General features: G+C 45.9%; 3 protein-coding genes across 11 annotated transcripts; all 3 read left to right on the top strand.

Moving 5' to 3' along the window:
• The first annotated feature begins 579 nt into the window (after positions 1 to 579).
• Positions 580 to 10,930, top strand: CALR (calreticulin). Its single transcript, XM_081176728.1, has 9 exons — positions 580 to 767; positions 3,826 to 3,927; positions 4,261 to 4,464; positions 4,924 to 5,018; positions 5,783 to 5,992; positions 6,325 to 6,438; positions 7,518 to 7,661; positions 8,490 to 8,582; positions 9,796 to 10,930. The coding sequence occupies exons 1-9, from the start codon at positions 680 to 682 to the stop codon at positions 9,994 to 9,996; spliced, it is 1,251 nt and encodes a 416-aa protein (XP_081032854.1). The 5' UTR covers positions 580 to 679; the 3' UTR covers positions 9,997 to 10,930.
• A 965-nt stretch (positions 10,931 to 11,895) lies between these two features.
• On the top strand, positions 11,896 to 26,386 carry RAD23A (RAD23 homolog A, nucleotide excision repair protein). Of its 2 annotated transcripts, none has more exons than XM_081176829.1 (9): positions 11,896 to 12,139; positions 17,459 to 17,620; positions 17,954 to 18,141; positions 18,966 to 19,021; positions 20,047 to 20,174; positions 20,922 to 20,997; positions 21,224 to 21,354; positions 22,413 to 22,577; positions 24,578 to 26,386. In XM_081176829.1, the coding sequence occupies exons 1-9, from the start codon at positions 12,068 to 12,070 to the stop codon at positions 24,689 to 24,691; spliced, it is 1,092 nt and encodes a 363-aa protein (XP_081032955.1). In that variant the 5' UTR covers positions 11,896 to 12,067; the 3' UTR covers positions 24,692 to 26,386. The 2 variants fall into 2 exon arrangements, with proteins under 2 accessions (XP_081032955.1, XP_081032954.1); XM_081176828.1 differs by having other exon boundaries at positions 11,923 to 12,139; positions 18,987 to 19,021.
• A 91-nt stretch (positions 26,387 to 26,477) lies between these two features.
• LOC308576719 (tetratricopeptide repeat protein 39A-like) lies at positions 26,478 to 59,587 on the top strand. Of its 8 annotated transcripts, none has more exons than XM_081176570.1 (18): positions 26,478 to 26,564; positions 41,132 to 41,227; positions 43,358 to 43,489; positions 44,831 to 44,898; positions 45,626 to 45,693; positions 46,466 to 46,530; positions 47,705 to 47,807; positions 48,187 to 48,252; positions 50,050 to 50,158; positions 50,766 to 50,833; positions 52,785 to 52,844; positions 53,046 to 53,207; positions 54,175 to 54,266; positions 54,658 to 54,778; positions 56,029 to 56,140; positions 56,914 to 57,028; positions 57,766 to 57,882; positions 59,034 to 59,587. In XM_081176570.1, the coding sequence occupies exons 2-18, from the start codon at positions 41,214 to 41,216 to the stop codon at positions 59,149 to 59,151; spliced, it is 1,590 nt and encodes a 529-aa protein (XP_081032696.1). In that variant the 5' UTR covers positions 26,478 to 26,564; positions 41,132 to 41,213; the 3' UTR covers positions 59,152 to 59,587. The 8 variants fall into 8 exon arrangements, 7 of the variants coding, with proteins under 7 accessions (XP_081032696.1, XP_081032697.1, XP_081032693.1 ...); XM_081176571.1 differs by having other exon boundaries at positions 26,495 to 26,564; positions 41,135 to 41,227; XM_081176567.1 differs by lacking the exon at positions 26,478 to 26,564 and adding an exon at positions 31,259 to 31,744.
• The last annotated feature ends 10,113 nt before the right edge of the window (positions 59,588 to 69,700 follow it).

The raw sequence follows: 69,700 nt of genomic DNA on the forward strand, positions 1-69,700 counted from the left end.
TTGGGATGGAGGCGGGGTTGTAAACCTGCTCAGTGAGGAAGCCCACCAAGCGACCTTATACTAGATCATCTGCATGGGCCTTATAGATTCATATAGTTTGCTGACCCCTGATTTAGATAGTGCCTGGCTAGATAGCACAAGGCTGATTCAGCTGTTCACTGTGCTTCCTTGGTGTGCTTGTTAGTGCTGGGAACACATTCTGCATATGGCTATTCCAGTTAACGCGTTGGCTAGGGAGGCGATGGGGTGGGCGTGGGAAAGATTGCCGTGAACTGGCCCTTTAAAACCCCGCTGGGCTCACGTGGGCTGTTGCGAAAAAAAAAGGGAAAAAGATCGGGTGACGCATCCACGGCGGAGGGGAGGGGGGCGGCTCCCCCCGAACGCGTGGTCGTGCCTCATTGGCCGGGACCGGCGGCCAATAAGAAGCAGCCATCTGGGACGCCAACGTTCGGGGGTGCCGCCCAGCCCGCGGAGCTGCCGGCGGACCAATAGCAGCGCCGGCCGGGGCCGGATGGAGCAATCGGAGCGCGGCGTGGGCGGGCGTTCGGAGGAGAGCCCTATAAAAGGGCACCGAAAGCTCCTCGCCGGCCGCAGTTGCTCTGTCGTCCGGTTCCGTCACCGAAGCTTTTGCTCTTCTTGAAAGGGCCGCCTCTCGGGGAAATAAAACCTAAACAGGGCAATGGGTCCCTTCTTCGCCTTCTGCTCTCTGCTGGCTCTCGCGTCGGCCGGGCCTGCCCAGTACTTCAGGGAGGAATTCGGGGACGGAGGTGAGGGTCGCTGCTGGCTGGGGGGTCGTGTTGGAGGCTCCCGGGGGCCGGGTTGAAGGCTCCCAGGGGCCGGGTGGGCTTCCCTTGGGCCGCGGGGGTTCGGGTCTCGTTTGGGGCTGTGCCGCCTGAGGAGAGGCTTAGAGGCAGCGGGGGGGGGTGATCGGCGCATCGATGTAATTGCTCCCCCCGCCATCTTAGGAGGCTCTGCCCCCCCTCGAATTGTCAAGTGTCGTCTGACAGGATCTCGATATTCGCCTTTCCTTGCAGCCCTTCCGAGTATTTCCACGCGATGCGGCCTCGTGAGGGCGCACGGGGTCGGCGTTATTCCCATGTTGGGGGTGGGAGGGTGGGCTTGAGGGGTGGAGGCCCCTCTGCGGCTTAAGCCAGCAAAGGCCGAGGCACGACTGGGAGCGGGCCGGGTTTCGGTTTCGGGGAGTGGGGGGGGGGGCGAGCGCTGCAGCTGTCAGAACCAGGAGGAAGAAAGCGTCCCTTAAGGCTGGTGTAGGGAGTGAGAAGGGGCTGGCTTGCTTCCTTGGGAGCTCCAGGATCCTGTCACATGAAGGGCAGGATGTGGAGAGGAACGTATGGCTGCTCCCCCCCCCCCCGGTAAAAATGGGCAATTAAGAAGCCTTGCACCTTAAGAGGGGGAACTTGATGCGTTCATTCTGACACACTCCTTCCCATTTTTTCAGGAGCAACTCAGCCTGCCAATACTCTTCTCATTTCACAGGAGCAGCTTCATATGCTGCCTTTGAGTTGCTGTTTTTAAGAGCCGCGCTTGAGAGAAGCTAGCAGATGTGATGGAACCTGCTATAACCACCCGCCCCCAACACACACACACATGCATACACATTGGGGAGGATGCTACCTTAACTGCATGTGTGACAAGGACGTAGGTCTTGTTGTGTCTAGTCTAGACCTGGGATGCGATGGGGAGTTGGTAATTAAGCCATAATCAGCAGGGGCCATGGGGATATAGAACACGGACTAAATAGATCGCTGTGGGGATGTCTCTAGAACACACAGACCGCCCATTGCTGGAGTATCGAAAATGACAGGTGCATCCTGGTGTAGAGAATTGAAAAGCAGTGTAGACACTGCCAGCTGGTTTTTCTCTTAAGAACTCTACAGAAATATGGTGGTTTTCATGGGTTATGTGCATGGCAATAAGGATTGAAATGGGTGTTGGTGCAAGATGGGAGTGGAAGCTGTTTAGATTGTTTTAGCACCTCAATACTAGTTATTGGGATACCACTGCTGTCCAGTAGAGCCTTTTGATAATACAGTTGAAATTGCCAGTATTGAGGCCCAGCTGCTGTGGAGCGTCTGACATGCATTTTCTCTTGTTCCTCTTTGTAGAGATTTAAGCTGCAATCTTCATTTAACTTGGAGTAAACCATGTTTAACACATTGGCATATGGTTTTGACATGTATAGGATTATGTCTTAATCATTTCATTTGTGGATCTGAACTTTTAATTACACATTTTTTAATTAAATACTTTTCATAGCAAAGCTGTTTCATTAGAAAGCCATGCAGTTGCAGTGCCCTGTCTTAAATGGGACCAGTACCCCAAAAGTGAAGGTGCTAATACTGCTTTTCTGTTCTAGCATATTATATGTAGGCAATTTATGGCGGACAGAAATTAGGTAGATCATTTGCATCTGCAGTGATCAGGCAAAGCATGTTATTATTCACTGCTGAAATTGTTGCCAGGATTTTGCAGGTTAAGACAAGTGTTTTATCTTAACAAATTCTAGTTCAGTTTGTGTTCAATGTGTTAACTTACACATGATCAGAATTTGCTCATTTTTTGCATTTCACCCTTTTAATGAGCTATGGGTCAAATTCATGTTGCCAGCTTGATCTTCCACAACCTTGTGAAGTAGATCTGGCTGGGAGGAAAGATCAAGGGAACCCACAAAAACAGGACCATTTAGTAAACCACAATTCACTAACTTGGTGCATGCCTGCTGGGGAATTGTGCTCCCAAAACACCTGGTGTGAGCCAGATTGGCAAGAGCTGCAGTAGCCAACAGGGGAAGTCATTTAATAACAAGTAAAGCAGAATCTTTTTTTTAAAAAAAGATATTAAAGTTTTTTAGAATATAACAATGAAAAATAATAATAAAAAGAAACAAAATACAACATAAAAACAGTTAAAAAACAAATAATTTTCCATAATATATCTTCCTTACGCTTATTTCCCCAGACCTCCTCATACCTCCCTTCTTTGTATTCCACTTCAATTTGTTAGTTCAGCAAATCCTTACCATTAAGCTTTTACCCATTTATAAACCTTTTTTCCCCGTATCTCCTAAAGCATTACAGCTGGAAACCCCTTAGTTTCTATCCTACATCCTTCTAACATTCATTAATTTTACAATATTTCTGTAAATAGTCTTTAAATTTCTTCCAGTCTTCTTTCACCAACTCTTCTCCCTGGCCTCGGATTCTGCCAGTCATTTCTGCCAAACAAGTAAAGCAGAATCAGCATACAGATCTCATATGCATCACAGCATTGAAAAGGGGTTGGGATGTTGGCCACATATAAATCTGTCACAACCCATTATATGCTAAATCACTTCAAGCAAAGTCGATGTTGTGTTGGGCATTTGTCCTGAGACTGTCTTGTCCTGGGACTGCCATTACATGTCATGGCCAAGAGCAAGGTTTTGGACCCAACTCATACCTGTAGTCATCATACCAGATACTCCATTATTGTATCCATTTTAACTTGCTTCAAGTTGAGTGGTAAGTTGATTTTAAAAGAATTAAGGTGGGGCCTGAACTTTTGTAACCAAAACTGACTGATTTTGACTGACGTTTTGTTTCCTTGTACAGGGTCACTGCAACATTGCAAAAACGTTGTAAGCTTGTTGCAAAAATTATTTTTGTAACTGAACAGAAAAAAATGTTTGTGCCACATGTTGCATTTGAATGGTTTTATTTGCCCTCTGTGGTCTTGGGAGCATTTGTAGCCCAGTGTTAACCAAATGTATGTGGTGAATCATTGTAGCTCTTTAGTTTCAAAATTTGTTCCTTTTGTTCCTTTTAGATGCCTGGACAAACCGTTGGGTAGAATCAAAGCACAAGTCTGACTATGGGAAATTCAAGCTTACTGCTGGCAAATTCTATGGAGATGCAGAGAAAGACAAAGGTAAGGAGATGTTCTGGAGGACTGTGTTCTCTTAATTCAGTCACAAATGGAGTCCTTAATCTGAAGGTGATGATTGCAGTGTTGCACAGGATCAGGCTTGCCTTATTAAATGGTAGTATATCAGGCCATCCCTGAGTTCTCACTTGCCACAACTTTTGTAGACAGACTTGTAAACATTGGATTATTCTTCCACTTCTGGTCCCCCAGGTAATAAAAAACTTGAGAGGGTTTCTGTGTGAGGGTATTGTATGATCAGATTTGCACACTATTGTCATCTATAATAATGATATCCCCGTTTCTTATATACACCTTGTCTGTGTTTCATCTTCCCAGGACTTCAGACAAGTCAGGATGCTCGTTTCTATGCACTCTCTGCCACCTTTGATCGCTTCAGCAACAAGGATAAGACCCTGGTGGTCCAGTTCACAGTGAAACATGAACAAAACATTGACTGTGGAGGTGGCTATGTGAAACTCTTCCCCTCAACCCTGAACCAAGAGGACATGCATGGGGATTCTGAGTACAACATCATGTTTGGTGAGTGCGCTTGCTTGAAATACATACTTGTCTGGGCGGTTGCTAATCTATAAGGCTGCAGGAGGGGGTCAACAAGAGGCCCATGCAGCAAATTGAGGGTTGATGCTCCTTCCCTTGGGCCTCCTCCATGTATGCTAGTAAATGGGCATGATGGTGCTTGGTTTTTAGAGGGCAGGGGGTATAGCCTTGCATGGTGCTAGGCAAGCATTGGAAACCATTCTACAACACTTACATCAGTCTGCTTTTGGAATGGCACCTAATTTGAGAAATATCGTTTGTTATTGGGGAATGATTAAGCTATGCAGTAGTGAACTGAGTATTTTCTGTATTCTTGTAAGTGGGCATTGTGGTGTTAGTCTGAGACTGAACTGAATGCTTGCTGCCCACTTTTGATCATCTGGGTGTGGGCCTCGCATTTTAATTCTGTTATGAATCCTATGCCCTTTGTCTCCAATGCAGGTCCTGATATCTGTGGCCCAGGTACCAAGAAAGTTCATGTGATCTTCAACTACAAAGGCAAAAATGTCTTAATCAATAAGGACATCCGTTGTAAAGTGAGTGTCTGGAGACCTAACTGAGCAAAGTCCTTTTGAAATTCTGATCCTAGAAAGAAAGCAGTATGGATAAAAATGGATAGAATTGATATTAAATTAAATCAAACCAGATATTAGGTTGTATTCCCCAAAGTTATTATTGGACTGCACCCAATGAGATCACTGGCCATTATTTTCAATGGAGCTACTCTACATAGGCCTACCATTGGGTATAATTTTATAAATACTGTATGAAATTTCTTAATTTAACGTGTTGGTGCTCTGTAACATATATAGAGTTAAATGAGTCTTTTGTCTAAATTGATACTTTTGTTGATTTATCAGATGCAACTATTTACATTCTAACATTCATTTTTTATATCATTAAAATACTACTCTGAATCTACCCAGAAATTTCAGCCTTGCCTCAAACAATTGTGGGCATTTAATTGTTTGGAAATAGGAGAATTGTCCAGTGTGCAGGTTTTGATATTTAATTGTTGTTCACAATAGAGGCTCTATGGGAATAAGGAACTCCCCATAGGTAAAAAATGAAAGCATGCAAAATGTATTCATTTTACAAATGAAGCTGTGTAAATAATACTCTGTTTAATTGTAAATTAACATGGTCTAGTAGTCAGACGTGTGCGATAGTTTAGGAAATGTATGCAGTATCAGTGGGAAGCTTGACTTAAATCTGCCTTTTTTTTTTCTTGCTGAAAAGCATTCCACCCTAGGCTAAAGGGAATCTGTTATCCTCAGTTTTAAGCTGTTTCCTTTGACAGGATGACGAGTTTACACATCTCTATACCCTCATCGTGCGGCCTGATAACACATATGAAGTAAAGATTGACAACAACAAAGTGGAGTCTGGCAGCTTGGAGGATGACTGGGATTTCCTGCCTCCCAAGAAAATTAAGGATCCAGAGGCAAAGAAACCAGATGACTGGGATGAAAGAGCTAAGATAGATGATCCTGAAGACACAAAACCAGAGGTTAGTGTGTACTAGTGGTGGTATAGCACCAACAATATACACAGCACTTAAGAGCAATGTAAACAGAGGCACCAGACTTGAAACCAGAGTTTCAACCGTGGGGTAGACAATAAGAGGGAGCTGGGGAAATGGTTACGTTCTTTGTGAGTGGGTGAGAAGAGAGTGTGACACTGTAGCTTCAACTGATGGCTGTGCAGAATCATAGAATTGTAGAGTTGGAAGGGACCCTGATGGTCATCTAGCCCAACTCCCTGCAATGCAGGAAGGCAATACCGATCTTGGTTGGGTGATAACGTTGCCTAATACCCGTTTTTCCCCCAACTTGTTTTCAGGACTGGGATAAGCCAGAACATATTCCTGATCCTGATGCCAAGAAGCCTGAGGACTGGGATGAAGAGATGGATGGCGAGTGGGAACCACCAGTAATCCAAAATCCAGAATACAAGGTAAATAGTGGCTAAGGCTGCAGTGTTGGATGTTTTCATTTTTAAAGCCACACCACCAAACTCCTCACTTAAGTGCCTCTAATTGAGTAATAGACTTCTAAAAGAAAGTCTTAGAAGAGACACCCCTTTGTCCCTTACACAGATGAATGCCTCTTCTAAAGTGATGTCCACCATGATTAATTAGTCTTTAATCAAAATGTCATTTTTAATATAGAATATTTTAGGGTTGCCCTTGAAACACCTCTTAATGCAAAGAGGGTTTGTTACTATGGATTTAGAACCATCACACTAGCCTATCATACTGGAGTTAGACTTCAAGCTCTTGCTCTAAGATGGCCTTGCTATAGATAAAATTTCAGTGTTATCTTTGTTTTTCTGTGTAGGTAGTTATAGACATGTTGAAAACAAGTTAGTAATATGATCCAGGTGAAAAAAATCAAATTGATCCTTGGATGTCTTGAACAAGACAGGAATATGAACATACTGTACTTTTCCATGTATAACACGCCCCCTATTTTGGGGGACTAAAAATTAAGAAAATGAGGGGAGGTTGCCCAGAGGAGTTGAGCTTTTTTGGGGGGAAATCACTCACCTGCCTGACCAATGCTAACATGCGTGTGTCACAACATCCTCCTAAGGTCTTCCCCCAATTGCCGCAGTGACACCCAATCACCTTGCCGCAGACAACAATAACACACTGCACACAGTCTCCGGCTCGCGGCATCAACCAATCCCACGTTTCCCCATGCACAATCCATGTATAATACGACCCCTTATCTTAAACATGATTTTTTTTTGTAAAAAAACCTAGTCTTATACACTGAAAAGTACAGTAATTGGTGTCCTTTTTTTAAAACGCCACCAGAGCCTTATGTGGAATGTACACTTACATGTATAAGGTTGAATTAAAACTGGAATTAATGTAAACCATTCATTTTTTATTCTTTTGTCCCTTCCATGCTTAAGTTATCAAACATGCTGGCCACTTAAGTATTGGAGATTTATTTTAAAACTGGCTCTGTGTGTCAGTTGTAATAGGTTCTGGATTTCCTATATTTTTTATTAATATATTTTTGCAGGGGGAGTGGAAACCTCGTCAGATAGACAACCCCAACTACAAAGGGAAATGGATTCATCCCGAGATAGATAATCCTGAGTACACTCCTGATCCCGACCTTTACTTCTTTGAAAACTTTGGTGTCATTGGCTTGGACTTGTGGCAGGTGAGTTCTTGATACAATATCCCACTTCTCCATGCTCAGTTCACAACAAACAACATAAGAGAAGTTACCACATTCATATACCTGGCTAGAAGCTTACTATTAAAAAGTTCAGGTCAGATGTTGAGCATAGAAGAATGTTATCTAAGGATGCAAGTTTGCATAGTTTCCTGTTTTTCCAGTGCTTCCTGCCCCAACATCTGAATGTATTCTGGATCTACTGGTGGCATTCCTGCCTTTCAGGATTGTTGTATATTATACTCCTGTTGTGTATGCTTTGATGACATAGAAAACTATAAGTAACTTAACAGAAAACATACTAACTTGATAAATTAGTTGCCACAGCTGCCAATTTTCTCAAGCATTCATTTAGTGGGGAAGCAGGATAAAAATTATTGAAATAAGTAATATAAATGTTAATACAAGTTGTGAGCAGTCTCAAATCTAATTTTGTGTCCAAACAGACACCAAATTATAGGAATACCATATCTACGATGTAGTAATAAAAGAGAACATATAAACAATATTTATCCAAGACACTTTAAGATGCTATTAAGGTGGTCTTGATTCAAAATGTATCAAAAGCAGCAGCTGCTATTGGCAATTTTGTGCTGTCTTATTCTGTGTTCAGCTGCAGGATTTATGAGAGAAAAGTAGAGTGTAAATACTTAAATGAACCTGGAGCGGATGGTGGATAAATTATGGCTGATTTAAAAACCAACTTACAGTGTGATTGGAAGTGATGCTGAAACACTTCATTGCTTTATAAGCTGTCCGAGACACCTAGAGTTATGTAGAAACATTGGAGCTCATTGTTGTTGTTTGCTACAGGTCAAGTCTGGCACCATTTTTGACAACTTCCTGATTACTGATGATGAGAAATTTGCTGAAGAAGTTGGCAATGAAACCTGGGGTGCCACCAAGGTGAGGAGTCATTTTTCTTGATGTTTATGGCTAGGGTCATCACCACATCATCTAGTTTTACCTAGGTTTTGTAAAGTGCTTTAAATGAATAATCTTCATCTCCACTTCAAATGAGCAAGTTCCAGAGTCTGAGCTTTAGAAACTGCTATGGACTATGTTAAAATGTTGAGGATGACTTTTGGCCTCAATCTCATTCCTTCTATGATATATCGCCCAAAACCGGTTTGAAGTCCATATTGTGATACTGGTTTCATAATTTTTGGCCTTGCAAAATATCACGAATCCTGGTGTGTGTTGCAAAAATCACAATGTGGGAAAAACCATGAAGCCAACCAATGCTTCTCTCAATTCCTGCAGCCTGTATTAGCTCTGCTGGCTCAGCAGGGGGCAGTGAATCATAAAAGCAGGCGCTGGCAAAAATGATACAGGAAAAACCATGAAGCCAGCCAATGTTGCTCCATCCTTATAATGGTATACCACAATGTTTGTAATGTCACAATATTTAGCTGGTGATCTGGCACAATATTCAAAACCAAATATCACCCAGCCCTACTGGGGGGGGGGGGCGCGGGTAGGTCTCTTTCAACTCTGATTCTATTGAGATCAAATTTGGTTTTTTGTTTGTTTTCAACTGCTTTTATTTTGCTGCTCCTTACTTTTTATCATTATGTTCTTAATACTTCATGATTAGCCCTGGAAGTATAGTATGCTGAAGGGTGGGATATAGAAAGCTAAGTTAGTTGGTGGATCAGAGCCCAAGGCTCAAGCTTCTCTTTAATAGTCAGGTGCCTTGTCAAACACAGTGGTAAGGTATGGAAGTGATGGCCTTCCCCCGTTCATATGCAAGCAACTCCCCATTTACATGGAGAGGTTGCATTCTGAGGCACTGCATCCATCAATGGGATGTGCATAAGCCTGCCCTGTTCTGCCCCCTTGCCAATTGTGCACAAATGGGAAATTGTCAGTCTAAATATGGAGGTTTGATTTTTGCTTACTATCTGTTGTATTTGTTCATCTATCTGCCCTCCATGAGTTTTTAAGTATGGAATGAACAAACACTCAAAGCTTGTAGCAATCGCCTAACTTCTGTAAGTTACATTTTCTATTATATATCTTTGCTGAGAGATGAGAGCAGCTGCATGGTTTTCAAGCCTTTAGCACCATACTACTGAGTCCTACTTAATATGATAACCCCTATTTAAATTGTCACTAGGATGCTGAGAAGAAAATGAAAGAGCAGCAAGATGAGGAGCAACGAAAGAAGCAGGAGGAAGAAGACAAGAAGAAGAAAGAAGAGGAAGGAGACGATGAGCCGGAGGGTGAAGATAATGAGGAGGATGAAGAGGATGAGGAGGAAGAGGAAGAAAAGGATGAGGAGGAAGAAACAGATGGCCCACTGAAGGATGAGCTGTGATTAGGGGTGGTTAGGTGTGCTTGTTGGCTGAGCCTCGCCCTGGGCCTGTACCATGCAGTCTGCTTGGTTGAACCCAACAAAGGAGAGGGGATAACAGTAATGTCTCTATGAGACAAAAGAACTTTTTTTTTATTGGTGTGTTTGTTTGTCTTAACCCTCTTCCCAAATGTCATCAGTTATTCATTCATGTGTGTAGAGGGAGAACTAGAACCTGTGTCCTAAGGTGGCTAACTGTAGGAACATAACCCTTTGAAATGGGGAAGATGCCATTGACCATCTTTTTCTTTTCTTTTTAAGAATATGGCCACTTTTTCACTAAAGTTTGACTCCAGTCACCCTCCAGAAATGGATGTCCATAAAGCAGAACTCCCCTGTATTGCCTGCCCTTTTGCTTATCCTTTTAAGATACTTGAAGCTCCAAATGGTGGTTTCATACTTAAAAGGGGTGGGATACCTGGGAATAGAATATTAGATGGCTTCCAGGAAAACAAAATTGAGACAACCAGTATTGTATGATGTGTAAGACAACGGATGTTGACATCCTGTCTTGTTCTAAGAGTAGTAACGGTCACTTTTGCTGCTGTGCCCATTAGACAAATCAGGTGCTTTTTAAAAAAGCACAAAGTGCAATGGGCAAAGCAAACTATTACTTTTAACCCAATTTGGATGGCACCCTTAGCTTTTAGATATTTCATATGACAGCCTTGTGTGTGTCAGGGTGTGGTGGTGGTCATTGCAGAGCTTCAGCCGGAGGATCACTAGGGGTGGGGGTGATAAATTTCTGCTTTAGATGTGTCCGGGCAGAGAGCTAGGAACTGAAGAGCCTATGGAGGAAGAGACTAACACGAGGAGTCATCTCACTTGTTCACACTTGAATGTATGGAAGATTGAAGAAAATTTCTATTAAATTAAACTTCATGTCTGGCCCATAAAACAGATTTGTTGTGTTGTACTGTGTTTGGATGATTGTTGTACTCTGAGCTACTACGTGCTCCATAGCAAAGCAAGGTCACTTGCCAAAAAGTGGTTTGAGTATATAAAATTCTACTCTTGAAAGAGAATATAGGATAGTAGAAAATAAATGATAGCATGGCTACTCTCTAGTTGACTCTTACCTGAAGCTATCATCCCATCCTATGGAAAGCTGCTGTGGCCTGTCCCTTGTCAATGAGGAATTGAGTTACTTTCTAGCACAAGTAATGCTTTCCTTTTAGGAGAATCACTTGAGTATTCAGTCTTGCTTTGGTGAAGTTCCCCCATAGGGAAGGAAAGCTATGGTCAGTGTCCTTGTCACGTGGCTGGGCTCCCATTCAGTACAAAATTCTAGACCTGCTTCCACTGTCTGAAATCAACATCATTGCTAACATTTAGAGCCATTCTTTCACCTTGCATGCAAATGTAACGGCTGCCTTTAATACCCTACAGAGAGGCAAAGTCAGTAGCTGATGCTGTACTGCACAAGGACCTTGATTCACCTGGGGAAAATACCGAATCGCAATGGAAACGCAAATATACCCATAATTAAGAAGGGTGGCATGGAGGCGATGGGGAGCTAGCACCAGTCGTGCATTGTACAGTCGCCCTGTCATTATTTACAGGCTGGAGGCGCCTACTCGGAAGTAAACCCCGAGTCCTCCCATGGGAAAATCGTACCGCATCACTTCCTATTTGTTCCTTAACGTTGGATGCCCAGAAAGGAAATCCCCGTCGAAAGCGACCCCCAACTTAAATCGCCCCCTCCTCCCACGGCGGTACTCTCTTGCGCAGAAGGCGCGCGAAACGGAAATCCCCGAAACGAACCGGAAGCCGGGAAACGTGCGTGTGCGTGCGTTTTCTAGCCTTCCTGACTCTATGGTTAAGGAACACCTCGGCCTGTCTTCCTTGGCCCCTGTCACGTGGGAAGGGCCCGTCAGGGAGCGGAAGCGGCGCTCGGACGCGATTAAAATGGCGGCGTCGTGAAGTTGCATGTTGTTGTGGGGGACCCCCAGCTGAGTCCGTTGGGAGGAACCGCCAGTTGCCGCCGCCGCTACCGCCGCCGCCCTCTCCCCTGCCTCCCTCCCGCCCGCCCGCCATGGCTGTGACCGTCACCCTGAAGACCCTCCAGCAGCAGACCTTCAAGATCCGCATGGAGCCTGACGAGACGGTGAGGGGCGGCGGGTCGTCGTCGTCCTCCTCCCCTTCCCCACCCCCCTCTCCTTCCCCCGGCCTCTTCAGCGCCCCCAACCCTCTTGCGCCAGGAGCCCCCGTTCGCCTTGCAGGTTAAGTGGGCGGTACTCCTCGCCTCTCGCTTTCCAGATCCCCCTCTCTCGTTCGTAGGAGATTCCTCGGGGGGTGGGGAGGGAAAGGGAAGCAGTCCACTCCCGGGTCGCCTTACAGTGGCGATCCTTCAACTTCTCCCGATTTAGAAGTTAGTCCATAAAGAACAACCTCGTTTGTTTTGCCACAAAGCTCACACAGGAAAAGCTGTCAAGTAGGGGTTTCTCGAAGGCGCTCTCTCTCTCTCTCTCTCTCTCTCAATACACACGTGTAGCCACAGTCCTTGATCCTGATCTGTTTGCCGCTGGGCACGTAACACACACGCGTGCGCTCGCGCCCCGGGCGCCTTCCTTCCACTCGTGCTTTATTCTTAATTCCACATACACACCCTGTGCTGTGTAGCACATAGTTAGTTACACCAACATCTATAAAGGGGCTGCTCCCATTTCCACCCCCTCCTCCCTACGCTAGCTTTCCCTGCACGTGCTTAAATTCAAAATCAGATGCAGATTGGTGGTTTTCCGATTTAGCATCTCCTATTCTGGGTGCCTTGCCTAGTATTTGTAGTCCTGAAATCTCCCCTCCCCCATCAAGAACATAATAAGAGTTTGCTGGGCCAGGCCAAAGGAACATGCAGTCCCACATCCTGTTCTCACAGAGGCTGTGGCAAGCAGAACATGAGTGCAACCTATTGGCTTACATTTTGGTTATTTTGGCATCATTTTGTTTTCATAGTTGTTACTTCCAGCATATGGCCTCTGATACTGAAGGTAGAGCACAGCCGCCATGACTATCCACCATATTCTCTATCAATGCCTAATCCTCTTTTAAAACCATCTAGGTTGGTAGCCATTGCTACCTCTTGTGGGATCAAATTCTATAGCTTAATTCTGTGTCATGTGAAGAAGTGCTTTCTCTTGTCTGTCCTGAACCTTCCAATATTCTGCTTCAATGGATGGCCCCAAGTTCTGTTCTTAAGAGGAAGGAAGAACCAGAACTGTACCCAGTATTCCAAGTGTGGTTGCACCATAGATTTGTATAAAGATATTACGATACTAGCAGTTTTATTTTCAATCCCTTTCCTAGTGATCTCTAGCATGGCATTCACCTTTTTCACAGCTGCTGCACTCTTAGTCAATATATTTATCAAGCTATCCATCTTGTTCCTGGTCAGTTGCTGCTAGTTAAGACCCCATAAATGTATGTGTGAAACTAAGATTTTTATTTTTTTTGCCCATCCTGAATAAATGGCATCATCAACAAACTTGGTTACTTCATTGCTCCTTGATAATTTGTGAAAAAGTTAAATGACACAAGTCCCAATACTTTGAACGACTCCACTTTGTACCATCCCTCCCATTGGGAGAACTGTCCATTTATTCCTGCTATCTGTTTCCTGCCTTTTAACCAGTTACTGATCCAGAAGAGCACCTCTCCTCTTATTCCATGACTGCTAACCTTGCTTGGGAGTACCTGAGGTACCTTATGTACTTTGTCAAAAGCTTTTAAAAAAGTATTTGTTAACTGGGTTACCTCTATCTATATTAAGGTGACCAGATTTTTTTTCAATGAATCTGGGGACACTTTTCAACTCCCTACTAAATAGATGGATTTTGTCAGGGGACTGATTTGTAAATCCAGGAACTGTCCCCGGGAAATGGGGACGTCTGGTAACCTTGATCTATATGCTTATTTCTCAAAGAAACTGAAAATGTTAGTAAGAAAGGACTTACCTTTACAGAAGCCATGCTGGTTCTGCTTTAGTAAGACTTGTTCTTCTGTATGCTTGATAATTCTATCTTTAACAATGCTTTCAACCAGTTTCTGGAAGAGATGCTAAGCTAACCAGTCTGTGGTGTCCAGGATTACCCCTGCCCCTAGTCCCCCCTCCCTCCCTGTGAAAGGGCACTACATTGATCATTTTCCAGTGTTCAGGTATGGAGGCAGGTATCTTAGGAACAAGTTACATATTTTTGTTGGAAGTTTAGTATTTTCACATTTGAGTTTCTTCAGAACTCTTGGCTGGATGCCATCCAGACTCAGCAATTGTCAAATTATATTTTTTTCAATAAGGGCCTGTAAGAAGTTTGTATCTTTTCACCTCTAATTGTCTCAGTTTGGCAGGTTCCCTTCTAAAAGTTAGTTCATCTACAGGGGTCTCCCATATATCTTCTACTGTGCAGGAAGATACATACAAATATTTCATTCAGCTTCTCTGCAATCTCCTTTTTCTCCTTCAGCATTCCTTGACTTCCTTGTCATTCAAAGGTCCAACTAACCGCCTCCCCAGCCAGTCTCCTGCCTTCAATGTATTTAAATAATTGTTTGCGGTTAGTCTTTATGTTTTCACCAAGATGCTCCTCAGATTCATTTTTAGCATCCTTTATTGTTCAATTGCATTTCTTTTGCCAAAGTTTGTGTTCTGTTTTCTTCTCATTTGCACAGGATTTCCATTTTCTAAAGGAAGCCTTCTTGCCTTTGATAGCTTCTTTAACTCTGCTTGTTATTCATGCTGGGATCCTCTTGGCCCTGGTGGTATCTTTTTATTTGCTATTTACATTTAAACGGAGCTTCTAGTGTGGTTTTAAACAACCCCTGAACATTTTGAGAGATGTGATCCTATTGACTTTGCCTTTTAAACTTCCTTTTTACCAATTCCTTCATTTTTGGGATGTTCCCTCTATTGAAGTCAAATGTGACCTTTGGGTTTTCTTGGCAATTGTCTGTATATAAATTGAATTTGATAGCACTATAGTAACTATTCCCAATTGGTTCAACGGTACACACATCTCTCCGCTGGTCTTTGGCACCACTCCAGATTAGGTCCAGAGTTGCCACTCTTCTGATCAATTCCACGACCAACTGTCCTAGGGCACAGTCTATCAGATTTATTGTTGTTTTGGTAGCTTCTTTCCCACCACCAATGTCTATCTTTCCTCAGCTTTTGATTTTAAATCAGTGTTTTGTGTATTTTATTACCCATGCTATTTATAGGTAGATTTCTGCCTCCTGTGCTTCAACATTATACTGATTCATCTGTTTTTGTTTGAATGAAGTGAGTCTGAATATGAATCCAAAGTAACATAAATCTGGAGTAATCACCTTGATTCCTCCCTTGTCATATAATTTTGGAAGAACACATAGGAGGAGTGGTAACTGCTAAGAATTCATTACTATTTTGCAGTCTCTGCCTATTGTGGGTCAAGAGGCATGCCTCTTTGGCAACTTGCTTTTAACTTCAGTGGAACAAAGTAAATCCTTTCAAACACCAGTACCTACATATGAATAAGCCCTGAACTTAACCAATTTGCTAGCTTTTATTATGTTCTGATTTGATTCAAGTTCCAAAACTGTTTTAGTAAGGATTCCCAAACATGACCTTTTGAAAGGAAAAAATATTTATTTTTTTGTCACAAGCTGCGTGATCCCTTTCGTGCGAGGTATATGTTGCATCCTGGTGGACTGAGTTCTTTTTATCAAAATGTAATTGTACGGCCAGGGCAGGACCATTTATCCATCGTCTCACCCTGCACAGAAGTATAGAAATAAAACAGCTTTGGGGATTCCTTCACGAGAGACAGCCACACAATGCAGAGGACAACTGCCTCTCTGTGCAATCTCATCTTGCGAAATTCCTTTTTAACCTAAACCACTGACTGTGCAATTGCTGACTGTTCACAAAGGTGAAAGTTTTTCTGTGCCCTACCAAGGAAGTTTCTTTTTGTTTAAATCCAAGACCTCCTTTCATTTTTTGAACCTTCTCTTTTTGGATGATGATTGTTTCTTATTATTATTTTATTACATAAAATTTTTACACTGCTTGATTGTAAAAAAACAAAACAAAAACAATCTCAAAGCGGCTTACAAAAAGATAAGCAAGAAAATCAAGAAAAATCCATGGCCATATTTAAAACATGCGAAAATTAAAATACTAAAATTACCTCAACTTTTTAAGCATTGCGTAGGTTTTTTGAAACAAGAATGTTTTTAACAGGCGCTGAAAACTGTACAGTGAAGGTGCCAGCTTGATCTCAATAGGCAGGGAGTTACAAAGATTGGGTGCTGCACCATGAAACAATTGAGTTCTTACAAATGTAGTTGTCAGGGGCTGGACTGAATGGTGCCCCCCCTTCTCCTGAACCTTCCCGAGAACAGGAGGACAGTATAGATCAGGCATAGGCAAACTCGGCCCTCCAGATATTTTTGGGACTACAGCTCCCATCATCCCTGACCACTAGTCCTGTTAGCTAGGGATGATGGGAGTTGTAGTCCCAAAACATCTGGAGGGCCGAGTTTGCCTGTGCCTGGTATAGATTTAGAACAGTGGTTTGCAGAGCAGCATAGTTCAGAGGCTGCAGAGGGCAGAAGCTGGGAAATATTGGAAGAGGAACAGCAGGAAGAAGAAAAAGCACCAGGGAAGAGACAGCTGACAGACTCAGTGTCTTTAGAAAGCATTCCTGACTACCCCCTCCCAGAACCAGGCGTGCCTTGGGAGTAGTAGAACAGAGAGCTCAGAGGCAGAAAACTTAGATTAGCTGGTGCATGGGTGATGTAGAATAGGGACGACGTAGGGGGGTGGGACTTTACTTGGAGCAACGCCATTGATGGATAGGGACTACATCCCTTTGTCTTGCTCTGTAAATCTTGAATAAATTACATGGTAAGGACTCTTCCTGTCACCTGCTTTTTTTTGCTGCCACCAGGGGAGGGAAAGGATTCCCTGAACCTTGACAGTAGTGCAGAATGTGGTGTTTATATGCTACCAAGCACCATATAATCATAAAATCATACAGAGGTGTGGAGCTGTACTGTGTTTGTGGGAATGGAGAGCAGTCCCAGAAGCTGGGAAGATTGCCTATGAATGGTACTTGGTGGGGGGGGGGATAGTTTTTTTGAACTGGTGAAAGTACCATGAAGTCTGTGTCTGCTCTTGCTTTTGGTATTTATAGATGGCAGGGCAACAGGTTTGGCTTTCCTAAAAGCTTTTAGAATCAAGGGACTTTCTGAACCCATCTCTCCTCATTAGGAGTAAAGACAGTACTCAGAAGAGCATTAGATACGGGACAGAGTTCACTGTGCTGGAAGAATGTGGCTTACGGACCAATTCAAATATCTCTACAGCCACGCTTATTGGGGTGGAAAATGTTTGACTCTCAGGCGTTCAGTACAAGACAGATGGTGGAACCAGTTTGGTCTTGACCCACAGGTCCGAGTTCTTAAGGAGAAGATTGAGGCTGAAAAGGGCAAGGAAGCGTTCCCAGTGTCGGGACAGAAGCTTATCTATGCTGGCAAGATCCTGAGTGATGATGTCCCTATCAAGGAGTACAAGATTGATGAGAAGAACTTTGTGGTGGTGATGGTCACCAAGGTATGGTTGGGCACCTCCATTACTTCATGGGAATGCTTTCCTTGGAACAGAAGACTGATTCTGCTTCAGTAGCTTCCCCTCCCCTCCCCGCCTTGCTGCGGTTCAAAGGATGGTGTGCTAGGAAGCAGATTTGGTGCGTGTTTCTGACAGTGCAGGTTCCAGCCTTGGGGTGTGGGCGCATCCAAGAAAGGCGATTACAGGGCATTGAAAATTCCAGGAGTAGCTTCTCTTGGTTTCTCAGAATTAACTTGAAGGACAATCCCCTTCGCTTTTCTCTGTGGGATAGAAATGCATTGTATCTGCTTTTAAGTCTCATTTTGATTTTCTGTTCAGAACAAAACAGGCTCAGGAGCTCCTGTCCCCTCACCAAGTGAGGCAGCGCCCCCATTAGAGCCTACACAATCCTCTGGACAGATGCTGCTGCCTGGAGCAGCTACTGTTTCACCCCCACTAGGAACTCCAACAAGTGAGGAGAAGCCTCCTGAAGAGACAGTGACTGTTTCCCCCCAGGAATCAGTTGGGTAAGTTTGGCTTGCCCTGCCACCCTCCGCACTCTCATTTCTTTTGTAGGTGACGCTGGAATGATATAATGGAGGGAGAAATTCTAGGCCTTGGAAATCATGATTGGTTCTGAAAATCCAACAATGTTTGGAGTTTGGAGTAAACTGATTGGGGGATAACTTCTAGAGCAGATGCTAATGGGACAAGAATTAGCCTACCATCACTTGGACCAGCCGGTTGTGGTCTTGTGTTTGTTTAGCTGTTAGATTTTATTGCCAGTCTTTCCTCTACGTTTGAGGACTTTAACATGGAAACTCTTTCTGCACACGTGGAGATTTGAGTGGGTTTGAAAGTGGGCTGCAGACCACACAGCCTACGTGCCTCAAATCTCAGTCTTGGAGAGGAAGAGGGAGGTGAGGGTCTGTGATGTCAGAATGCAGTTTGGGTTGCTAACTGGTGTTATTAAACGGCTATAAAAAGGGTGCAGGATTGGGGCGGGAAACAAGAAGGTACATAAGAGCATGTGTTTTGGGGGTGAGCAGCCCTCCTCTCCTGGCCTCTGTTGCTTCATAGCTTCGTACCACCAGTTTTAGCACCACTACCCACTCTCAGAACAGTACCCCTGAAATGTGGCGATTGTAGTTGCACTCCAGGCCTCGGTGGTGGTAAGAATCGTTAGGCAAAGCAGTTGCTTGCTGTTTGTCAGCCATGGGGGTAGGAGAGAGATTGTATGACTGAAGGGAAAACCAGCTGTTCTGTTGCTTAGTTTATATTTGGCTTTTCAGTTTTCTTGGCCAGCTATCTGAAAGGACCCAGCTACTATTTCTCTCTCTTAAATTTGCAGCTCTGTTCCCTCTTCAGGTAGCATGGGACGTGAAGATGATGCAGCTTCCACTTTAGGTAGGTGAGCGCCTTTCCTTCGCCTGCCACGGGGGAGAGCTCTCAGCTCCTTGGCTGCAGTTTGCTCTTATAAGATTGGGACCATTCTCTCCCTATTCCGCTGTTTTGACTGTTAAATTTCTATGGTCTTCAGATCCATGGTTGATGGACTTATAAATACAACACAGCACGGCATAACTTAGGAAGTGCTGCCCTCTAACGGTCTCTAGTGGTTAAAACACTTCTCCTTTCACCAGTGTTTCATGGGGATCCGGCATGCAAGCGTTAGCTGGGAGCCACAAGTGGGTTGCAACTGAGGCTGCACTGTCATTTTTGCTCTAGGGGAGAGAAGGCAGCAAAAGAGAACCATGCATAGTAAAAATTTAAGTGGGTCTCATGTTGCAGGTTAGGGTTAAAGATGGATCCTGGGTCTAAAAGTTGAACACTGCTTGTGGGAACAGTTCGGCAGATTTCACTCCCAAATTCTGTCATCAGCCACTGATACCTGTATTATTTCCATCAAAGTTACGGCATAGTGGGCACCTGCTTGCCCTTTTGTGGCCGTGTTATATAAGGAGCAGCATCTAGCACTTGAGCTATGGCCATGGAAACTGGAAATTCTGGATTCCTTCCCCATTTCTGGAAGCAGTCTAGTGGTTAAAACCCAGGAATCCTGATGCAGCCTCCAGTTCTGTAAGGGGAATGAGATTTATTAGCGAAACTCGGGGGGCTTTTGAGAGGGTCGTCTCTGGGTGGAAAGAGGCTTGAGATCTTAATTCTGTTCTCAGCCGTTAGAGGAACTTTGAAGATCTGGGAATAGAAACTGGATTTGAAACTTTGGAGCTTACTGATGTTCAAAGCCCCAAGAGTACAAGGCTTCCTGGTTCTGCAGACATTGTAATGAGGATGCTGGCAATGGCAAAGTGACCTGTTGCCTTCCAGTCCAGCTGCCCATCTTGCTCCCCTTCCCATATGCATGGGTCAGGTGGAAATAGTTGCACATTTTCTGCCCCTAACGTCAAACTGTCTTCCATTTCCGCTTCCAGTTACTGGCTCAGAGTATGAGACAATGCTGAATGAAATCATGTCAATGGGCTATGAGCGAGAGCGGGTGGTGGCAGCTCTACGGGCCAGCTACAACAACCCTCACCGGGCTGTGGAATACCTGCTAACGGTAAGGAGAAATGCTGGGTTTGTCCTAACCTCATCAATATATTTTGGGCTTTCCGCCAGTTCTTCAAGGGGTGTTCCTGGCTTCTTTTCCCTTCCACTTCACTGGTGTGCTATAATCAGTTTCTGCTCACTGCTGCCGCAACTCTGTTGCTAGCCTGGGTTGCTTGAAAGAGGCAGAGCACCATGCTTTCTGAACCATCTCAGACAGGTCCTCTAGAGGGATGACTCCATACTGGTTTCTCAGCTCTGTGCATCTTGCTTGCTCTGGTGTCTCCCCTGCTTAGTATAGCACAGAGGAAGACCACGGATACCAACCAAGGAGCTTGCTTTATCTAAACAGTTGTGAGGTTAGTTGGGCACTTTGCAAAGGACTGAGGGCTGGATCCTTGCACTCCTACATTAAAGTAAATTTGGAAGTCAGAAAAAATCCCGTCAGAATGAACATTTTGTAAAAGTAAGCAAACATCCTTAGTCACATAATACGGGAAAATAAAATTGAAACTGAAGAGATGTGAGCAGGCAATAGACACGACTGGACTTGGAGAAGGAAATCTGGAGAGCAGAAATGTTCCCCCCTGTCACTGGAAGTCTTGCCCCAACAGAAATTGCCTTCATAATTTGTTTTGCTTTGAACAGTTCCCACACACCATCAGTCTCTGAGGTAGCCATTAGTGTGCTGTGGATGGAATCTTGAAAAGTGTATGATCTGGAAGTAGTTCCGTTAACTTTGCTTTCTCTAACTTTGCAGGGTATCCCAGGTAGCCCAGAACCAGAGAGAGCCTCCATCCAGGAGAGCCAGCCTCAAGAGCAGTCGGCACCAGAAGGTGTGTGTCCCCTCCTTTCATATAAAGAGTTTACTGGAGCGGTGGACTATGGGGAGTAACAGTTGTGCCTAACTAGGCTGCAGTCCATTGCTTAGTGGCGTGTTGGGAGAGTGCTGCGCCTTGATGGCTTCATACACACTCCTCTCTCTATCCACATGCCCAGCCCCTCCCCCATTTGCTGCTGTTCTGCTCGCATGCATGGCTTTAACACTCATTGGATCTACAGGAGAGAACCCTCTGGAATTTCTGCGAGACCAGCCCCAGTTCCAGAACATGCGTCAGGTGATCCAGCAGAACCCAGCTCTGCTCCCAGCCCTGCTCCAGCAGTTAGGCCAAGAGAACCCTCAGCTGCTGCAGGTAACTGAGCGGACGGGCTTTGTTTGTTGTCTCAGTCTGTTGGGCACAGCCTTGGAGCAACCAGATGGGTCAAAGTTACACTGGTCTGAGATCCCGCTGGTGCCAGCATGGGCAGCATGACTCTCAGCATCTCTCTGGGTGTTGTTTGGTATTTCAGCAGAAAAAGCAGGCACAACAGAGCCAAGTGGGTATGCTAACCTGGCTAGGCAGCACCATTTGTGCTGTTGTATGCATTGTTTGCATGTCATTGACCTGTACAGCCAGATCCTGCTTCTCAGATGAGTGTTTGCTTCCCTGGGGTTCCTACTTTAAATGTTGCTGCCAACCCTCATGGCTCAGTTTCCTCCCAGTTCTCCTGATTTGCCTACCCTAGGCCTTGGGTTAGGGCATGGGTAGGCAAACTTAAGGCCCGGGGGCCGGATCTGGCCTAATGACCTTCTAGATTCTGGCCTGTGGATGATCTGGGAATCAGCGTGTTTTTACATGAGTAGAATGTGTCCTTTTACTTAAAATGCATCTCTGGGTTATTTGTGGGGCCTGCCTTGTGTTTTTACATGAGTAGAATGTGTGCTTTTATTTAAAATGCATCCCTGGGTTATTTGTGGGGCACAGGAATTCGTTCATTCCCCCCCCCCCCAGTATAGTCTGGCCCTCCACAAGGTCTGAGGGACAGTGGACCGGCCCCCTGCTGAAAACGTTTGCTGACCCCTGGGTTAGGGTGATCACTGCTGGCTCAGTCATCTTCCTTTGCTTTGCCTTAATTATATATGGGCAAGCTTTAACAGTGGATGCAGTGTGTGTTGTGGCTAGAGGAGGAGGATTATGAATACAACATACTTGAAAATTCAGTGGCATAAGAGTGAGGACTTCAACGTAGGAGAAAAGGACGGCAGGTCAGGTCTCCTCTCTTTCCCTCAAATTGGAGGGTCTCATGCGAGGGTTTGGTGTCCTTTGGAGGTGCTTGTGTGAGGTTTGTTGTCCCAGGGGCCCTGAGGGGTCACGGGGTGTAGGCATGTGTTAATTGATAACAGCAAGTGCTTCTCTTCCTCCTCCTCCAGCAAATCAGCCAACACCAGGAGCAGTTCATTCAGATGCTCAATGAACCACTGGGTGAAGTACCTGACATCGCAGACATTGAAGGAGAGATGGGTGCTATTGGGGAGGAAGCCCCTCAGATGAATTACATCCAAGTCACGCCTCAGGAAAAAGAAGCCATAGAAAGGGTAAAAGAGGGGAGCAGTGGCCTGGGGCAGGGACAAGAAGGGAAGTCTCTTGCTCTCTGTACTGGAGCTTCTCCCTGTAGGATTTGCTCCCTCATGAGATACAGAACAGTTAAGCGGCCAGGGTGGTGGCCTCTACGTCTTGCGCTAGTTCCTGTAGGCTACAGAGGCATCTTGGTGGGTACAGTGGAAAGGGTGGGACTTTCAGGTTATTGCCTAGTGTTATAAGTCACTCCCCATCACCTTGCTGTGTGGGCTAGAGCTAGGCTGACTGACCTGTGGACCTCCAGATAATGTTGGACTCCAGCTCCCACCAGCCACCTCCAGCATGGCCTATGGGCAGGGATGCTGGAAACTACTCCCTCAGGGCTCACAAGGTTAGTCAGCCCCGCAGTAGAGTCTGAGGGTAGCACAGGAGCTCTAGGGCAAGAAATGCCAGCAGCCTGGCAATAAACTGATTGGCATGTGAGCTCTGAACATGTGGTTTTGCTTCATTCGCTTTTGTCTTTCTCTAAGGCTATAGAGGGACGCGGGTGGCGCTGTGGGTTAAACCACAGAGCCTAGGGCTTGCCAATCAGAAGGTCGGCGGTTCGAATCCCCATTACGGGGTGAGCTCCTGTTGCTCGGTCCCTGCTCCTGCCCACCTAGCAGTTCGAAAGCACACCAGTGCAAGTAGATAAATAGGTACCGCTCCGGCGGGAAGGTAAACGGCGTTTCCGTGCGCTGCTCTGGTTCGCCAGAAGCGGCTTAGTCATGCTGGTCACATGACCCGGAAGCTGTACGGAGGTTCCCTCGGCCAATAAAGGGAGATGAGCGCTGCAACCCCAGAGTCGGTCACGACTGGATCTAATGGTCAGGGGGTCCCTTTACCTTTACCTTAAGGCTATAGAACCATGGTTATTCATAAGCCAGTTCTGCATCAAACAAGCCAGTTTTCTGTACTGAAATATTTGATGATTCTAAAAAAAACCCCAAACATTTCTAAACTGTTTAATATGTTAAAATCTTTAAGTGGTGTACAAACAAATAAACAATAAAACAGTATCACGAAAGCAGAGAGAAAAACAAGAACCTGTAAAGCTGTATTATAAAAACGAGTTCAGTAATAACAAGGTCCAGTCTTAAGGGCCAGGGAAAGCCTGAGCAAATATATATATATCTTATGTTTGAGGCAAATGAAGAGGAAGGGCATACCACAGTATGGGAGCATATGAACCTGCCTGGACCCTGAGATCATCTGAGGCCCTTCTTCGTGTGCCTCCTCCAGGAAGGGTGACAACACAAGAATGAGCCTTTTTTGCAGCTGAACTGATAATTACGCTAGCCCTACTAATGATGTCTGCCTACTCCGCTCCTGTGGTAAACCATGCTGTAGAGTGCCATGGTCCTTATTTTGGTACTCGCCTTGCCCAGACCTGACCCAACACAGGATAAGCATGTTGGGATCTCTGTGTATTATTATTATTATTATTATTATTATTATTAGGTTAAACCACTGATCCTAGGGCTTGCCGATCAGAAGGTCGGCGGTTCAAATCCCCGTGACGGGATGAGCTCCCGTTACTCTGTCCTTGCTCCTGCCAACCTAGCAGTTCGAAAGCACACCAAAAAGTGCAAGGAAATAAATAGGTACTGCTCCAGCGGGAAGGTAAACGGCGTTTCCGTGTGCTGCTCTGGTTCGCCAGAAGCGGCTTAGTCATGCTGGCCACATGACCCACGTGGCCACATGTCTGCTGTCTGCAGACAAACGCCGGCTCCTTCAGCCAATAAAGTGAGATGAGCGCCACAACCCCAGAGTCGGTCATGACTGGACCTAATGGTCAGGGGCCCCTTTACCTTTTTTATTATTATTTATCATCATCCTCATTGGCAGCATTCCTGGCAGTTGGCTCCTTACAGGAAAGGTGAGATTGTAGGACGCACAGTGTTGCCAATCAGAGCGTTTCTAACTTTCCCCCTTCCTTTCCTCTTTCTCTTTCTCTCTCTCCCTTCCCCACCCTTAGTTAAAGGCCTTGGGCTTCCCTGAGAGCCTGGTGATCCAGGCCTACTTTGCTTGCGAGAAGAATGAGAACCTGGCGGCCAACTTCCTGCTGAGTCAGAACTTTGATGACGAGTGATAAAAGAAAAGAGTTTTATATAAAATCCTCTATATAAATATTCGTTTATTTAAAGGGGCACGTATTGGGATATGGGGGAATGGTATGATTTTAGAATGTCCCAGGCAATTTTGCTGGCTGGAGGAAAATACTCTACCTTGGAAACTGGGCAGTTGGGGAAAAAGCAGAACTAGCGCACCTTCTCCTCTTTCCCTCCCCAAGAAACAAGGGCTGCATTTGAGCCCAGCTGCATCCCACGGCAGTCCTTGGACTGGCAAGCAGGATGTTCAGGGAAAGGTTGACATGGCAGATGGGTTCGATTGGACCTCCTCCCATCTGAGCTGACTGCGTGTGTGCAAACAGATTGCTCTTTTGTTTGCAAATCCCTCCCCCCTCCCTCCCCCCACCAATGCACAGTGCTACAATGCCTAAATATGTCTGGGCTCATCAGCTAATTCTGTCAGTAGTATTATTCCCTTCCCTTTCCACTGGCCTTTGAAAGAAGTCCAGTGCTTCATCCGTGTTCCAGAGAGCTGCTTGCACTACGTGGGTGACCTGCCTTCTGATGATCTTTTTGATAGCTGTGCTTGTACTGAAGAGGCTGTGCCACGATGGAGGAATACCTTGTAATGTTGCACATAAATCCCCTTTCCCAGCCCTGGTATTACCTTTCATCCTCCTCTGCTAAGCAGCCACCCACCATGTAACTGCAGCTCTTTGGCACTCTTCTTAAATTAATTCTCAGAAGTAGTACTGGAAACTGGGGCCTGGTGAACAGTTGCCCTTTGGGGCCCTTTGACTGTTTGAGTTTATCCCACTTCCCAGGGCTACTCTGCAGAATTGGAGAAGTGGCTGAACTGCCTTTGCCGTCTCGCTTCCCCAGACTTGCCTAAGCAGGGCTCATCACTCATGTAACACATTGCTCAGCAGAGTTTAATTTCAAATTGTTTTAACATTAACATCTTGAAGCGCGAGTCTTTTAAAAGCGGCTTTTTGGCACTTGTGTCCATTGAATGAATTCCATTTTTAACATTTTCTGTGTTGTGGAAGTTTTAAGGAAATTAATATTTTCTAGTATTAACTTGATTTACCTGTTGTTTGAAAGATTCTTGCATTTTAAGGACATTTCCCCCCCCTTAAAGGAAACCCATTAGTATTGGGGGATACAGAATCTCTTTGTTAAACGTTGGGGGGGGGGTTGCTTTGCTTTTTTAATTTGGTGGGAAATATCAAATTGACATATTTTCGCAAATCTTTATAGGAAAATGTAAAAAAGGAAAATTCTGCTTTGATGTACCTTTTTGAAGCTTGAGTTTGAACTGACGGCACTTGAACATATCCTGATTGATCTCACCAAGAAGCTGACCTGGTACTTGGCTTCAGTCTCAAATATCCAGTGAAATTGACCTTGAACTTGAGATGCACAGGCACAGAACTGCAGAGTTTCCTCCAGTTTAGCTCATCCTTCACCTTATCATAGGAATGTTGGTCAAAATTGTTGCTGGTTTGAACATCAATAAAACTGTCAGTATCACCTGTCTAAACCCCCGTTTTCTTCGATGAACCATGAAATTGACTACTGTCTTCCCCCTCTACCCTCATAACAATCCTGTCTCGAGTCCCACTCTTTCCTCAGCACATGCCCACTGCAGAGGGATCAGGAGTATTGCCTCTATGCCTCAAAAATAAATTCCGAAGCCATAAATTACTGCTAAATTGTGTGATATTGTTCTGTGGCTATGACTGACAGTGTGAAATATGTACTGGATAAGTAAAACTAATGTGATTTTTTTTTCGGGGGGGGGGGGGAGAGGCAGGGAAGACATGAAGAAAGGGGAATTTCTGCTTCTCAAGCCTGAAAGTGAGTATCCGGTGGTTATGAACATGGCTGTAGGTAAGGGCCAAAGAGTGCAGATTCTCCTGATTTGATAAGCAAAGTTGCTTTTCTCCGCTGAAATACAATGGTACCTTGGTACTCAAACGGCTTGGCTCCTGAACAAATCTCCCGAATGCCACAAACCTGGAATGAGTGTTCTGGTTTGTCAACGTTTTTTGGAAGCTGAACGTCTGACGCGGCTTCTGATTGAGTGCAGCAAGCTCCTGCAGCCAATCGGAAGCAGGGCCTTAGTTTTTGAACAGTTTCGGGAGTCAAATGGACTCCTGGAACGCATTAAGTTCGAGAACCAAGGTACCACTGTGAACCCTGTTTGAAAGCTTCCTGAGATGGCTGTTCCACTTGACTTTGTGACTTGGCGTAGGCATTCAGACAGCATCGAGGTATCTTTGGGTAGTAAGCAAACCAAAAAAGCTGATGATCGAGGTGGCATGGAAAACTTTTTTAGAAGTGGGAGCTGAATAATGATGTCACTGTTGATTTATGGCTCTCTTCAGAGCAGCAGCAGTTGACTCCTAGGATGGACTGAAAAGGTGTGTTGCCCAGGAGTGGAAGTTGGGTGCTGAATCCTGTGCCTGAGACCTTGAGGTTTACAGGACAGGGGCCTTTGTATAGCTTCTCTTCCCCAGTTGATGACTTAAACAGCAGAATCAATTACAGTGGTATCTCGGGTTACAAACGCTTCAGGTTACAGACTCCGCTATCCCGGAAGTAGTACCTCGGGTTAAGAACTTTACCTCAGGATGAGAACAGAAATTGTGGCGTGGCAGCAGGAGGCCCCATTAGCTAAAGTGGTACCTCAGGTTAAGAACAGTTTCAGGTTAAGGACAGACCTCCAGAACGAATTAAGTTCTTAACCCGAGGTAACACTGTATGCAGAATAAGCAAGCAATACACAACACTGCTTAATTTGCAAAATGTGTTCACATGTAGCAGTTCAGCTGCTTGACACAGCAATTTGATTTAAGCACATTCTCTCAGGTGCTGAGGTATTGGTGAGACAAACTGCAGCTGTGTATTTTATCAGAGATGGTGGAAAGAACTAGAGGAGAAATGGCTTGCAAAAAAATATAAAAAAATTGACCAGCTTTACTTGCTAAGTCTGAAAAGAGCAAAGACCACCAACCAGGCCCCTTTTGGGAAATTAGCTGATGAGTTAATTGCAGTTCTGTTTGGGCGACCTGCCAGTTGTGCCCCCAGCTGCAAACATGGGACATTCTATACTTCCAAGTTTTGGGTGGGTGTCACCTTGAAGAGATCTGCTTCTTCTCTGTATCTGATGGAGCACTATTGTGGGCACTATGGACAGAATATGAAATAAACAAGCTCTTGAAACCACTCAGTGGCAGGAAAGGGACATGGATCTCCTTCAGTGAATGTGTCTTGTTTTTTAATTTCCAAATGGAATGGGTCTGAGTGGTAAGAGCTCCAGGCAACACAAGAAGAAGAAGTCCCAAGAAGAACAGAAGAAGAGGGCTGCTGACATGTTCAAAATAGTTCTTGAAAGGATACTGGCTAAGTAGGCTAGAAAGTAGCATCTCTCTTACCAAGTTTTGGGCAGCTAATAATTTATTTGTTAGGTCTTGCGTTTCTCTGTGCAAGGGAAACTGAGCCTAAAGGAAGAGACAGGCTTCCTTGAACCAGGCAAGTCCAGGACAGCCAAGCTACGCTTGTGGTCCAAGTTCTTGCAGCTGACCTTTTCGCAGGTCCAGAAGTTTCAGTATTGATTTCTAGTTCTCTCCAGAGCAAGAAGGGCCCAACTCGTCTGGTATGTAATGTTATGTCTCCTTGACCTTTGGAGGCGTTTTCCCCCCAAGCACTTTGGTGGTCATGTGCCCACATAATGCTCCCTCTGGTTGGCACCAGCTGGGGCTTTTGCTCAGTAACAGGGCTTGCTCCCGTCAGTCTGGATGCTCCTCTGTCTGCTCCTCCAGGCTCCTGGCCCCTTCCATGTGCCATGTGCACGGCTGGCTCGTTGAAATGGGTGTTCTCGGTGGCCAGAGAAACTTGGCTGGGAACTGGATTCTGTTGGGGGGGGGGGAAGGCTCTGATCCCTCCAAGCAAGATGGTGATTAATGGCAGGTGTCCTGTGAGTAGCAATTCAGGTCCAACTTGCTCATTTCTGCTCCGCGTTTGGTGACTGTCTGCATGTGTGTGTGAGAGAGGGAGAGGCGTTTGCATGCGCGCCCACACACATCAGCTGTCTTTTGGCTGCCTCTCCCTAAATTGGCTAATTACTTGAGATTAATGCTTAGAAGCAGCAGCTTCCTCTCCCCTCCTGCCATCTGCTCTCTTCTGTATCGGGGGTGTCATTATTTGCCAGTGCCTGGATTCTGTTTTCTGAATTTGACTCCAGCTTCGTAGTTTTAACCTACAGGGGATTGCAGCATGATTCAAATACACGGGCAGATGCTAGAGCTTCGTTGATGGAAGGAAGATCCAGCAGAAGCAGTGTGTGTGTGTGTGTGTGTGTGTGTGTGTGTGTGTGTGTGTGTGCATATAACGGGTGTGCACCGTGTAAACATGGTAGGGCCTCGCCTTTTCTTAAATAATTGCACTTCCTGTTCTCGGGGTCATATCAGTTTGCAAGAGGCCACAGTGCTTTCCAAGGACGGGGTTGCAGTATTGGTTGGTATCTCCCAGCACTGCTTTTTCTCTACGTAACATTTGCCCTGTCATTGCCTTGCTACTTGCCAGAAAGAAGGAATTTTGCAATTGCTTAATTTTGCAGCTAACCAAGTGTGAAAACAGAACAGGTTCATGAAAAGAAGTGTATTTGCATATCTCTCTCTCTCTTTTTGGTGCATTGAGCATACGCTTTTGCCTCATTGCACCTCACTTTTTACAACAGGGGGCAAAAAGACAGGTGGGCTCTAGCCGTAATTGGTGGCACTAGTCAAGCCACAGGATGGGGGTGTGCGAGATCTGGATTTTATGTTTCTGCCCCCAGATGGGAGGTTTGTAGTCCCCAAGACCCCACCTCCAATTTGCTACTTTAAAAAATAGTTTTTAAAATTAGTGGGGGGTTTTAATGACCAGTCCTTTGGGTACCACTGAAAAAAAGACTACTCCTATAGGCTCTCGTCAATGCCCAAATGTTTTTTGTTGCATCTCCAAGACCCCCCCCCATTTATCCTTAAAATAACTACTGATTACTCTTGCTGTGATGTTGAAAGGTTTTTGTGACACCTGCCCCCCAACCCCTTCAAAATTGTGTTATCTTAATTGGGTGGTGGTTTTTTTTGCGATGGATTTCAATACTGAATTATAAAAAACAGTTTAAAACAGTGTAGAATAGCTGCTGAGGAAGCTTCTGCTAGGATTTAAAAAGCAAGTGTCCTTTTAAGAGTTGTCTGTAGTTCATTGGCACATAAATGCCACCAGTTTGGTGCTTCTTGCATCAGCGTTAAAACGAAGTCTAGGCAAGAATAGTCTTTGCGTTCATAATCCGAGGTCCACAATATTTCCCTGGACCTCAAGACACAGTGACCAAGAAGAAGCTGCTGTAGGCTCCAGCCTGTCCCCAGGACCTGTTCCCCTCTTTGGCATATTACAGCTAAGTACAGGTGGGAGGAGCTTTATAAAAGGGCACAGCCCCTTCAAGTAGGGGCTGTCAATCAAAGCCTCCAGACTGCTTTGTAAATAGGGAGGTGGTGAAAGAGTGAGGTGGGCAACCTGGCAGAGGGAAAACTTTGCTGTCCTGAGGAACAGGTCTCGGTGTTTCGATTTCTAGGAATGGAGTTGAGAGATGACCTAACCTGGGGAGAAAACAGTAAAAGACCTGATGAAGAGAGCACAGCAGAGGTTATATTTTCTGAGAATACTCCAGAAAAATAACCTCTCAAAGGACCTGTTGATGACATTTTACCATTGTACTGTTGAGAGTGCATTAACTTATGGTCTCTGTGTGTTGGGAGCTGCATGGTCAGGGAAAAAACAATGCTGTCCAGGATTGTAAAGACTGCGGAGAGAGTAATTGGGTGCACTCTTCCCACCTTGGATCAAATCTGTGCTTCCAGGTGCCATAAGGAAGCTGCAGAGATAGTGTGAACCCCGGAAATGATCTCTTTCAGCTTCTGCCTTCTGGAAGAAGGTACAGGGTTATAAAGACTAGAACTAGCCGCATGAGAAACAGTTTCTATCCAAATGCGATTTTGGTTTTAAATGCAGTGTAAGGTAGTCTTTATGTGAGCATATTGTATTCAATTATGGGGTATCAGAGTTTTTAGGGGCTAACCAGGTTGGGATAGCAGGCTTGTGGGTTTTTGAATGTCTAATGTAGATTTTTCAATTTCGTTCTGCAATAAAGATTATCGTATTGTAAAGATTTGCTGAGTGCTATGAAAAGCGACTGGGGTGTGTGTGTGTGAGCTCCTGTTGCTCGGTCCCAGCTCCTTCCAACCTAGCAGTTCGAAAGCACACCAGTGCAAGTAGATAAATAGGTACTGCTTCGGCGGGAAGGTAAACGGCGTTTCCGTGCGCTGCTCTGGTTCGCCAGAAGCGGCTTAGTCATGCTGGCCACATGACCCGGAAAAACTGCGGAGAAACACTGGCTCCCTTGGCTAGTAAAGTGAGATGAGCGCTGCAACCCCAGAGTAGTCTGTGACTGGACTTAACCATCAGGGGTCCTTTATCTTCACTTTATGACATGCCAAAAGTGCTGGAGCGTACAATGAAAAAATGAGGGGCTCCGTCAGAAGGTCAGCTGCTCTGGAACCTGGTAAAAGGGCAAGACCAGGGTTTCTTCATGGTATGTGCTTGCAGTATAGGCACAAAACTCCAGGCCAGATTTGAAATGAGCAGTGCTTTTGCTGTACTTTCCTTCGATGCCTCAGTTTCCAACAGCCCTTCAATAGCTCTGCAGGAGACTACGGGACAGGCTTCTCCCAGAGATCTTGGTCTCTGCTGGCAAACCAAGTAGATGATTGACAGAAGAGGCAGGCCTTCCCCTGGCACAGCTCCCCCAGGGATGGCTGGCAGGAGGAGGCACACCCCTGGAATACTGTCGCAGCGGCAAGGCCTTGCTTTGTTGGTTGCTAAGCAACCACCTCTTGAGGCACAGCTGGTGTTGGGAGCTGAGAGGCCAGATTGCCACTGTGAGGATCAAACAACTGGGCCCTTGGCACCTGTGGAAATGCCATGGCAGGAGCCTGGAAGCAATTTAGCTACCAACCCCTGAGGTAATGCCGGTTAGCATCTCACTTAAATCCAAATGTTGGAATTAAATCCACTTCTCTGAGGTGCACACGACTTGCCACCTGTTTTGCACCATATGTTGCTGGATTTCTAGGCAAGGATCTGTGTGGGCTTCCTTAACGCTGTTTGTTTTGTTTTTAATGTCTGATTGTGCTTGAAGACCTTGGGAAAGACAGAGGCCTAGTTGTTGACAAGAAAGGTTTTATGCATGAACGGAAGAGAAGAATAAAGGCAGCTGAAATGTGCCTATTTAGTGGCAGCATCTTTCTCACAGAGCTCTTGAAGTTGCTTGAGAGTTGTAGGATCTCTTCTGTTCAGGGCGGAGTTGGCTGATTCTGGGTTGCAGCCACAGAGCTGAAGCAAATATGCAAACTCTGAACATCTGCAAATAATTTTCTAATTTCACAATTCAGTTTTTCACGAGTTTTAAAGCAAAATTCAGGTATGTGTTTTGCTTTCTTTGTGATTTAGAAGAGGTGCATGTCAGCTATAAATACTGACTAATAAGTAAGTAAAGGTAAAGGGACCCCTGACCATTAGGTCCAGCCGTGGCTGACTCTGGGGTTGTGGCGCTCATCTCGCTTTACTGGCCGAGGGAGCCGGCGTACAGCTTCCGGGTCATGTGGCCAGCATGACTAAGCCACTTCTGGTGAACGGGAGCTCACCCCGTCGCAGGGATTCGAACCTCTGACCTTCTGATCGACAAGTCCTAGGCTCTGTGGCTTAACCCACAGCGCCATCTGCGTCCCAGACTAATAAGTACTATGGCCTATAAACTATACAATATTATATTTATGCTAGATCTGTGGCTTTCAGATTATCTCTTCTGGGGAACCTTGGCTTCCTTGGGAGTCTTATTGTGGTTTCCCATTTAGAGCAACAGCTGAAGACAATGTAGCCACTCATATTCTTCTTCCTTTGCAATGTTCAACCATGCACTTATTAGGTATATTCTTATGCAAATCCTCAGTTTACCAGTAGACAGTGGAAAGGACCAGCTTTGGCTCAAGCAAATTGAGTGCACATACCATCCCCCTCAAATCCTCTGCAGTGCAGAGATTTTTCCCGAGGATATGCTATTTTAAAAGCAGAGTGCTTTTTAAATAAGGTAAAAGGTAAAGGACCCCTAGATGGTTAAGTCCAGTCATAGGTGTCTAAGGGATGCAGTGCTCATCTTGCTTCAGGCTGAGGGAGCCAGTGTTTGTCCACAGACAGCTCTACAGGTCATGTGGCGAGCATGACTAAACCGTTTCTGGCGCAACAGGACACTGTGATGGAAGCCAGAGCACATGGAAACGCCATTTACCTTCCCGCTGCAGCGGTACCTATTTCTCTACTTGCACTGGTGTGCTTTCAAACTGCTAGGTTGGCAAAAGCTGGGACAGAGGAACGGGAACTTACCCCATATTGCGGATTCGAACTGCTGACCTTCTGATTGGCAAGCCCAAGAGGCTCAGTGGTTTAGACCACCCTTTACCTTAAAAAAATCAAACACCAGTACACTCCAGTACTAAAACCCATTGCTTGCCAACTATCAAATATTGCAAAGTGTGAATTGGAGTTATCAAATGTTGAAATCAGATGCCACTGGCTGTCAGGTATGCAGGTATAAAATACCTCGAGAACATTTGGGGGCTTCTTTAGCAGCTAAACATCTGGAGAATATTTAACAAAAGGGGAGTAGATTTCAGTTCTCTAGGATTCTAGCTACTACACACAGACACAATCTCCTATATCTCCAGAGCATCAGAAGACCTCATATTCTCATGCATTTCCTTAACAAGGACTTCTAATGCTACAAGTTCTTTGTAAATTTTATCATTCCCTTGTTGGTCAGTGTAGCTGCTATTTTAGGGGGCAAGAAAGAATGGAAGCTTTCTGTGTGTGACTTGTGATTTGAGCTTTCTATTGCTAGCTTACTGAACTCCTTTACATCCTAGTACCTCCACAGAACAGCTTCGAAAGCCAAGTGACATTCGCCCAACGTTAACAGAGCTTAGAACTGCTCTTCTTAAAGTTTACTGGGTGCTTAAAATAGCTGTTGCCCTGTGGACTTCCCCATACCACATGGCCATTCTGCAAGACTCTGGGCGTTTCCAGAAAGCAGGTTTGGTCACATTTAGTGCTGAAACAGATCAATGAAAGAGGAAATAATAAAGCTGCCCTGTTCTTTAGGGCAGATAGCGAATGAAGGGATTCTTTCTATTCCTGAAATTCATCTCAAGGAAGCAATTAAAGTTTTTGAGGCTGATATTTCTTTTGGCGCTAACCAAGGCTAAAGAACTGCAGTTTCCACAGCTGTGATTCTTGCATTGTATATGGCTCTACTATCCTTCCCACTCTACTATTCTATGATTCTAGGAGATCTGTGGTGAAGGAAGCAACTACTGTAAATCCAAACACACAAAGTCTGCCCCCCACCTTTTACCTAAGCAAAATTAGAACCTTCTTGAAAAATGCAGAAAGGCTTCTCTTTCGCAAATAAGACAAGCCATTAGCAAAGCAAATAGCCTCAGTACCAATCAGATCTGTAGCTTTGCACCTCCACCCACATTTCTGTGTTCCCGTCTTGCTTTTAGTTGTCTTTGCTCAAGTCTCTCTAATAGGTACTGCTGTGGTTGTGTAAGAAGGCTAATTGTTTAATGGAAATCTCATCAATAGCATAGCGTATCAGTATGTGACCCTGTGGAAGTGTGAGTATGATGCTATTGTTCTCTGCTCCCGTCACCTGGGAACTTTCTATGCTCCAAATGAGAAAAGGCTGTCTGAGATTCCCCAACAGAAATAATGGTTGCTACAGTACAGCTGTCCTGGTTGGGCAAGCTGTTTATCTAGAAGTGCTAGACAAGCTATGTATCACCCAGGGGCTCTTGCAGTGTGGCAATGCAATAAGGGTCACTCTTAGGCCACTAAGAGTGTTTCTCCACTCTGTCATTATTTTTGGGTGGGATTCAATCACATATTGGCAAATTCAGGATGCACCATTAAAGTTGTTTTCAGCGCTCTTGGCAACAATGCCTCACTCCGCCTGGAAAAATAAAAAATAAAGCTAAACGTTTGCAGTAAGGAAAGTGACAGGGAACTAACCTACCAGCAAACAAATCAGAATGAATGCTCAAGAAGCAGCCAATATCATCTAACCTCCCAACAGAATCAAGGGAAATGCTCAGGAAACAGGTTGTCTGGAAATGACCATAGTGCAGCTGTTTTGGAGTGGCAGGATGCTTTCATACAGATGGAACTGGTGGTAAAAAGGAGAAGACAATCTGGGTGTAGGCAAAAGTGTTCCCTAAAACAGGAAAAGCCCCCATTGTTGGAACATTAGTACATTGTAATGCTTAAAATAAGGTTTTGGAGGGTTCCAGAGTTGGGGAAGTGATGAGGCCTTTGCTTCTGAGATTCAGTTGGCACTGCCATTGGCCGTTTTCTGAACTCAGTGCAACAACAGTTGATCTCATGGCTTTTACTGAGAACTGATCAGTTATGAGCTGAATACTGTGACTGTAGTATTGCTGGCAGTGGAATATTCCAAATCATAAGCTGACCACTGTGATTTTACCTGTGTGTATATGCTTTTTCTATTTGTAATCCATCTGGAATTGGAAATTGATTAAGGAGAAGCCGGATAGGTGGGTGGATACTATTTTCTCACCCTCAGTCTTGCCATCTGCGAAAGGGGGATAATAAAGACCTTGTCTTCCAGGACTGTTGTAAAGGCTATACCACCAGGATAAATGCATATACGTACCTGGGGTGCTTGGAACATGCTTAAAATGTTGCTAGACCCTAAGCAACAATCACCTTGCCAACAAAGGTCTGTATAGTAAAAGCTATGGTTTTCCCAGTAGTGATGTATGGAAGTGAGAGCTGGACCATAAAGAAGGCTGATCGCCAAAGAATTGATGCTTTTGAATTATGGTGCTGGAGGAGACTCTTGAGAGTCCCATGGACTGCAAGAAAATCAAACCTATCCATTCTTAAGGAAATCAGCCCTGAGTGCTCACTGGAAGGACAGATCCTGAAGCTGAGGCTCTAATATTTTGGCCACCTCATGAGAAGAGAAGACTCCCTGGAAAAGACCCTGATGTTGGGAAAGATGGAGGGCACAAGGAGAAGGGGATGACAGAGGACGAGATGGTTGGACAGTGTTCTCAAAGCTACTAACATGAGTTTGACCAAACTGCGGGAGGCAGTGGAAAACAGGAGTGCCTGGCGTGCTCTGGTCCATGGGGTCATGAAGAGTTGGACACGACTAAACGACTAAACAACAACAACAAGCAACAGCCTGGCAAGGGGTGCTTGTGATTTTCCATAACAAAAGTTGGTGAGTTGTTTCATAAGTTTTGCACATGGATGCCCAACCCTGAGCACCTTTTCAGTAGACCCTTCTTCCCTTCCCCTCTCTCTACCTGTGTCTTAAAACAATGGGAAGGAACAGCTGGCACAGGCGCACCTGTCGAATATCTGCAGGAGCCCTTCCAGGGAAAGCGAGAAAAGAGACACGAAAAGCTGTCTGGTTTGGGGGAGGTGTGTGTATATACATACATGCATACATATATACATTATATGCATGGCTGTGACTTTTGCCTGCCTGCTTTTGGACCCGATCTCTTGGACGAGGCGATGCCGGGCTGGGGGAGGCGAGAATCCGGCACGGTCCGGGTGGCAGGAGGGGGAGGGCGGAGTTGTCACCTGTGCTCCGCAGCCCAGGTAGGGGATGGGAGGGATCCACCTGCAGGGCGGAGCCCGGCCGAGCCCGGCCGCTTCGCCTGCGTGTCGCCTGGCATTCCTGAAGGGGCTGCGAGTGCGACTCCTGCTCCCGGCCTGGCACCTCTCCCGGCATGGCTCTGGAAGGCGGCGGCGGCGGAGGCAGCAGCAGGTAAGGAGGTGAGCGAGGCAGGGAAACCGGCAGCCCTCCTCGCTGCCGGACGGAAAGCGGCTCCATCTCTCCTCCTTTCCTTCCTTCCCGCTCCCCCCCTCAAAAAAACCCCCTGCTTCCTAGGCGGAGGAGACTTTTAGGGCTCTGACTCGGGGGCACTGCAATGCAGTCTCTCTCCAAGGGGGGGGGAGTGATCCTGCGAAGAAAGGTCCCCGCCCCCGCTTTGGGCTAAAGAATTGGGGGGGGATGTGCTTTCAACAAGGAGTGGAAAAGGGAGACCAAGCCCGGGTCCCTGGGTTTCAGCGGGGGTGGGCATAAGACAGCACTTAACAAATGGAAGGGTTTTTTGCGGGGGGGGGGGCGAGGGAAGAGATGGGAGGTGCAGGATGTCCCTGGAGTCCTGATGCTCCTGGAGGAGGTTCTCCCCAAGGCCTCCTGACAAAGGCCCGTCTGGTCCAGCCCCCTGCTGGGGGCTTCCCAGTTACCTCCTCTTCTGTGCCACCAGTTATTTTGCCCTCAACACCCCCCGCCCTTTGTCTCCCTTATGTTTCCCAGGGAAGCAAGTGCAGGGTTAGGGGGGAGGCGAGTCCTTGTGAATGACCCTAACTGAGCAGAAAGGCTACGCACATTGACCCAGGACAAAGCACACCTCTGAACGCGTGGAGCATAAAGCAGGATTTTGTGGCGTGGATTTTGAATCGGGAAGTTCTCAAATTGGAGTGTGGGCAGCATCTTGAACTCTCGTGTTGGCCGCAGCCAGTGGAGCCCAGTGGTCAGGGATGATGGGTCTGATATGTCGAGAGGGCTGACCACCTCTGCAACTGGGACCTGATTTAGTTGTGGATGATCTTGCATGCGGTTTCGTTCCTTAGGAAGAAAGAGCCTCCAGCTGCCTGCAGTGTTTCCTGGGAATACCGAGGGTCAAAACGCAGAGCGATGGGATGTTTGACTTTTCAAAAACCTCTCTGCGGTGTTCCCTCCCATCTGCATCTAAAGTAGAACTTCATATCTATCTATCTATCTATCTATCTATCTATCTATCTATCTATCTATCTATCTATCATCTATCTATCTATCTATCATCTATCTATCATCTATCTATCTATCTATCTATCTATCTATCTATCTATCTGTCTATCTATCTATTAACTTAAAATGAAGGTGTCCAAGTCTGAAATCTGAACTTTGCATTTTATAATTCAGAATTTGGTTTCTGAGGTGTAAATTTCCACCTGCAGGTTCATAAGTAAACAGTAGATGCTCAGGACAGGAGCAGCCCAGGGGATATAGGCCTTTGTGCCTTGCTTGCTTGAGGGCACACAAACATCTGGAGCCCAAATGCAGGACCAAATGGTGTGATCCAGGAAGCCAATTATTATGGTGGTCCATTTATAGCCATAGCTGTAACGTTTCCCTTTTTAAAAGGGAAATTCCCTTATTCCGAATAGGATTCCTTGCAAGAAAAGGGAAAAGTTGACTGCTATGTTTATAGCCCCTCTTATTTCAGTGGGGTTTGTGGGGTCATCTTGTGCAAACTAGATTGACATGAAAGGTAAGCTGTGCTGCGACATCCACACTGCAGAGTTAGTGCCTGGGCTGAGATGGCTTCAGGTTAAGCGTGTGAGGTGGCCATTAATGGTTACAGGCCACTGTGACAACCATACTTCAGCCAGGATCTTCCTGACTTGCTATCAGTGTTAGAAACTCAGATATATAAGCTAGGGATCCAGCGGCTCCTTAAACCCACAGTTACAGTCACCAAAACGGAATGCCTAGTAACCATTTTAGGGCCAGGCGGCTGCAAAGCCGTATTTTTAATACGATGTTTTGGTTCCTGAAATTCATTCTGACTGTGCAGATAAAATATAACGGAGATTCCCAGGCATGTATCTCAAGATGGTGGAGACATCAGGCACCATCCTGGAGCCTGAGCATCTTCACTTGGTCGCAAATGGCCGATAGCCAGGTGCAAAATGCGCCTGGCGAATTTCGAATGCTGCTTGCTATATATTAGCTGTAACTTTGCAATTCAGAGCAATGGCTCCTCATGAATGGCTTTGTGATGGACAGAAGTTCTCTGAGATCTCAGGCAAATCTGTCTCTCTCAGATCCTGTTATTTACGATCAGGATTCCTTGGAGTTGCCGCAGGCGGTGCAGCTGTCAGGCTGTGTATCTGGTAGGATAGCACCAAGCACCCTCTGCCTGAGAGACCCTTTAAGGGTGAGGAACTTGTGACCCTCCAGATGTTATTAGACTCCAGCTCCCAGCAGCTCCAGCCAGTGTGGCCAATAGTCAAGCATGATGGGAGTTGTAGTCCAGCAATATCTGGTGGGCCACTGGTTCCCCAGTCCTGCTTTAATTGGACGTCTCTAACTTGAAGATGAAAGGCTCAGCGGTGAAAGCAAAGCATCCTACATTTAATCCCTGGAACCTTCTAGGAAAAGACTCCTGCTTTAAATACTAGAGAGCTGCTATCAGCTCATGTAGATAAATCTGGGTTCGGTGGCCCAGTGCAGCTTGCTATGATAAACCAGGGATTGAAGCAGGGACCACCAGGGACGTAGTCCTGTGGCCAACCCAGTATTTCTGGGACTTGCCCCGTCTCCCTCAGAAGACCATCTGGAGCGTCAGCAGGGCATGTCTGGCCTCTGAGGACCCAGATCCTCAGCCCTGTTTGAACAAGGTGGGGTGGATGTGCTGGCAAAGGCCTTGCCAAGCCTGTGTTTGCTTAGCGTTCAAACTTGGTAACTCTGTGCTTGCTGGAAGGGCTGAGTAAAGTGCGTCAGCTGGGTGGGAGGTTGTTGCTTTCACAAACAGAAGCACCAGGCCCTTCCCTTCTAGCCTCAACGGGAGGGAAGGAAGCAGGAAGCCTTCCCCTGATAGCACAAGACAAATTCTGACTTTCTTAGGCCATCACTGTTTTCCCTCTCAGTTCAATGAACCCTGTCCTAATACCTCACAGGGTTAATCTGAGGATTAGTCAGATGAGGAAATGGTATTTACGTCTCTCTTTAAAAACATTTTTTTTAAAACCCTCATCTATGGCTCTATACTGTACACTGAAAAATAGTCACTCTGGTAATGCTCTCCTAGGCAGGTCTTGTCAGAAGTAAAACCCATTTAGTGGAAACCCCACCGTCAGGAGCAGTCTACCTGCTGCTCTCCTCCACCATCACCAGGCACTAAGCACAAAGAAGAGGGCCAGTTGCCCACCCGCCTCATTCCCAATGCGCCTGATCGGGGGCTGCGTTCTGGACCTCCCCATCCAACCCCCTCCCCGTACCTGGTACTTGAGCTCCATGGAGCTGTGGCCTGGTAGAAGCACTCCCTCCACCCGGCCAGCAGCAAGGGTGAAGGCAGCATCATGCAGGGTGGGCAGCAGCAGGTGGGCCTTGCCAAGGACCCTGGGAGGGCCACCAAGAGCAGCAGTGGCAGCTGGAGTGCAGAGGCTGCAGCTGGCACCATCATTGGGGTCCTTCCTGTGGCTAGAAGGAGAGGGAAGCTGGACCGCTTCCTTGGAGAGGAAGAGGTGACTGTGCTCAGGAGGGACGCAGGTGGCAGAGGGCGCACAGAGCACAGCTCCAGCCTCCCACTAAGAGGGGGTGCTACACATTTTCCTCTCATTTTCAAAATGAGCCGGCTGACTTGTGCAGAACCCAAAAATGAGTGCTGTACTCTTGTGCAAGACTAAAAGATGGGACATTTCGGAATCCGATCAAACACCAGGATGGCTTCTGTCATTCTGGGATGTCCCAGTTAAAACGGGATGGCTGATGGGTTTGTATGACATACTGTTATGCCTGTCTGAAGCTGCTGGTGTGAAGTGTGGTTTTGAACTGTGGACCTCTTGGGCATACATTGTGGCTGGGACGACCCAGTCAGATGAGCAGCATATAATAATAATAATAATAATAATAATAATAATAATAATAATAATAATAATAATAATAATAAATTGTCTCCTTTTAGGGCTGCCCACTTAGACTATGTTTCTTTGTACAGTGGTACCTCAGGTTACAGACGCTTCAGGTTACAGACTCCGCTAACCCAGAAATAGTACCTCAGATTAAGAACTTTGCTTCAGGATGAGAACAGAAATTGCGTGGCGGCAGCGCGGCAGCAGTGGGAGGCCCCATTAGCTAAAGTGGTACCTCAGGTTAAGAACAGTTTCAGGTTAAGAACGGACCTCCAGAACGAATTAAGTTCTTAACCTGAGGTACCACTGTAGTAGTATGTCGTGCCAACACTTAAATCACACGGCTTCCCTCTAAGAATTCTAGGAACTGTAGTTCACCCTTCACAGGACTGCAGTTCCTGGCCTGCTTTCCAAACTAGAGTTCCCAGGCTTCCGGCAAGGGGTGGGGGTGGGGGAGCCATGTGATTCAAATGTGTTCTGAATGTGTGGATTGTGACTATCTTACCAAAGGTCTCATGGGCCATTTCGGGGGAGGCTAACTGAGCTTTCTCTTTCTGCGCCCTCCTTCTCCGCAGCAGCTCCCTGGAGGCTGCCCTGGCCGAGTGCACAGAAGCGCTGAACTGCTTCCTGAAAAACCAGTTCAGTGAGAGCTTGGAGATGCTGCAACCCAGGTGAGTGGGGAAAGGGCCTGATCCAGTCACCTTCGCGGAAAGTGGGGGACGGGGGGGACACATCAGACCCAGGGCTTCCTTCTTCTCCCCAATAAACAGTTGAACCTTCCTCCAGCACTCCTTACCTGGTGCATCTGACTGCCCCTTGGTGTGCAACTGAAACAAATTGGTAGGGTGGAAGGAAGGGAGTCTATGGGTAGTGAGGCCAAGTGGCCTTGGAGGAGAATTTGATTTGTGCACTTTGTCATTGTTTCAAACTTTGTAGTCACTTCTGGCTGGAACAGGGTGTGTGGTTATGCTAAGAAGGATGTGAACTAATCCATAATAGTAGTGATAGTGTTGTTGTTGTTTAGTCATTTAGTCGTGTCCGACTCTTCGTGGCCCCATGGACCAGAGCACACCAGGCACTCCTGTCTTCCACTGCCTCCCGCAGCTTGGTCAAACTCATGCTGGTAGCTTCGAGAACACTGTCCAACCACCTCGTCCTCTGTCGTCCCCTCCTCCTTGTGCCCTCCATCTTTCCCAACATCAGGGTCTTTTCCAGGGAGTCCTCACTTCTCATGAGGTGGTCAAAGTACTGGAACCTCAGCTTCAGGATCTGTCCTTCCAGTGAGCACTCAGGGCTGATTTCCTTCAGAATGGATAGGTTTGATCTTCTTGCAGTCCATGGGACTCTCAAGAGTCTCCTCCAGTAGCGATAATAGCAATATTTTAAAACAACAACACAGTCGAACAACAACTATTGGAGGGAGGGGGATTAGAAGCCGCCCTGAGACTCCCTTCCCCCGGTATAGGGCGGTATATAAATTTAATAAACAACAACAACAACAACAGAAGTAGCTCTGCACTACCTCATGCAGGGAGCAGTGAATCGTAAGAGCAGGCGTCAGCAAAAATCACGATGCAGGAAAAACTGTGAAGCCAGCCAATGCCTCCATGTACTGTAGCTCCATCTTTATTTCAGACACTGTGATATATTGGTATATTGCGATGCTTAGCCGGTGATATATCACACGATGCTGAAAACCAGATATCGCCCAGCCCTAGTCTAGTTCTAGTTTAGTGATGTGGTACAGAAGAGGAGAGTGACCAGGAAATTACCTGTCAATGTAAAACAAAAAAATTACAATCCCAAATGGGAGAAACCGCTTACTCCAACTTTTGTGGTGGTGCCTGGAGTACCAGAGCGCAGTCCACCATTTAGCATTCTGGAGGAGTTACAAAACCCATATATTAATTTCACATGACCTTTGGAAATTGAGACAAATGCCTCAGCCATGGCATGTGACTTTTATTGGTTGGCTACAGAAATATGTATTTAATGAGGTCCGCTGAATCTGTGGAGTTCATTGCTGTGCTTTAAATGTTTTGTGTGTGCACGCGCAATCTGCTTTTTGTTTAAGGAAAGCACTATGCAAATACCTTTAATGGTAAGCACTCTGTGCAAGTTAGAAGATGGAGTTTTCACCTTTTGTGCACGCTGGAAAAGAAATGCGAACAAAACCCAAAGTCCTCTGTGTGTGTGGGAGGTTGCTGCTGTCTTTGCCAGCAAAAGCAGAGGAAGAAAAATAGATGAAAAGGAGAGCTCTGCTTTTCCTAAAAGTAGAAGAATGCCATTGAATATTGTTGTTCAAGCCTCTCCCTGTCTTAGAAGGGCCTCCTGCCTGCTCTGTGCATGCTATTATTCTCACAAAGCTTGATTTGTAACCCCATTAAGTATGTGGATTTCTGGCAGTGGCTTCAAAGAAATTAGACTGGTTTGAATCCTTGTTCATGGGTTCAACTCAGCAGGTAACTGGGCTATGTGGATTCAACCCCAGCAGAGTCTAGGTTGGGCCGAGGACATTCCAAAATCTTCAAGTGTTGACTCTTCTCCTTTTTATAACTTAATGAATTGTGATCAGGAATGTGGCCATCTCTTTCTTTCTTTGTTGTAGTGCTGGGCATTGATTTTCAGGTGCATAAGGGTGAAATTCAAATGTCTCTCCCCCCGTCCCACATTCTTTTGTGGGCAAATATGAGAAACATGGAGGAAACAATACAACCCTCCCTAGCTGTTGCCATCACGAATTAAATAAATTATATTGCCTGCAACTACACCTGCTTCCTTTTTTTGATCCCTTTCGACAGGGCCAAAGAGAGCATGTATCATGCCTTAATCTATGCCATCATTCTGGAAATGCAAGCCATGATGACCTTTGAGCACGACGACATTGTTCATGCTGGACACACTATGAAAGAGGCACAGGAAATCTGCCAGAGGTGGGGACAGCCTGGGGGGGGGTGGCTCTTGGGGTGGGGAATAAGGCCTGTTTCTGTAGATTTCGCATGGGGCCACTCTGAAGGGGTGTCTGGTCATGTTAGGGCAATGGAAGTAGCTTCTAAATGGGGGGTGCTCTCGCCCAAAACCTCACTTGGCTGCATCACTTGTGAGTGGGTACAGTGGTGCCTTGGTTCTCGAACTTAATCCATTCTGGGAGTCCGTTTGACTCCTGAAACCGTTTGAAAACCAAGGTGCGGCTTCTGATTGGCTGCAGTAATTTCCTGCACTCATTGCTGTAGCTAGGTGATCCTGCACCCCTGGCAGAACCGTCCAGATTGTGCCCCCTAGCCACGGACAAATTAGCTCTTCTTTCTGCCTCTCTTCTAACCCCTCTCCCCCATTCAATTCACCCTCTATTTAAAACCAGGCAATAATCAATATTTATATTTATGGACTGGACGCGGGTGGCGCTGTGGGTTAAACCACAGAGCCTAGGACTTGCCGATCAGAAGGTCGGCGGTTCGAATCCCCGCAACGGGGTGAGCTCCCGTTGCTCGGTCCCTGCTCCTGCCAACCTAGCAGTTCGAAAGCACGTCAAAGTGCAAGTAGATCAATAGGTACCGCTCCGACGGGAAGGTAAACAGCGTTTCCGTGTGCTGCTCTGGTTCACCAGAAGCGGCTTCGTCATGCTGGCCACATGACCTGGAAGCTGTACGCCGGCTCCCTCGGCCAATAAAGTGAGATGAGCGCCGCAACCCCGGAGTCGGTCACAACTGGACCTAATGGTCAGGGGTCCCTTTATCTTTACCTATATTTATGGACATATTTTTTAGCCGGTTTTGTGCCACCACATTGCCTGCGTCCCTGGCGGGGGCCCACCTCACCGCCCTCTAGCTACGGCCCTGCCTGCACTCAAGCAGAAGCTGCGTCGGACATTTGGCTTCCGAAAAATGTTCGCAAACTGGAGCACTTACTTCCGGGTTTGCGGCGTTCGGGAGCCGATTTGTTCAACAACTAAGCTGTTCAGGAACCAAGGTACCACTGTATTTCGTTTTCTCCTCCTGACCCAAGTTGGGATTCAATACGACTAGCCCAGGCGCTCATAGGGTAGAAGGAAGTCTCGTGCCCTTCTGAGTTGTTTCTTTAAGCAACATTCTCTTCCTCAGTTTGAAAATGGGTCTTCAGGGGTAGGTGGGAGTCGTTGGGTAGGCATAGGCTCTGGGGAGGGGAGAAGTGTTGGTGGTGACAGCCCAAAGAGGATGCCCAGCTTGCATTCTCTGGGGGTTGGGATGGAGGAAGTGGAACCTAACTAGGCATTCCTTTTGGGGTCCCTCTGGTAGGTTTCGGAGGAAAAGCACGGTGACCGGATCCTTCTCCAGTCGGCTAGGCGGAGATTCCTGTACTGAAGGTGAGAAGAGTTAGTGGCCCGGTTGTGGGGCTCAAGACCACTGCATTTTTTCTTCATCCTATGAGGGGTGGGGAAAGCTAATGTTTGTGCACTTGCCAGAGACATCTGGAGGCAGGTTGGACTACAGTCATACCTCATGTTATGTCCGCTTCATGTTACGTTCTTTCAGGTTACGTCCTGCGGCGACCCGGAAATACCGGAAAGGGTTACTTCTGGGTTTCGCTGCTCGCGCATGCGCAAAATGTTGTCACGCGCATGTGCAGAATCGGCGAATCGCAACCCACGTGTGCGCAGACGCACCACTGCGGGTTGCATTCTTTTCATGTTGTGAATGGGCCTCCGGAACGGATTCCATTCGCAACCAGAGGTACCACTGTATATGGATCTTGGATCCAGTACAGAAATCCTTACAGTACCTACTCTGGCTCGTCTTGATGTAGGCACAGGGTAGCTTGTGGAAAGGAATACATATAAGATGTGCAATGTCTGGAGGTTCCCCCTGACTTTGGGAGCAGGGAATTTTCATTATTGGCTGATGTGTTGCAAATAAGTAAATAGTCCAGGCTTCCAGACGTGCGCAAGACAGAGATCCAAGGTATTTTTTCTTTGGCGCTGCTGTTTCCAGTGGGTGGATGTGAATGTTTAAGGGATGAACAGAGGAGGACATGGTAAGCCTGCTTAGGAATGACACATGTCTTCCCTGAACCTGTTCCTTTCCCCATTGCAGAGGAGCTGCATGCAGAAGTGTGCTACGCAGAATGCTTGCTGCACCGGGCTGCCCTCACCTTCCTGCAGGTAAGGGGAGCTTCTCTCCATTGCAGGGCGCAGGCCATCAGGGCAGCAGTTTTCAAGTGGTGGGGCAGGACCCCTTGGCAGGAAGTGTCCCAGTGAGAGAGGTCTTGCAGCAGGTGGAGTCAGAGGCATTTTCCTTCCTGCAGCAGAGATTTAGCATTGCAGCCACTCACACTTCTATGTTAACTTCGTTGTGCAGGTAAGCAGCCACTTTTCTTCCTCCTTTCTCTGATGGGTTGGATTTCAGGAGGTAAATGTCTCTAGTCCACCTTCTAGTTCTCTTGTAATGGCAATATATAATTAGTGCCCCAGTCCACAGATTCATGTGTAACACAAGCCACAGACTGCATGCAAGGATTCTATATGCTGCCTTATGGGGAAGCCAGGCAAGAGCCGGCCAACATAGAGCAATTCCCCTTCCCGTTCTGCGATTGGCTTCCACTATCCATGCCTGGGATGGGGATCCTGCAGCCTTCCTGATTTTGTTGGACTCCCAGCAGCCCCAGTCAGCCTGCCTGGCCCAATGGTCAGGGATGATCAGAATGGTCTTCCAACAACATCTGGAGGACCACAGGTTCCCCATTCCCAATCCGTGCCAAGCTTGGGACCAATGTGCCCAGGCACCCACTGCTTGTGCCTTCCCTTTACAGCGGCGACCTGCAATGGATGCTTGCATTCAACTGTCCCGGTGGCATCACACAGACACATCAGACTTAAGGAGCTGAGTTATCTTCCTTAAGCTGAGGACTTTTCAAAATTCCTTCTCTTCTTTCAGGATGAAAATATGGTGAATTTCATAAAAGGAGGAATCAAGGTGCGTAGCAGCTACCTCATCTACAGGTGAGTTGTGGTGACAGCTGGCAGGGCTGGAACAACAGAGCAGTACTGAATCGCAGGTAGCACAAAGTTGGGAATGAGAAGCAGCACCAGTGAAGGGTGTGAGATGAAGAAGAGGGGGCAGGACAATTGGATTCCATGCCAGCTTCAGGAAGGGAGAAGTTTTTGGGACAATCTGCGCATGCAGAGAAATTCAGCTGATACAGAATCCCTGCACCATAATCTTTCCACTGGTTTGCCAGGGGTGGATGTGTGTAAGAAATATTCACTCCCCCCCCCCTCTTCCCCCTTCATTTGAGCCTGGAATGGTACAGTCCCAAGAACATGTGATTTATCTTTGTGTTGTACATCAGCAGAGGAACGTGTGTGAGAAAAGTCTGAGATGTAGCTACTGCTCCAGCATGCATCCCACATAGTGTCAGGAAACCACTCCCAGTTTTGGGATGCTTACACATGAGAAACTGTCTGTACCTGAGAGGAGAGGAAAGAAATGTTCACTTGCCCACTTACTTGCCAGATTAGCAATGCATGGAAATGGCCACAAGTGTCATGGACATCTCTGGAAAACTGGGACAGCAATATCGGTGGCCATCCAGGACATGACTGCCTTGCTCGACAAGCATTTTCTAGACTGACTGTTCCTGAAATGTGTGTTGGATGTTTGAATCGGGAACATAGTCCTTCTATGAGAGCCAGTGTGGTGTAGTGGTTAAGAGCGGTAGTCACGTAATCTGGGAAACCGGGTTCGTGTCTCCGCTCCTCCACATGCAGCTGCTGGGTGACCTTGGGCCAGTCACACTTCTCTGAAGTCTCTCAGCCCCACTCACCTCACAGAGTGTTTGTTGTGGGGGAGGAAGGGAAAGGAGAATGTGAGCCGCTTTGAGACTCCTTAAAGGGAGTGAAAGGCGGGATATCAAATCCAAACTCTTCTTCTTCTTCTTCTTCTTTGCCTTAAAGCAATTTTGTGGGGAAGGGGGCGGGTGGGAAGGAATTGCATTTCCTATTCACTCGTATCCCCTGTCACAACAATGAAGTATCTTCAAACTCTGCGACTCAAGGTCAGGGTGGGAGTGGCCTAGTGGTTAGAAAAAGTGTGAGCTTGGATGCCTGGGTTCCATGCTTCACTCCTGGTTAGTGAAGGTGCAGTGGGGTTTTCTAAACCTTCTTACATTTGCAGGGAGCTCAACGGCTTCATCCAGCCCAATCAGCTGCCATCAAGTTCTCCTTCTCGCGCCCATCTGGAGGGAGGAGTTGCGCTGGGCATTGGTGCTTTCAACTTGGTGAGTCTGCATGCGCTTCACCAGCGGTTATAAGGACAGGAACTGAGTTACAAGCAGCAGCCTGTTGGAGTTAGTCATTTTTGTCTCTCTCCTCTGCCCCTCCGAAGGGAGTAGCCAACATGGTGCCCTCTCTAGTTGTTGCTGGGCTACAGCTCCCAACATTCCTGGTCATTGGTCAAGCTGGCATGGGCTGGTGGAAGTTGGAGTCCTAACAACATCAGGAAGGGACCACGCTGTCTGCTTCTGATGTGTCCATTTGCAAGTGGATCACACTTGAAAAGTGGAGCTTTCCACTGCTGAAGAAGTGCCAAGTCTAAGAGGAGGATTTCTCCCCACAAGTGTGTCCGTTACCATTCATGTTGATGTCTTCCTTTCACAGACGCTCTCCCTTTTCCCACCCCGGATCCTGAGACTTCTGGAATTTGCAGGGTTTTCAGGGGACAAGGTATGACTGCCTGCCTGCCTGTGTGTGTGTTTGAAGAGGCAGAATGTGGTCTGCTAATGGACACGGTTATTTCTAGATATAAATGCTGTCATTTACCTATCTAGCTCTGTATATCTACTTTGATGGGTAGCATCTGTCTGCGACCTGGGGCAGAGAAAACTCTTTCCTAGCCCTGCTTTCTGAACTCAGTTTGCCTGGAGATGCTGTCGACGGGACCTTCTGCATGCTATAGCCACCCATCTGGCAGTTCCCTCCAACCAGGAATATATATATATATATATATATATATATATATATATATATATATGCGCGCATGCGCACTTAAGATGTGCAGAGGCTTTTCTAGGGATCAAGGCAATGATTTCTTCCTTCCTCTAATGCAAGTGTAGACCAGGGGTCAGCAAACCTTTTCAGCAAGGGGCCAGTCCACTGTCCCTCAGACCTTGTGGTGAGCTAGACTATATTTTGAAAAAAATAATAATGAACGAATTCCTATGCCCCACAAATAACCCAGAGATGTATTTTAAATAAAAGGACACATTCTACTCATTTAAAAACACGTTGATCCCCAGACCGTCCGTGGGCCAGATTTAGAAGGCGATTGGGCTGGATCCGGCCCCTGGGCCTTAGTTTGCCTACCCATGGTGTAGACCAGGTATGTCCAACAGGTAGATTGTGATCTACTGGTAGATCACTGGACATCTGTGGTAGATCACTGGCTCCCCCCAAAGAAGCCCAAGGAATTTGGCTCCCCTAGACATTTTAGCCCTGCAGCCTATAAAAAGAAGCTCCACAACAACTTTGACCTGAACCCCTAAAAAACAGGGCTTTCCTTCCTAAAAATGCTCAACAACTTTGACCTGAACCCAAAAAAAGGGGGTAGATCACTGCCAGTTTTTAACTCTGTGAGTAGATAGCAGTCTCTTGGGAGTTGGCCACCCCTGGTGTAGACAACACCATCCAGATATTGTTGGACTACAAGTCCCACCATCCCTGGCCATTAGCTGGCTGGGATTGACAGGAGCTGGTGTCTGACATCTGGAGGCTACCTCACTTGCCTAATCCAAGCCTACAAGATGGCTGGGCTTGACCTGCGCCTTTCCATGTTTTTAGAGGTGTCACTGAAGTGTGTGCCTCTAAGGAGCATCTAAGGACTTGGATCTAGAATGCTTTCTATTCATAGTTCTTGTACACACTCAAGACTTGCAAGCCCTGGATCAGGTGGACTGGCGAATAACACCCAAATCCTGCAGCTGCAGACCCTCCCAAATGTCCCTATTTTCCGGGGACAGTTCCAGATTTACAGAAGCCGTCCCAGTTTCTGATCTCCCTATTGCCGCTGTAGTCACATACATGAATAAGTTCCTATACATTTTAGGTACCCAGAACTACCTATTATTGTTATCATCACTGAATAGGACATCCCTATTTTCATCGGAGAAATGTTGGAGGCTATGTAGCTGATATTACTTGCCGCCTCAAGCCATTACTTCCAGTTCAGAGGCACGGACAATGCCCTGATGGTCTTTAAGGCTATCTATTGTGTGCTGTTTCGTCCCTCATGCTGGGATGGGTGTTGATGTGTTTGTATTAGGCCTCTGCACCAGCTTGTTCTTTGATTAGCTGAGTATTTCCTGGGGAATTATTCTGGTGAAGCCGGGTCTGCTCATCCCGAGACCTGTGCTGAATGGAAATCTCACATGGCTGATCTTTGTTGCGTTTACCTACAAAGAGCTGTTCCCTCCGACTCTCTCTCTCTCAAACCCCACCTTACTTTTATTTCTTCTTCCCCACCAGGATTACGGCCTGCAGCAGCTGCATCAGGGGGCCACCACAGCCAACCTCCGGGCTTTGCTTTGTACAATGTTGCTCCTCTGCTACTACACCTTCCTTACCTTTGTCTTAGGTAAAGTCTTCTCTCCACCTTTGGGAAGCAGAATAGAAAATGGTGGCCTATAATTGAGTTGGCAACAGTAAGGCAGGGAAACTGGGGCCCCTTTTCCCCATTTGGGGGCTTTTATTCCATGACCTTCTTAGGGTCAGTCCTTCGGCTCAGTCTCTGCTCAGATGCAAGGTCTCTTGCCACAACTGGCCTATGCCACTTCATTGGGGTCTATGTGAATTCTTCTGATTACAGAAGTTGGTTTGTGGGGGGAACTGAAGGAGGGCCCTGAGGCGGGTGAGAGGAGGGAGGGTGCAGAATTCAAATCCTTCTGATATTGACTGAACTGGGCTGGAGATGTGTTGTGGTTAAGTATGAGCTGCGAGGTCCTCCGCTCAAGTTTCCTTTCAGCCATGAGCTTGTTAGAGTTCGCCTAACAGCTTGAAATTACCAAATGGGAGAGAGGTGTCTCCCCTGGGACACTGCAAGAGAAGCTGGAGCAGATCTTTTGGTGGTGCAAAATATTGTGGTGGTGCAAAATACTGTGAGCTTGCTCTGCTTAGGGACATCAGGGGAGAGGGTGCCCTTTGGGAAGATGCTTAACGCCACCCCCTTTCTGTGCTCCCACCAGGGATTGGTGAAGACAATTTTACAGAGGCTGAGGCCCTCCTGAGTCCGTACCTCGCCCGCTACCCTAAGGTAAGGCACTGTGCGGATGATTTGCAAAGTGATGCAGGCTTTACAGGCACTCACCTGATACCTGTGCAGTCACCTGTGCTCCTCACTGGAGATCTATAAAGAAGCACCCCTTGCCTAATGTTCCTAAGAGGGACCAGTTAGGCTTTACCTGCCCCACTTTGAGGCAGTGGTGTGGTGCTCAAATTACAGTGGGGCTGGGGCACAATTCCCTTTTGCGTCAGCCCCCTTAGCTACTATTTCCAGAAGGCTAGAAGGCGACCTGTGGATTGAAGTTGAGTGCGGTGGTGGAGCTGGTGGCTTTTATTAAGGACTCCCCTCCTCCTTCCTGCCCCCCCCCCATTGGAGCACTTCTGCAGCAGACAGCATGCCTTCTGGTTCAGGGTTTTTGCCATATTAAGATTGCGCTCTTTTTCTCTCTTCCCATCCCTGTCTCTGTGCCCCGTGTCTTTTTCAAGACTCAGGCTGACTCTGCATAAGCAGCGGAATGGATTGGTAGAATGGACTGTGCCATTTCGGACCGCAGGTGGGGGATCTTTTTTGTTTTTTGTTTCCCTCCCCTAAATTCTCCCTTGGATATACGTCTCCTTGTAGGCAGAAACCTAGCACACCAGGGAGGGAAATGGGATTAGAACATTTGCCTGCAATGTGCTGGCTTTCTTCTTGAAATGCATTCAGATAAATGGGATGCATTCTAAAATGGCCCCTGCAGTCTTAAGCAACTGCTTCCCATCTCTGAGACTCTACCACATCATTCTGCTGCATGTGCAGACCAGGCCGGCACCCTCTGTTGTGACTGGGGTGGGGTGGGGGTTTCAATCTCTTGGATTTCTGCTACTAGGCTTTGCAGGAGCCCCTGTGCCTGGGGCAGCATTTGTGCCCTACTCTGGTGTTGCGCAAGGCAGATCCAAAGCACCAGGCATGGTGTGCTTAGAGTTGGGTGGCGGTCTCTCAAAACTCTCCCGCCTTTTGACTGCTGCGTTGAGGGAGAAACCTAACCTTCTCAGCCTCAGAAGGCCCCAGGTTCTTAAGACCATGGTCCTAGGCCCTCAGAGATGCTGTAGGAAACACCTGGCGGGTTCTTCTCTGCCCTTATAAGTGGGTTGACCAATGGGGGCTCTGGAGTCTTAGGCCACGTTCTCCTGCTGCCGCCACCTCTGAACAGGTTGCAGGTGCCCTCAGAGGCTGGGTCCATGCTCTTCATGCAACTTCAGATATCGTGTGCTGGTCCCGTGGGTTACCCGAGAGGTGAGGTCCAAGTCCGGTCCGTGGTCAAAGGTGCATCATGGAGGCAGTCTGTAGTAGCTGAAGCTGGGTGCAGGGCAGGGAGTCATGTGAAGACAGGAACAGGCTTGCAAGCAGGGAGCCAGGTCAGGTCAGGAGCTCAGGCAGGAACTAGCAACCAACAATGTTGCTCCTGCAACTTGGGACTGGGGCTGGCTGGCTTTTACCTGCCCCGAGGCATAGGGCGGCCCCAATCCTCTGGTGACTCACCTCTCCTGGCCTGGAGGCGAGCACTTCTCCTGCGGGAACTTAGTTCCCTCTGCCTCTCTGCCCTGAGCCTCAGCAGCTCAGGAGAGGCTGGAGGGTTACCGGACCCAGAGGCAACCTCCTCTTCCTCTGATGGGGCTGAGAGTGGAGCACCTGCAGGCAGTGGGTCCTCCATCACCTCAGGAGCCAGAGCAGACTCAGCTGATGCCTGCACCTGAGGATCCAGCACAGGTGAGGACCCTTCAGGCTCAAGCCCCAGCCCCGGCTCAGCTGGTTCTGGAGGCGGGGACTCCTGTGCAGGCTGGGATTCCTCAGGTTCAGCCTCTGAGTCCGAATCCCAGGCCATCACATAGTGTGTGTGTGTGTGTGTGTGTGTGTGTGAATTAATTGAGGAGTCTGAGCTTCACATGCCTTGTGGCTCCCTGCCTTTCATGTCTGCGTCCTCTTTCTCTCACCCTTGCAGAGTGCCATTTTCTTATTCTTCGCCGGGAGGATAGAGGAGATCAAAGGGAACATCAATGAGGTGAGAGGCGGCCGCACACATTCTTACACCACCACATCACAGTTCCCCCATGGCGAAAGGCTGGGAGTTTTGCTTCCAGTATAAAGCCCTTCCCACCGTGCTTGCTAGTGAAAGGTACTGAGCTGCTGGCTGCTGCTGCTGCTGCTACCTTTCACCTCCTTTCTGGACTAACCTGGGCTTGGCCTCTCTATCTCTGCCCAGGCCATCAAGAAGTTTGAAGAAGGCTGCTCAGCCCAGCAGGCCTGGAAGCAGTTTCACCATATGTGCTACTGGGAGCTGATGTGGTGCTTTGCCTACAAAGGAATGTGGAAGATGGCCTACTTCTATGCGGACCTGCTGAGCAAGGAGAATCGCTGGTCCAAGGTGCGAAATGCGACAGGAGGTTAATGAGCAGCGGGACAGGAGTTATTGTTCCCTGCAGGATTACCTTTGAGATAGACCTGAGTTCTGGAAAGTGGGAGACTTCTCTCTGCTTCAAATAAGAAGAGAGCACGGAGGCTAGGTGCCTTCTTCTGATACTAGCTGATCCACAGGGTTCTGCGCACCTTTACAGCCAAAATAGCAGAACCTCCAGTAACTTCAGGAGGCAGACCCTGGAACTGCAATGCCTGTGTGAAGCGTTGCCTGGGAATACTCCTTCTTACCCTTTTAGTATACAATTAGCCCTGCTCAGAATATTTTGCAGCTGTGCTATGGGACTGAAGTTGCACCCTGTTCAATGCGGCAAGGGACCCTGTAGGCCTCACTTTGTTAGAACTATCACTAGCATGAGTGGCTGCTAGGAGACCTTATGCCGCCAGGCTGGCTTTGCCTTTTATATCAAGCTCTGTGTGTTCTGCTTCACAGTTTTTCTCCCTCTCTTCCCTCATGCATTGCAAGGCCCATTCAGATTCAGCCTCTGGTGACTAAAGCCGATATTCTGCCTGCCAGGCTCTCAACCCTGTCCCTTACTTTCTGAATGAGGTCAGAGTCCATCATCATTAGTCACTATGGCCAGATGACATGCATCTGGGGTTAGGTGTTTTCCAGGCACTCTTGAACCATGGAATCTATTTTGTGTTGCTCTTGCTACATGTCCCCCCAAGCTCTTGAAACTTCCCAAAAGACTAGTTTGTGAATGGCCAATGCTGGGTTATGTCTGCAGCTGAAGGGACTTCCCTATGTGCTTTCCTTTCCCTTTTCCAGCTCAGTCAGAAGAGTCTCGCTCACTATGATTCCCAGGCTGTTAAACTCCCCAAAGCAAACCTGCTGCTGCTGTCCTCCCTCCCTCTCACCACCTTGCTCTGGTTGGACTTCTTCCCTTCTTTATATCCTTCTTGTCTCTCTACAGGCAATGTATGTGTACATGAAAGCTGCCTTCCTTAGCATGCTGCCTCCAGAGGAACCGCGGCCTTTTGGTGAGGATGAGGTTGAGCTCTTCAGGTAAAAGCCCCCCTTTGTGTCACACACTAGCACTTATTGAGGGAGGGACAATGCGGGCTGAGTTCTGTTCTCTTGTTGCAACTGTAAGGTGTTAGCAACTAGAGTACCCCTGGTCTAGGAGCCCCAGTTCTGCAAGTGTTTTGCCGGAATATTTGCTGTGCAGAAATAACAGCAGTGTTACTGGAGGACTGTTGTGTGATTGGCGCCTATCTGAATGGCTGCAAGCTGTGGATGAGGTTTGCTGCCTGCCAGCAAGCAGGCTCCTTGAGCGAGTGTAGCCAGAGTCCCTGAAAGTTGGATGAAGCACTTCTGGGAACACAGAGTCTCTCTCTTTAGCTTCCCTGTTGGAACGAAGCTGCAGTGAGGCTCTCCACCTGTCTTTCCCTTGCAGGCAAGTTTCCTCCTTCAAGCAGAAGATCGCAGGGAAGTCTCCACCCACAGAGAAGTTCGCCATCCGCAAAGCAAGGCGCTACAAAGCGAGCGAACATGTTCCTCTGCCTGTGCCAGCCCTGGTAAGGGTGGAGATACATGACCTCTCTACGCTTGTGGGCATGGGTGGCAGAGATGTCATGGTTTCAAGCGAATGGAAAACCTTTTCATGACCATGCTCTCATTGCCAGTTTTATTTTTTAATATATATTTTTTATTAAATTTTCTAAATTACATTTCAAAATATTCATTTAAACAACCTTAAATCAATGACTTCCTTTCTACTCTTTCCATTGTTCAATTTGCATACCATACATCCCTGCATATTTTACATGAACTAAGCCATTCAGGAATCCAATGTTACATCTGCCAAATCTTATTTACACTGTTGAATTTATCTTAATGCTACCAGCATTTTAAATGAACACAATTTTCTTTTTTTTTAATAATTTTTTTATTGATTTTACAAATTTTTTTTTTAAAACAATACAAACATATAAAAAGACATACACACATGTATAGTTTCATAACCTTCTTTTCATGAACCATATTTCTCAGACTTCCCCATACCTCCCCTTTCTGCATCCCAATGTCCAAAAGTTTTTAGCAACTCTAAATATTTCTGTCAGTCCTCTGTCCTCTTAATCTTTCCTTTAGTCTAATCTTATATCGCTGTAACCCTTTCTTACTCAAAACCTCGACATTCTAGCATTCAACAAGTTTATAGTAGTCCTTAAGATAAATTTTAAATTTCTTCCAATCTTCTTCCGCCGTCTCCTTTCCCTGGTCGCGAATTCTGCCAGTCATCTCGGCTAATGTCATATAGTCCATCACTTTCATCTGCCATTCTTCCAGGGTGGGTAGATCTTGTGTCTTCCAATACTCTTAAATGAACACAATTTTCACCCATGTACTCAGTAAACATTTTTCAGTCTTCTTTAAACGTGCATTCTTCTTATTCTGTATGCTAAATCTGCAAGCTGTGCATCTCATTGTTAGTTTTAAATTGGTCCAGGGGCCGCACGTAGAAATGAAAAGAAAGAGGTGTGCATTTTCCTCTCATAAATTCTGATGCAGAAAGCATATTTGCTACGCTCTCACATCCGACGAACATTGTGTCCTCCCACACCGGTCCATTTGTGTGCATCTAGTTGCACACAAGAGATGCATGTACGAGTCTCAAGAGGCAGGAAGCTTCTGGCTGCTTCTCCTGGGCTGGCAAAAATAGTTTGATGAGAAAGGAGATGCTGCGGCCTCTGTCTCCCCCCTCTACTCGCCTCCGTCCCAAATTCCTGCTATCATCACCTTCCCTCCCTGTGCTTTTCCCTCCCAGGAGATGATGTATATGTGGAATGGATTCACCGTCCTGGGCAAGCGCCAGGAACTGCTCAAGGGGACGCTAGAGACTCTGACACAGGCTGAGAAGTTGCTACAGAAAGCACCAGGTAACACACTGGTTTCACGAAAGTGGCAAAGGGTGGGCGGGCACGCAGAGCTGCTAGAATAGCAAATTATGTTCTGGAATACATGCAAAAAATAGAAGTTGCATATCCTAATATCTATGCACACTATTTAGAGGAGTAAATAATATAAGTAGTAACAGGATTTTGGGGCAACGTAGACAGGGACTGGATCTAGACACATCAGAGAGGGTTTCAGTTTAAAGCGTAAATTTAAAAGAGGGAAAACAGGCATAGAAAAACAGGACTCCGCATTGCCATCTTGTGAAACAATGTTATATATCACACATACAACATATATAAATCACTTTTTCTTTACTGTACCAGTAAAGACATGCTAAAAGTTTGGAAATATTGATAACCTCTTTTAGTTTTAAATCCTTGTCAGAAACTTGGCAGAATTTCTTTGAAACCATGAGAAGGCAAGGTCGCAATATTTTGTACTGGACTTCAAAGTTACAATTCCTTGATCCTGGGAAATAATATTTGGAGCCTTCCATTTTTGGCCTGTTTTTTTACAAAGTGTCTGTTCCGGCTCACAAGTAATCTGGGCAGGGATATTAATGTAAGCGGGGAAACACTGAGTTTTCCTTCCTAGCTGTAGGGTTGGGAACAAAAGAAGTGTCTGCTGACCAATAATCTGAATGCATATGAACTGCCAACTGCTCCTCAAGTGTGGAGTTGCAGGCAGCAGCTGCTTAGCCTGGTTCACCTCTCTTTTTGCCGTTTTTCTTCCTATTCTTCCCCATTACCTTCAGCCAGTGAGTACCAGGTGGATGACCGGTGTCTGGTACTACTTCTCAAAGGCCTGGTCCTGAAGCACTTGCACAGTTCGGCTGAAGCAGAGGCTTGCTTCAGTGCTGTCCATGGCAGGTGAGATTCCCAAGAGTTTCCAGTCTATTTGGAGAATATGTTGGGGTTTTTTTTAATGAGTTGGGCTTCCCCCAAGGTAAGGGTCATTCTGCCTGGCACAGAAAAAGGGCTTCATCCATCCTCTTCTCAGGCCTCACTCTTTAGATGGCTGAAAGTAATTAGATGTTCCTCAAGGAGTAAGTTGCTTCCCATTCTACCTACAATCCTCTGCAAACACAACAATCTGGTTCCCATTTGTGTTCCACCTCTTATTAGTTCACATATGTTCATTCCATTCCAATACCTCTTTCCATATCAACCTACCCAGATCATCTTATGAGGCCTTCCTTCGTGTGCCTCCTCCTCAAGAGGTCCAGAGGGTGGCAACACGAGAACAGGGCCTTCTCTGCAGTGGCTCCCCATCTGTGGAATGCTCTCCCCAGGGAAGTTCGCCTGGTGCCTTCATTATACACCTTTAGGTGCCAGGCAAAAACGTTCCTTTTTAACCAGGCCTTGGGTTGGACTGATTTACATCCCATGCCCTTTTAAAATTGTCTTTTTTTTGGGGGGGGGCTATTGTTTTTATTTTTATTATGTATTTTGTGGTTTTATATCTTGATTTTATTCTGTGAACTGCTCTGAGACCTCCAGGTATAGGGCAGTATATAAATTCAATACATAAAATGAATCAAGGCCAAGTAGACCTTCACCCTAAACCCAGCCACTTTCCAAGCCCATGTTTGCCTCCCTGTCTGCAGTGAGAAGAGGATCCGGTATGATCACTACTTGGTACCCAATGCACTGCTGGAGTTGAGTCTCCTCTATGTGGCACAAGGCCGTAATGAAGAGGCTGTGCAGCTGCTTCGTCGGGCGAAGTAAGTGAGCCCCCGGTTTATTCCACAATCCTTGGCTTTAAGGAAGAGAGCAAAAGCTTCCTCGGAAGCTCTTGCTACCTTGTAATCTACAGGTGAAACTCGAAAAATTAGAATATTGTGGATTGAATAGCTACTGCACCTTTTCCCAATATTCTAATTTTCTGAGATTGTTAATTTGGGGTTTTCATCAGCTGTATGCCATAATCATCACAATTACAGTGGTACCTCGGGTTACATACGCTTCAGGTTACAGACACTTCAGATTACAGACTCTTCTAACCCAGAAATAGTGCTTCAGGTTAAGAACTTTGCTTCAGGATGAGAACAGAAATTGTGCTCCGGTGGTGCAGCAGCAGCGGGAGGCCCCATTAGCTAAAGTGGTGCTTCAGGTTAAGAACCAGTTTCAGGTTAAGAGCGGACCTCCAGAACGAATTAAGTTCTTAACCTGAGGTATCACTGTATAACAAATAAAGGCTTGACATATCTCACTTTGCATGTCATGAATCTATCTCATATATTAGTTTCACCTTTTAAGTTGAATTACTGAAATAAATGAACTTTTCCACGATATTCTAATTTTTTGAGTTTCACCTGTATATGGAATCCCGTAAGATTTATTAACCCCATGGAGGTTAAGGAATAAAGGCTGCCAGTTCAGTCACTGATCCTTTCCTCCAATCCAACCATTGAAACTGCATTCTGGGCAATAAGATCTTAGAACCAGTAACATGAAGCTGCTTTGTACTGAGCCAGATCTTTGATCCCATAGGATCCCTAATTCAAATTACCGTCATTTCATTGGTTGGCTACTGAGATGCACATACCTTAAAAAGGTAAAGGGACCCCTGACCATTAGGTCCAGTCGTGGCCGACTCTGGGGTTGCGGTGCTCATCTTGCTTTATTGGCCGAGGGAGCCGGCGTACAGCTTCCGAGTCATGTGACCAGCATGACTAAGCCACTTCTGGCAAACCAGAGCAGCACACGGAAACGCCGTTTACCTTCCCACCAGAGCGGTACCTATTTATCTACTTGTACTTTGACATGCTTTCCAATTGCTAGTTTGGCAGGATACCTTAGGATGCTGTTAAATACAATGAGTAGAATAGACACATTCCAGGATATAACAACTGCTGATTTCCTCTCCCTACAGGAACAACTACAAGAATTATTCAATGGAGTCCCGCACTCTCTTCCGGATACATGCTGTATTGTCCAAACTCAAGGCCTGCCAGGAAGAAAATGGTGCAGTTGGAGACAGCCCTTCCTAGGGAATGGTGTGTTTCCTGCCTTCTTTCTCGAAAGAGGAGGTGAACTGTTGCTCTCAGGAGCACCTAGACCAAAGAGGGAACCTGCCAAAGTACAAGGTCTTGGGATGATCCCTCCTTCCTCGGGTGGGTGTGTTTGGAAGGAATGTGTTGTCGTCACCTGTTGTGCTGCTTGGCTACCAATCTAGTGCTTGATACTTGGTGTGTGGGAATGGACAAGGCTTTACCCATCAGAATTTTGACTTCCAAGACCAGGGAGTAGCTGGGGAAATAATTGCTTGCTAATCAATGAAGCTGAAAGGAGGACCTCATCTTCGTTAATCAGACTCCTCTCTCAAGGTTCTACAAATGAAGGTTAATATCTCCCCCCTCCTCCAACAATCAAATCAAGACTTGGAAATAACCTGAAGGTGTAGTACTCTCCACCTTCCTTTTTTTGGTTTACCGTATTTTTCGCTCTATAACACGCAGATTTTTTCTCCTAAAAAGGAAGGTGAAATGTCTGTGCGTGTTATGCAGCTAATGTGTGGTCCCTGGAGCCGAAAAATGAGGCAAAAATCAAACCGCGCTTCAGGGAGAAGGGAGCTCCGTGAGAGAGGAAGCTGTTGTTTTCCTGCATTCTGCCTCAGGGTCTTACTGCCCACCCTGCTCTGTTTCGTTACTGTGTTTGCTCAAACGGAACAAAGAGCAGGGAAAGCCCCTCCCCTCCAGGCAAGAAGAGAGGAAAAGCAGAGCGTCCCTCCTTCTATCCTCTCCCTGCTCCGGAGGGAACAATGTTTGTGAAGGGAAGAGAGATTACAGGTTTGACTTCCTGCTTTTTGTTTTTGGAGACACACAGCATTCAAATATGCTTTCTTCCATTTAAAAGGATGAAATCCTTAAACAGTGTTTTGCCTGTAAATTCATGCGATCTGGAAGATTACAGTGTCTGTACCTCTTAAGGGATGGCAAAGCTTAGGTTTCGCTGCTAAATAGTTCTTAATGCAGTTAAAATGCTTTCTTCTGTCATGCTGGTGGGAGGGAGAGGGAGGGAGGGAGGGAGGGGGAGAGAGAGAGAGAGAGAGAGAGAGAGAGAGCGCACGCTGGCTGGCTTGGGTGGGTGGGTGGGGGGAAACTTTTGCCTTCCTTTCCTCACGTTATAGCCCTCTCCTGCATTCTTAGCCTTCTGTGTTTTTCCTTCCCTCCCCACTTAAAATGTGGTTACAAAGCATGGATCCACATGGATCCTCAGGATCTTTGCATTGGGTCACCCCAAATTCACCATCAGAGCACACAGCATGTCCATGGCTACAGCCTGTCCCCCCCAAAAAAAATCACGCACCCACTGTTGCCTGGGGCTGCAATGGTGCAAAAACGTGGTTACAAAGCATGGATCCACATGGATCCTCAGGATCTTTGCATTGGGTCAGCCAAAATTCACCATCAGAGCACATAGCATGTCCATGGCTACAGCCTGCCCCCCCCCCAAAAAAAATCACGCACCCACTGTTGCCTGGGGCTGCAATGGTGCAAAAACGTGGCTAAAAAGTATGGGTCCACATGGATCCTCAGGATCTTTGCATTGGGTCAGCCAAAATTCACCATCAGAGCACATAGCATGTCCATGGCTACAGCCTGCCCCCCCCCAAAAATCACGCACCCACTGTTGCCTGGGGCTGCAATGGTGCAAAAACGTGGTTACAAAGCATGGATCCACAGGGATTCTCAGGATTTTTGCATTGGGTCACCCCAAATTCACCATCAGATCACATGTCTGTGGCCACAGCATGAAGCACAAAAATGATACGTCCACTGTTTCATTCAGAATATTTTTTCCCTTGTTTTCCTCCTCTAAAAACGATGTGCGTGTTATGGTCAGGTGCGTGTTATAGAGCAAAAAATACGGTACTATCTCCTGTTTCGTTGGCAAATTCTAATCCCCTTTCCTTCTTGGTCCCTGATCTTTAACTCAGCAAGCCTCAGCACCCTGGAGCCTGCATCCGGTGGCCTTTCATTTCACATTGGTGTTGAACCTGAAAGTTTCAGTCGCCTAGCAAAGACTTCCAGCTTTGGCTAGAAACTGGGTTTATCTCAACATTCTGCTGTGGCTTTCTCGTTTTCAAAAGTGCAAACAACTTTTTGGTACTGATTTGATCGTTCTCCATTTAAGGACAAAGTTTTCAAATGTTGGAAAGGAATAAGGAGGGGATTTTTAGCAGTTTTTTGAAGCAGGGTAGCAGCCAGTCCTTCATGTCCTACACGAGGGTGGGTAAATATTTTAAGTGAAACCACCTCTGAGTAATAATTGGACTGTGATACTTTGGAAACAGCTGCGGGGCAATGCAATCTCTTCTATCATTTAAATTTCACTGCTGCCCATGTGTTTATGTTCATTGCTGATCATCCTGGTTAAAGGCAGCTGATGGGCCTACCATCTGAAATTGTCTTCCTTTCAATGTGGTTATTGAATTGGCCTCTAGTAACGAGTGCTACGGATTCACCGAGATGGGGAATAAGAACCCAACCACTTTGCATTCTTATTTTTTCTATGGTAGGTAGCACTTATTGGTTCTGTAGAAGGGGGCAGATCACATCTGCATTGGTAACCCTGTCTACCCAGAACTCTTCTGCCATACTTTTTACTCAGGGTTGCTTATTAGAGATGTGTGTTAAACCCATGTGAGAGGATCAGTATTAGATCCACATGATTTAGTGTTGCTCATATCACGAGCACACGTGGTAAAATATTTTTTAAAAAACAAATTTGCATGCGTGGAGGCAGAGCATAAAAGTGGCAACAGCTTCATGCACCCCCTTTGCATGGTCACCATTCATCTACAGACTGATCTTGTGGAAAATTCTTTGCTGTGGAGGGAAGCAGTGGCATGCTAACTTACTCTCTTGCCACTCTCATTGGCTCCACTCCTACTTTCATGGAGAGAATGCATTAAATCAGACGTAGCAACACATCGCTAACAGGAGGGGAGTGTTTTTGTGCTTGAATTCTGCTTGCGGGTTTCCTACAGGCATCCGATTGTCCACTGTGGGAACAGGATCCTGGATCACTGGCCTGATCCTGCAGGTTGCTTTTATGTACTTATAAAAGATTGGGCACCTGCACACCCCAATTTATGAGCCCGGTTAAGGAAGATTGAGGCTCAATACAGCAAGCTCCTTTTCTCCTGCTCTGGAGGGATGGGACTTGAATGGATTCAAGTTACAAAAAGGAGATTCTGATTAAATATCAGGAAGAACTTTCTGACAGTAAGAGCTGTTTGACAGTGGAACAGACGCCCACAAGAGGTGGTGGACTCACCTTCCTTGAGGGCTTTTAAGCAGAGGTTGGGTGGCCATCTGTCATGGATGCTTTAGCTGAGATTCCTGCATTGCAGGGGGTTGGATGAGATGAGCTTCGGCGGTCCCTTTCAACTCAACGATTAAATGGTTCTAAAATGCTACTAACTGGATAAAGAACAGTCCTGTGCTTTGTGGTAGGGAGCCTTGTTCTAACTTGGAACAGCACAGGCCCACCCCTGAGATAGAATGTGAATGTATTGAAGCTTATGCTATAGCAGCAGCTAAACTATTTCACCATACCCTAATCGCATGGAAAATGCAGGGGTGCTGCTAAGAACAAAAGGTCGCAAACAGTGTCGTCCTTATGAGACTTTTAGGACAGATGTTAAGAGGACTGGCATGAAATTACAGTAACTCTACCTCATCTGTGTTGCAGAGTAAATGTCTAGAACAGGCCTTGCCTTAGCTGTTCTCTGCCTTATGTGCTGTGCTCCATAGAAACAGGATATAGTGTTCCTTTAAAGAAAAAACATGCACGCACATGTGTCTCTGTCCCTTCTCTTTGGGCAGGCTTGCGATCTGTACCTTAGTCCAGAACGTGGCACTTCCCGCAAATTCCCCATGTGATCCGTGACCCATACTCACAGGAGCATAGGTCCGACATGTGCTTGAGAGAGCCCTTCAAGGTTTGCAACTGAACACGTAACTCAACTTTTAATCTGCAGGAGTGGGTCAAATGTTTCATCTCTTGCCATCCTTTTCCTTACAAGAATTTTTGCATCGCTCTCCTGCTTTTCATTAATTACATACACATTGCAGTTAAGATGCTTCCCACATCTTGCATGATCGTGTGTAGATAAGTTAACAGTGGTGGGCCTATGACTTGGGCCTTTCACTATGGGCACTCAGTTGAGGGGAGGTGTTGTTTTGAGAGCTGACGTTAAAAAAATGAAAATATGCTAAAAGGAGAGACACCGCACGGGAGTCAACCGACGCAAAATGCTAACCAAAAAAAGAATCGCTAGCAAGAGAAGCTCGCCACTGCTTCTTAAGCTCGAGTGCACCTCAAGTAAGGAAAAAAAGACACATACAAAATCCTGTCGCTACTACTAACTGGATGGGGAAGGGTGGGAGATTTTTTTGTTTTTTAAAAAAATTTAATTATTAACATAGTTTGGTCTTTAAAACTTTATGTAGAAATTTTGGTGCCAGCACTGGGTGATTAATTAATTCTGACAAATGTATGTAAAATAAAAATAATTTATATAAGGTGTTTTGCTTTAATTTAACAAAAGTCCAGGGTTAAAGAGTAAGGCATTTGTTTTATCAGCCCCAAAAAGGAGGAGCAGCTTAACTGGTCGACGTAAAGAAGAAAAAGCTGGAGGTTAGTTCACAACTGTATATGGATGGCCACGTGGTGATCACTGTGGAAGAGCTGAAATTTGTCATGAGAAAAACTGAGACAGAGCTAAACATGTATGTGTCCCTCCACGTACTTTTAGATGATCTTATGTGTACCTGTTCCCCCTTTAAATTCCAGCTGCCCAATAAAGTTCTGAAGGACTTTTAGGAAGGAAGGAACTTTTAAAAAATTAGAACCTCTTCTGAATGTCTATTCAGAATTTCCTCCAAGTTCTTAAGACTTACTCTAGCTAAGGACTTCCGGGGGCGGCGCGAAACTGTAATGGCGGTCCTCTTCGGGCTCTGAAGAGGGGCTCCGCGGAAAAGGGTCGTTCGCTGCGGCATAGCGACGACCCATCAAGATAAACCACGGGTAGAGTGAGCCCGTGGCCGTGGGACTCGGCGGGCACCAGAAGCTGCCCCGAAAGCACAGAAGGGACCCCGTAAGGAGACCCGGAGTGAAGGAGGGGTAGCGGTGCTGTGAGTTCATCGCTCTTTCCGCGGAAGCGAAGCCGCGCGGCTGTTACAGATGAGCGCTGATCCTTCTTCCTAAAATCAACGCTAAACTGCAAGCAACATACCCGTGAGTAAAGGGGTTTAAAATTTGGCAAAGAAATTCGGTTAATTTGGCTGAAAGCGGGAGACGAGAAAAGGGAAGTCCGTCTTCCGACATTGCTGACAAGATCAAAGCAAAGCTTTTAGAAACGGAAGCATTTGAAACGGGACTTTGGGAAGCTTAAACTTTTTCGTGCCATAAAATTTGCTTATTTTATTGAGCTGAAGGTGGAAATGGACATTGACTAAAAGAAGCAGCAGATGGTGACTTTCCTCCTATCTTTTTTCTTCTTTGGGCTGTATTTTTAAAGAGCCAGATTGTCGGGCTGCCAGAGAGAGAGACTGTGTCAAACTGCGGAAACAGTTGCAAACTGTGCTAGAAAGTAATTGTTACATTTGAGCAGAAAAGACTGATTGGGATACTGTTACAAGCACCTTTCGTGAAACTTTGTTGATTTATAAAAGGTGCTTTGGGAGATCTTGAATTTATGAAGGGACTTTTGGATTAATGAATTTACTATTTTGAAACAATTTGGAACTTTAATGGTGGATTACTTCCTTCCTTGTCTTTGAAATCGGGTGGCACTCCCCCTACAGGGCTTTCGGATTACAAAATCCTGGGAACTGACTTTTGTTTTGAATTCCATCTCACTGGCTGTTTACTCCTGAATTTGTCTTTCCCATGGAACAATAGACAATTTGACCTTGAACATTGACAGATGTGTAATGAGTGGTGCAGGGAGAACAAGAGCGTCTAAAGCAAAGGAAACTAAAGAGGCTAAGGAAAAAGAAAAGGAAAAGGAAAGAAGACCAGCACAATTTGTACAAACAACATTGACCCAAGGACGCCGTTCGTCGGTTCCAGCGGTACTGGTGTCTCATAGAGAACAAGGGGAAATAACTGAGAAGTCCACTGAGGAAGATATGGCAGCAGGTGGGCCAGACACACTATTAAAACAAATATTGGAGCAACTATCAAGTTTAAATCAGAAGGTGGACGATCAGTCTGTGAAGATAGATAAAGCAACTTCCTCGATCCAAAAACTGACTGACCAAGTTTCCCAGCACACGCAAGCCATAGAGAAATTGCAAGGAGCAACAGCGGAAAATCGAGAATTAGCTGGAGAAGCAATCCAGAAAGTGGGAGTCCTACAAAAAGAGGTTGAAGAAATAAAAGGAGAAGTTAGGCCCCTGCACAAACAGGTGGGTGAACAACAAGTCTATCTGTCAATGGTGGAACTGAAAAATCGTGAGAGCAACATCAAATTGAGAGGTATTCCAGAACTCGAGCAAGGAGACTTGATTGGATACTTAACACAGGAATTCTCGAAGTTCTGGGGTTTAAAGGAAGACACGGATTTTAGGATTGTCTCGGCATATAGATTGGGAAGACTGGTAAGGAAAGACAGATCCAGAGACTGCTTGATAATTTTAAGAACAAAGGAAGAGAGAGACAAGATCCTAGGCCTTCACTTCAAGAAAGCAATTGAAATACAAGACAAAAGAGTGGAAATTTACAGAGATATTCCGAGGCAGCTGCTGGACCTTAGAGCCACCTATACAGAATTAGCAAAATTGCTGAGACACAACGCAATCCCCTATAGGTGGGAGTTTCCACAGGGATTATCCTTCACCTACAAAGAAAGGAAGGTTAAAATAAGAACACCTGAAGATAACCAAAGGTTCCTTCACGACCACGGAGAAGATCTCCAAAAAGGAGCGGATTGGCTTCCAGTTTTACCAGCACCAGCACCGCCCGGAAGTGGGCCAACGCCTATACCTTCGGGATCTGAACAAAAGGAAGACACCCCATCTTAAGAACATCTGAAATAGAACGGGATGTCTCTGCAGCTACTTAGTTGGAACATAAATGGCGGGAATTCTCCGGAAAAAAGGAGAAGGATATTTCATATCCTAAAAAAAGAACAATTGGATGTAATATGTTTGCAAGAAACACATGTGACTAGGCTCCACAGGAAAGTATTAATTAATAAAAGACTTGGCCAAGAATTTATCTCATCAGACAAAGTTAAAAAAAGAGGTGTTGTAATTTATGCAAAGGAGAACCTGTCGCCAAAATTTTTATTTAAAGATGATCATGGAAGAATCCTCGCAATTGAAATCCAAACACAAGGGGAAAAGATTTTGATATTAGGAATCTACGCGCCAAATGATGGAAAATCAGAATTCTACAAGAAGCTGCATGAGACAATGATGGACTATTTGGGCTATTCTAATATTATCGTGATGGGAGATATGAATGGGGTGGTGTCTACAAATATGGACAAATCCCAAAATCAAAACTTAACAACAGACGGTAGACTTCCTAAAACCTTTTTTGAAATGACAGACAATATGGACTTGATTGACATTTGGAGGACAAGGAACCCCTTGGGTAAAGAAGGAACCTTCTTTTCTGAGGCCCACTTGTCATGGACACGAATCGACCAAATTTGGATATCTAGAGGACTGGCCCCGAAAACGAGAAAAGTGGAAATCTGCCCAAAAACCTGCTCCGACCATAATGCCTTAAAAATGGAATTGAGACTTTTCCCAACTGGATCCTTCAGATGGAGAATGAATGACACCTTGCTAAGAGATCAAGAGATCGTTAAGAAGGCCCAAAAAACGCTAAAGGACTACTTTGAAATAAATTTGAACACTACGGTGGAGAAAAGAATAATCTGGGACGCAAGCAAAGCTGTAATGAGAGGGTTTCTGATACAACAGAATACAATAAAGAAAAAATTTTGGAATGGAAAAAAGGAAAAAATTCTAGAGAAAATAAGTGAAGGAGAGAAAAAGCTGAGAACTAATCCGAAGTCAAAAGAGGTGCTAAGAGAGATCAAATTCCATCAAGCACAATACTCGAAACTGATCAATCAAGAGATTGAGTGGAAAATCAAACAAATGAAGCAGAGATCGTTTGAATCAGCAAATAAATGTGGAAAGTTGTTAGCTTGGCAATTGAAAAAAAGACAAAAGCTAAACACAGTCACAAACCTGGAGATTCAAGGAAAAATAGTTCAGAAACCAGAAGAAATAAGAAAGTGCTTCCACAGATACTTCAAGGAACTTTATGCACAGGGGCCTCAGAAAGAATCGGAAATAGACCAATTCTTGAGGACAAATGGACTATCTAAAATAAGTCAAGATAAAAGATCAATTCTCAGCAGTAAAATAACTCAACAGGAAATTGAAGGTGCCATCCAAAATATGCAACTTGGCAAATCTCCAGGCCCAGATGGTCTCACCTCCAAATATTATAAGACTCTGAAGGATTGTTTGATACAACCGTTGTTGGAGGTTTGCAACCAGATTATGGAGGGGAGAAGGGCACCGGAAACGTGGAAAGAAGCATTCATCACATTGATTCCCAAGTCAGAGAAGGAAAAGACTCAGCTTAAGAACTACCGTCCCATCTCACTCCTGAATGTGGATTACAAAATATTTGCAGACATTTTAGCAAGTAGACTTAAAAACGTTTTAAACGAAGTAATTCACAAGGACCAAGCAGGCTTTCTCCCTGGTAGACACATGTCTGATAATACCAGGAATATTATTGATATATTGGAGTTGTTGCGAATTAGAAACACAAGGGCTGCTTTAATCTTTATTGATGCGGAGAAAGCATTTGACAACATCTCTTGGATGTTTATGAAGAAAAACCTGAAGGGGATGGGAGCGGGACGGGGGTTTGAAAATGGACTAGAAGCAATTTATTCAGAGCAAAAAGCCAAGTTGATAGTGAACAATGTGGTGTCGGATGAACTTCTAATTGAAAAAGGGACACGACAGGGGTGCCCTTTATCCCCTCTGCTATTTATTTCTGTTCTGGAGGTATTGCTGAACATGATTAGGGAGGACCAGTTGGTGCAAGGTATAGAGGTCGGAGCGAAACAATATAAACTGAAAGCCTTTGCAGATGACCTAGTCTTGACAGTACAGGAGCCAGTATCTAGCACAAAAAGAGTTTTGGAACTTATTTTGGAGTTTGGTCGGGTGGCGGGATTCAAGTTAAACAAACAAAAAACTAAGGTTTTGGTCAAAAATTTGACACCTACAGAGATAGAGGGGTATCAGAAAGAGACAGAGCTAAGTGTGGTTAAAAAAGTGAAATACCTGGGGGTATACTTGTCCACCAAAAATTTAAATCTTTTCAAAGATAACTATGAAAAATGTTGGTTGGAAATTAAAAAAGACTTGGATATCTGGTCAAGATTGAAACTTACCTTGTCAGGCCGAATCGCAGCTATAAAGATGTGTGTTTTGCCAAAAATGCTATTCTTATTTCAAACCCTTCAGGTCGTGGACAGAATGGAATGCTTTGGAAAATGGCAGAAGGATATTTCTAAGTTTGTCTGGCAGGGCAAAAAGCCCCGAATAAAATTTAAAATACTAACCGACTCAAAAGAAAGAGGGGGGTTTGCCCTGCCGGACTTAAGGTTGTACTATGAAGCTGCAGCCTTCTGCTGGTTGAAGGATTGGTTCCTGTTGGAAAACACCGATGTCCTAGATCTGGAGGGGTTTGATAATGTGTATGGTTGGCATGCATACTTGTGGTATGACAAGGCGAAGGTTCATAAATTGTTTAAAAACCATATTGTCAGAAAATCAATTTTTGCCGTTTGGATGAAGTATAAGGATTTATTAGAAAACAAGACCCCGAGGTGGTTATCACCTGTGGAAGCCAAGATTTCTAAAAAAAAGCCCAATATGGAGGCCCATTGGCCAAAATATTGGGAACTGATTGAAAGAGTTGGAGACAATTGGAAGCTCCAAAGCCAGGACAAATTAAAAGGTAAGGTGCGAGATTGGTTACATTATGCTCAAATTCAAGAGGTATTCAAAATGGACAAAAAAGTGGGTTTCCAGTTGGAGAAATCGAAACTGGAGACGGAGTTACTAGAACCAAAGACTAAGGTACTTTCGAGGATGTATGACTTGCTGCTTAAATGGAACACACAGGATGAGACAGTTAAATCTGCTATGATAAAATGGGCACAGGATGTAGGACACAACATTATGTCTGAGGACTGGGAAAGGTTATGGAACACCGGCATGAAATTCACGGCATGTAGTGCCTTGAAAGAGAACATAATGAAAATGGTATACCGGTGGTACATGACCCCAGTCAAGTTGGCTAAAATATACCATCTTTCTGATAATAAGTGTTGGAAATGTAAGGAGGCAGAAGGGACATTCTTTCACCTCTGGTGGACCTGCCCGAAAGTAAAGGCCTTCTGGGAAATGATACATAATGAGTTGAAAAAGGTATTCAGATATACCTTTTCTAAGAAACCAGAGGCCTTTCTTCTGG

Source organism: Podarcis bocagei (genome assembly GCF_964188305.1).
Source record: "Podarcis bocagei genome assembly, chromosome: 17".
Classification (NCBI taxonomy): Eukaryota; Metazoa; Chordata; class Lepidosauria; order Squamata; family Lacertidae; genus Podarcis; species Podarcis bocagei.

Excerpts from the sequence above, each read along its gene's own strand:
- CALR (XM_081176728.1), top strand. The coding sequence starts at position 680 with ATGGGTCCCTTCTTCGCCTTCTGCTCTCTGCTGGCTCTCGCGTCGGCC. Across the intron at positions 768-3,825 it reads GGAGGAATTCGGGGACGGAG|ATGCCTGGACAAACCGTTGG; the intron begins GTGAGGGTCGCT and ends TGTTCCTTTTAG. Across the intron at positions 3,928-4,260 it reads AGATGCAGAGAAAGACAAAG|GACTTCAGACAAGTCAGGAT; the intron begins GTAAGGAGATGT and ends TCATCTTCCCAG.
- RAD23A (XM_081176829.1), top strand. The coding sequence starts at position 12,068 with ATGGCTGTGACCGTCACCCTGAAGACCCTCCAGCAGCAGACCTTCAAG. Across the intron at positions 18,142-18,965 it reads TCCCCCCAGGAATCAGTTGG|CTCTGTTCCCTCTTCAGGTA; the intron begins GTAAGTTTGGCT and ends TTAAATTTGCAG. Across the intron at positions 22,578-24,577 it reads AAAAAGAAGCCATAGAAAGG|TTAAAGGCCTTGGGCTTCCC; the intron begins GTAAAAGAGGGG and ends CCCCACCCTTAG.
- LOC308576719 (XM_081176567.1), top strand. The coding sequence starts at position 31,704 with ATGGCAGGAGCCTGGAAGCAATTTAGCTACCAACCCCTGAG. Across the intron at positions 52,845-53,045 it reads TCAAAGGGAACATCAATGAG|GCCATCAAGAAGTTTGAAGA; the intron begins GTGAGAGGCGGC and ends ATCTCTGCCCAG. Across the intron at positions 53,208-54,174 it reads AGGAGAATCGCTGGTCCAAG|GCAATGTATGTGTACATGAA; the intron begins GTGCGAAATGCG and ends GTCTCTCTACAG.